We start from the raw sequence: 72089 nt of genomic DNA on the forward strand, positions 1-72089 counted from the left end.
GCATTTTTAATTTGTGTTATTGTCACCCAGCCTACATACAATTAGGAAATAACAGTTAATGATATTTCTATAAACATTTAGGGGATTATAAGCCATAATTTTCTTTTTTTTTTTTTGAAGATTTTATTTATTTATTAGAGAGAATGAGAGAGAGAGAGAGCACATGAGAGGGGGGAGGGTCAGAGGGAGAAGCAGACTCCCTGCTGAGCAGGGAGCCCGATGTGGGACTCGATCCCAGGACTCCAGGATCATGACCTGAGCCGAAGGCAGTCGCTCAGCCAACTGAGCCACCCAGGCGCCCAAGCCATAATTTTCATAACAACAATTACAGGCTGTTAGTGTTAACTCTGTTTTTCTCATACACATATAATAGTGTCTTTCTCTTTTTTTTCAATAATAAATAGTGCTAAAAATTTTAGAAGGATTTCTGAAATATAGTAAATAACCCACATTTGTTCAGAAATTATTTCCTTAGTATTACAAGGAGAGAGAAGCTTTTTTTTTATTATGTTATGTTAATCACCATACATTACATAAGGAGAGAGAAACTTCTAAACTAGATGGCTCATCTGACTTATTTTGTATTTATTTAAAAAATTATATTGCTTAATATAAAAATTATATATATGTAATAAAAAGATTTAAAAAATCAGAAAAGCCGAGAAGAAAATAATTTAAATCTCCGATAGAACAACCACTTAGAAATAATCCCTGTTAATATTTGTATAGAGGAATACATCAAGAGTGAGACTGTTAGGTCACTGCATTTATTTAGCACAATGTACTAGACCTTACTTTTCGAATATTAGTTCATCTGATTCAAAGAACAATTCTGTAAGGTGGTCCTATTATCAACTCTATTTTACAGAAGAGAAAGCTGCAGAATAGAGTTATTAAATTACTTGCCCAAGGTCAGACCACTAGTAGGTGGCAAAGTTGGGATTAAACGCCAGGCAGCCTGACTTTGGAGTCTGTATTTTTAGTCACTTGCTAAACTTACAGTTACCAATATATTTTTAAAATAGCTTAAGGAGGGCACGTATTGCATGGAGCACTGGGTGTTATACACAAACAATGAATCATGGAACACTACATCAAAAACTAATGATGTTCTGTATGGTGACTAACATAACAATAAAATTTTAAAAAATCAACTCAAATAGAAAAAAAATAAAATAGCTTTATTGAGGTATAATTGACATGCCATAAACTGCACATATTTGAAATATACAATTTGATAATTTTAACCATCTTCACTGTTTTTAAGCATACAGGTTAGTAGTGTTCAATATATTTACATTGTGTGTAGTCAGTCTTCAGGATTTCCCATCTTGCGGAACCGAGACTCTCTAACCATTAGACAACATCTCCACTGTTACTCCCCGCCCCCACCACACACACACACCCAAGCCTTTGGCAACCACCATCCTACTTTGTGTTTTATCAATTTGACTACTTTAGGTATCTCATATGAATGGAATCACATGGTATTTGTTTTTTTGTGACTAGCTTATTTCACTTAGCATAACGTCCTCAAGTTTCATCCATCCTATAGCATATGACAAGATTTCCTTCTTTACTTTTTAAGGCTGAATAATGTTCCTGTGTGTGTAGGTACCACATTTTGTTTATCCACTCATCTGTCAATACCATTTGGCCTGCTTTCACCTCTTGGCTATTGTGAATAATGTTGCTATGAACATGGCTGTGCAAATATCTCTTTGAGATTCTGTTTTCATTTCTTTTGGTTCTAAACCCAGAAGTAGGATTGCTGGATCATATGGTAATTCTGTTTTTAATTTTTTGAGAAAGGATCATACTGTTTTCCATGGCAGATGCACCATTTTGCATTCCCACCAACAGTGCACAAAGATTCCAATTTCTCCATGTCCTTGCTACCACCTATTATTTTCTGTTTTCTTTTTCTATAGTAAACATTCTAATGGGTGTGAGATGGTATCTCTTGGTGCTTTTGATTTGCATTTCTCTAATAATTAGTAATGTGAGAATCTTTTCATATTTTTTGGTCATTTGTATACATCTTTAGAGAAATATCTAGTCTAGTTCTTTGTCCATTTTTAAATTGAGTTTATTTTTTTCTTGATGAAGGAGATCTTTATATATTCTGGATATTAATACCCAATATGTTTTTTAAATAAACATGGAATAACATTTCTACTTTGCAGGCTGTTTTGCAAAGTGCTTTTTCATTTTATGTATTTTGAATATATTACCTAGTATTACTTTGCTATGAAATCTATATTCTGGCATATGTTATAGTACAATTTTTAACGATCCTTTTATTGCAAACATGCTATTTTCATTTTTTTGTCATGGTAAATTAAACTACACTGATCGTATTTATTGATTTTATGATAGTTTCTGTATTAGTTTCTGGAGTCCCTTGTTACAAAGTACCACAAATTTCGTGGATATAAACAATAGAAGTTATTCTCATAGTTCTAAGGGCTAAAACTCAAACCTGGCAGGACCACGCTGACCCTACAATTCTATGGGATCATGTTCCTTTCATTTTCTGGCTTCTGGTGGCTATTAGCATTCTTTGACTTTTGACTGCATCATTCCAATATCTGCCTCAGTGGTCACATTGCCTCCACCTCATCTCTATGTAATCTGCCTCTGCCTTAATCTTTTAATAATGTTTGTCATTGGATTTAGGGCCCACCCAGATAATACAGAATGATCTTATCATCTCAAGATCCTTAACTAAATGACAACTGCGAAGACTCATTTTGCATATAAATTAACACCTAACAAGTTCTGGGGATTAGGACATGGACAGACTGGGTGGAGGGGGGAGGGAGCACTATTCAACCCACAACAGTTTCATTAAGATAAATTTCTAAAGTTAGAATGGTTAGTTCAGGGTACGATGGTTTTAGACAAATATTTTCAAATTGTGTTCTAGAATGACTTTGAATCACATTTTTAATGTTCTTAAACATGTGTGTTGTGTGTGTGTTTACATACACACCATGGAAAAATATATATGTACGCCATAAAAATTAAAAAAGGAAAGAAAAGAGAAGAGAAAATTGGAGGTGGGAAGAAAGTGAAAAAAGAATACTGGGAATTGTCAGAACCGTCCTCCTTAATAATTCTGTCAATAGTTGTATCAGTAAAACATGCCTTACTACTCTTGGCCTAGAGAGGTGGCCAAACTTGTGTAGCTTTAACTTATTTATTTGGTTATCTCCGTTTTGTTTCTGTTTAGAAATATATTTTGTTTTCAAATCTTTGCATTTTATTTAAATAATCTTTAATTATGACATTCTCTATTAAAAAGAAATGTTTTTCCTATTTCCCTCAATTGCCACATAATCTTTACAATGTAGAGTATAAATTTTTGGACTTTTAAAATCATTTGATGAATAAGCTAAGAAAAGCTTTGTATGTATGTATGTATTTGGTTGGGAGATGGAAAATCATCAGGATTCTTTTCTGAAATCTACTTGAAAAGTTCACCAAAAAGGAACTATGTCTCAGGATAAAAGTCATTTTCAAGAGCATTTGGGTAATAAATCATGTGGAATTTTATTTTCAATACTTTATCATGAATAGCGAGCGATGAATCATTAGGTCCTGATAGAAGGTGACCTTTTGTAATCAACTAGTAGAACTTACACTTCCAGTTGAGTGTGAGTTCTTTAAAGTCAGAGGTAATGTACTTTTTCCAGGGATGTGACAGTTGCTCAAAATTGGGTTTTGAACTTCTCTCTTAAAAATAACTGGTTTTTTTTTTTTTTTTTTAAGATTTTATTTATTTATTTGAGAGAGAGAGATAACGAGAGAGAGCACGAGAGAGGAGAGGGAGAAGCAGGCTCCTTACTGAGCAGGGAGCCTGACGCGGGGCTCGATTCCAGGACCCTGGGATCATGACCTGAGCCAAAGGCAGACGCTTAATTGACTGAGCCACCCAGGCACCCCAAAACTAACTGGTTTTAACTTGTGGCTTAAGATTATCAAAAATGAGCCAGTTTCATTTATTTGATAAACCCATTTCATATTTTGTCCAAAATTTCAATTTATTTTTCAGTTTGACCATCCACTGGACCTGGCTCTAAATAACTTTTGTCTGGTTCCAAAAAGATCAAATCCATTTTCACAAAGAAATAATTTGCCACCAGAGAAGATATTCAGTATGTTGCCACATTTACCAAAAATGATTTAAGCAACAGCATTATCATTAAAATAAGTAAATGGCCTCCTGAGGAATGTACTTTGAGACAGGGCACTTAGAAGTGTTATTTGTGGTATGTTTTCATTAACATCCTGACACGTTGCTACAAAGGTAACACAATAGAGTTGTTGGATACTAGATTTTATGGGACAAAGATAACTCTCAAGATTTTCTAGTCAAACTTCCTAATTTTACAATTAAGGAACAGTGAGTTTCAGGCAACTTAAACTGCAGAAGGCTAGCTACATCCTTAGTTGGCGATGGAGTTTAGGGAAATCCACGCTTTTTAATTTGATTTAAGGGCTTAGATTATGTATATATGTTGTAGCTGATGTTGTGAATTGGGAAGCAGCTAGCAAAGTTCAGCCTGCAAACGAGTTTACATTGTCTAGAAATGTTCAAGTAACTTAAGGAAGGTAGGGCAGTTACTCTCCATTTCAGATTAACAATGGGTTTTAGTTATGTATGAAACATATGACCTTTAGGTAAAGTCAAATTTAATAAATAAAAATTTGAATTTCAGGTAAATAATGCTTAATTTTTTACTATAAGTATGTCCCAAATATTGCATGGGATATACTCATACTAAAAATATTCATTTATTTGAAATTATTTGGAAATTTAACTGGGTGTCGTGTATTTTATCTAGCAAATCTAGCTTTGGAGCATATGAGGCATACACGTTACCATTTCAAACCAGCCTACCAGCCAGGTATGGCAGAGCTATTTACAATTCATTAAAGAGTCCTATGTTCCCTCACATTTCACAGCTTTCTTGAAATTAGGCAGAGCCACATGACTTGTTCTGGCCAATGTGCTGTGGTTTGAAGTGATGTGTGTCAGTTGATTGATGTACTTAAAAGCCAACGTGCAACCAATCCCTGTCCCACCCCCCTCCCACCCCCCCATCCCCGTCACACTGTCCCTACTGCAGTGAACTAGAACTAGAAGCCATGTGTTCAAGATGACATAGATGCAAGACGCAGTACTTTTGTATCCCTGAAGAAAAGTTGAAATTGAAGTACCCTAGAGAACTATTGGACCCACAGCATACTTTGCGTGTGTAAGAAATAATCTGTTAGGGGCACCTGGGTGGCTCAGTCGGTTAAGCGTCTGCCTTCGGCTCAGGTCATGATCCCAGGGTCCCGCATCAGGCTCCCTGCTCAGCGGGAAGTCTGCTTCTCCCTCTCCCATTCCCCCTGCTTGTATTCCCTCTCTCTGTCAAATAAATAAAATCTTAAAAAAAAAAAAAAAAAGAATCTGTTAAACCACTGCAGCTTGGCATAACCTACCCTGATGAGCATACCGTGTATCATTAGATAAATTAAATAAATTCTGTGAGTCTAAGTTTGCTGCTTTTTTTTTCTAAGTAATCTCTACACTCAATGTGGGGCTTGAACTCACAACCCAGAGATCAAGAGCCGCACTCTCTACCAACCAACAGGCACCCTTGCTGTTGTTGTTTTTTAATCTTTATGGAGTGGCCATCAACTTCGCAGATTTGTTTGAAGGACTGAATGAGAATTACAGGTGAAAAAGTTTAGCACTCTGTAGGCTGCAACAAATGAGAACAATATTTAATGACAGCATGCCCTTATGATTTTTGTTTTAATTCTTAGAACAATCTTATGAAATTGGTGTTATCACTTTCATTTCACAACTAAGGGAAATAAGGCTTGAAGTGGTTGAGCGATTTGTTCAAGGTCATTTCACAAAGTCCTTATTAAGTATAGAGCTAGGTCTCTATTCCAGGACAGTCTGACTCCAAAATCAGTATTTTCAAATCTATATCACATAAACATTTACCCGTGACATACAGAAGCCTGTATCTATGTCATTTGTTCATTTTAAAAACATTTATTGATTGCCCATCGTATCAGATGCCCGTATTAGCATTAGAATACAAAGATAAAAGACCAGACCAATCTTTCCTTTAGGGAAGTCTCAGTCTTGTCCAGGCATGTAAATATGTAATTACAGATTGGTACAGTAAGTTATGTGATAGACAGAAGCACACACTTCCAAAGAAACACATGTTAGATGAGGCTTCAAGGAGGTGGTAAAAACTGCACTGAGTCTTGGAGAATGAATGTGAGTTGGTCTGACAAAAACAGCCTGAGATTTTAGGCAGAGAGAACATGTACTAAGCATGCACAGACCCATCTGGTATGTTCAAAAATTGTAGTTGGTTCTATGCCTGGGTTGCAATCATCTAGCGAGTTCAGGAATTGGGTATGACCAGTGGGAGCTAGAAACGTGGCAGAGGCTGCCCAGTAGGCGTAAGACTACAGAGATGAGGTGGTCCAAAAGGACAAAGAAAAGGTAGGTACCGCCAGGGATTTAGAGGGAGGGGTAGAAATAGCCTTACTTCTTCCTTCTGCTATGCAATCTCCCACCACTGCTTCCCTTTGAACAAACCTAACTAGAAGCCAATTGTCAAGGAAGCCAAGGAAATGAAGTTTCAGGAGCCAGCTTCCTGCCATACTGAATAGGGGAAGAGTGAGAAATGGATCCTAGAACAAATAGCACAAGAATATCAATTCCATCCCTTGCTCCAAGAGATCATATTCTTCAGGCAACAATATTAACATATCCTATTGTCTCCAGTTGGGTTTCCTCAGCAGACCTTGAGAAGTTTATTGAAGAGTGCTTTCAGGATCAACACTCGTGGAAGAGGAAAATGAAGTAGGATTGGACAGAGGTAGAAGTTGAGCTGCAGTGCAATCCCAACAAAGACTCAACTGACCCCATGTGTAGCTGTGTAGCCAGGACAGCCTTTCAAAGTTGTCTCCGGTTGGGGTACTGGGATCAACCTTTATACTCCTATGCTGATTGGTCATTGGATAACAGCTATTCTGGGAAGGAGGTATGACCTTGGGCCTGAGGAAATCCCTATAGAGAAGGCTGACAGCCGAGGACCATCTTCCAGCAGCATTCCCAGATGCTGGGGATATCTACAATTCACCCCTTGTGCCCCTCCATCTCTGCATAATTTCCACATGAGCCTTTCTTCCTGGGAGAAGTTTGGAAAGGGAAGGTTAATGAGACAAGCTAGAGTTCTCTCTGCTGTAGCTGGTTACAGGGCCACAACTAACACTGGTCATCTCCCTCCTCTACTATGCATTCTAGACCCTCTCCCCCTCAGCTGTCATCTCTAGTCATCTCAATGGTTTACCTGGTGGCATGACACAGACCCTTTTCTCTGAGGTATCTAAAGCACTGATTACCATGCCTTTCTCTGGCTAGAGTTAACTGCATTTGTCAATTTATCATCAGAACTGGGCAAGGGAATACCCAGGGTCACGCAAGTGGATCGCCTGGGCTCCACACATATTCCAACCAGCCCTACCTCCTCTTGATCCTCTTGGCAACTCTATCTTGCTGACTGTCATAGGACACAAGGAGCCAGAAGTGCCCAGGCAGTAGCTCAATTCGACTCTGGCTCAGTTGGACTCTTGCTATATCCCCTGGAAGAAATGTTCTCTCTTTGGGAATCAGGATCTCTATACCTACAGAGTCCAGAGTTCTATACATACAGTAATAAAGAAATCTTAAACTTTCAGTGAAGAGCAATCTTTGGGGATCTTAAAAATTTAGAGGCCAAGAAGCGTAAGGGCAGCTAGGGAAAAGGAAGTGGCAGTTACACAGGAAGGAAAACAAGTGTATGATGTTTCTGAAGCTAAAAGAAGAAAGTTTTCAAGAAATAGGTTTGATCAACTATTGTCAAATGCTGGGAAGAGTACAATACGATGAAGACTGAGGTTAGACCCCTGAATTCAGCAACAATTAGTGACCTTGAAGAGTGTTTTTCTCAGTGCAGTGGAAGAAGGAAAGCCTGATTAGAGGGGTTTAAAAATAGGAATAGGAGACAAGAAAGTGAAGATGGTGAGTATATACGCTTCTAAGATGTTTTCTACAAAAAGAAGTAGAGGAAAAGAAGGTAGCTTGAGGGAAAAGGCACAAATGATTTTTTGAAGGAGGCAACACATTATAGCATGTTGATGGAAATGACCCAATGGAAAGGGAATGATTGAGAGGCCTAGATAGTCTTTGCCATAGATGCCTGACAAGTAGTGCTCAGTGAATGCTAGCTCCTCAGACATTGATAATTATATGATCATCTGCCTACTTTCTTGAGATTTTGATTGAATTTTTTATTTCTAGCAAGTTTCCAGGTAATGTCAGCAATATACCTAAATGTTAAGGTCCATGAATGTTGCTATGAAAAATAATAAACTAGAAGTTTACCATTCCCTATAACCATGTGAAAATAAAATTATATTAATTGTGTTCAAGGGAGGGACTTATATAGGCTAGTCCATGCATCGGAATATAAATGTGTTATTTCCACGAAATATTTTAGAATTTTGATAAGGTTTATTATTTGAGTAGACTTTTGTCAACAGTCAATAACAGAGTGGCTGGTGGATGTGTAGGGCCACAAAAACAAAGGAATAAAAATAACAAACGACAACACAGAGAAGAAAGAATAAGGTCAGTGGAGTGGTTGCAAAGCATTAAGCACAATCTGAGTGTTCAAATAAAAACTCTCCCTTTTTAACAGTAACTATGGCGACTGGGAAACTAATCAGGGTGCCTGGGATTAGACCCAGTACTTTAGTGGATCTAGGGCAGAGACAAAAGAGAGGATATTATGTATAGTTTTGTTATTTTGAACAAAAGAGAAAAGAATAAATCTCTTTATTTGTGAAATTGTTCAATTTGTGTGTGAGGAAAAGCCATGACTATAACCAATCAGAGTCTTTGTCCAAGTAAAAGATTACACAGAATTATTGTCAGATGCTGGATTTTTCCTTCCAGAGAAATGACAACCCTATACCTTGAAAATTTCAAGAACAGTCTTCCAAATCCCTATAAAATATTAAACTAATATACTTGCAATTTTAGTACAAATCAGGAAATGCAGAAATTACAGCACTCATAGTTATATTAACTAAGTTCACAGGGCACACATGTAAGACTTTTTATTCCAAAGCAGCCCAATTTGAAGAGTTAATATTTCTTTGGGGACTGAATACTTGTATTTTCCATCTTCTCTGAATTAAGATTAGAAAACAAAAATAAGTGTTTGCATATTTCATTTAATGTATAATTTCTTAGCTTTGCCAAGATGTTGGGCTGACCTCTGATTTTGTATCAATATTTAAGGGAAGATATTAAATGGGAAATCATCTTGAAGCAAATTAAAAGACAGTCATGTACTAGGGCTTTTATACTTTTTATATTTATAATAGAGTAATTTTATTTTGTGGCTAGTTTCCATAATATGTTTCCATCAATTAAAAAGAGAAAAATACTTAATTTCTAAGGGCAAATCTCCAGTTTTTCACTTCTTTACTCTAAAACATTGAACAGAAGAGAATCATACAGACAGTATAACATTTGATTTACTTATTTTTCTCATGCAGTGTTTATTTTTTTTTATTGTCCAAATATTTTTTGATTGGTTTAAATATTCTGGAGAATTAATTCGGGAGCTGATAAAATACTTCTGAAAGTCATGAAGGCATGTCTACTTGCCGGTGTAAAAATGGACATAGCTAAAATATCCCTAGTCCTACACTTTTCAATTGAGAAAAAAAATACATTCTGTTGAAGAGATATGCCAAATCAACCAATGTGATTTTATCTTATGGGGAAAGTCTGAGGAGATGTGTGGAGCATACCTCAGAATGGTCCACTCAAGGGTATGGAAGAGGGGAATATTTCTCTACTGATTCTTGTCCTACATTGTATTAATACCCTCGCACTTCCAAGTTTGTGTGTGAGTCAAAATCTAGCTCAACAGGTTCCCTTAGGTACTACAGCAAGAAGTCCCTGATGTAGAAAGCAAGAAATTACAGTAGAGGCAAGGTGCCGTCTCGTTATACTTGTGTACAAAAGATTCTCATAATAACACCTGGGCTAGAAGTACTTTGAGAGAATATGAAGTGGGACACAAGAGGTGTCTAAACACCGTTTCATGATTAATTCTGGAAAAATAACATGATATAACCATCAATAGATGTGGTTATTTGTAAATGGATATTTAAGGTGATACAAGAATACCCAAGATTTACCAAGATGACTGTAAGAATGTCTAATCAATCATGTTACGTTTTAGTAAAGAAAAGACAGGCTATAGCTATAGAATATATCCCATGTTTTCAAGTCTGCATGGGGCCTATTAAGAGGAAGACAAAATGTACTATAGAAGCTTTGTGTGCCTTCAATATAGTTACAAAGCATTGTCTACTATAAACTAGTCAAAAACCCAGTCTATTTACCGGCATGGTCTTTAGTGAAGAGGGGCATCAAGCAATCATAGCTTAAAGACATTAACTAGGAATATCATCTGATTAACTTTGTTCACTGTGCTTCTATGTTCACCAAGTGACCTCTGATTCTCCTGAGGCTGTCTCATAAATTGGTCTACAGTGATAAAATGGACTCATTTTCAACATGAGTAATTGTGTTCCCTTCATAATCACATTTATCATCATAAATTTAAAATCTGAACCATGATTTATATATCAAGCGTTTGTGAATTTGGGTAGTGTGAGATGAAGAATACTGAGCATGGTTGGGATATTGTTTAAAAATATATCAAGCACGGGGTGCCTAGGTGGCTTAGTTGGTTAAGCATCTGCCTTTGGCTCACATCATGATCCTGGGGTCCTGGAATCAAGCTCCAAATTGGGCTCACTGCTCAGCGGGCCTTCTGCTTCTCCCTCTCCCTTTGTACCTCCCCCTCCCTGACTCATGCGTGTGCACTCTCTTTCTCTCTCTCTCTCTCAAATAAATAAATGCAATCTTTTAAAAATATATATCAAGCATGGATGTGACAAGGAAACCAAGATGATATGACAAGAAGAGAATTATATAAAGTTCTACTAGGAAAAGTAGTTGAGTAAAAGTTGGAACAGTAAAGTGGCTTGGAAAAGTAGGAGATGCGAAGAGTGTGCTGATTCTTCTTCCTGGCTCTGTGGGCAAAGTGAAGGAGGTCTGGGAGATATTACAGTTTTCAATTAATGGGAGACAGAGTGAGAAAAGCTTCAAGACTATAGCTTGGCTATTTTAATAGTAGAGGACCTCTACAAAATATTGTAGACCCAATTATCCTGTTTTCAATTGGAGCATGGTGTAGTGGAGCCTTCAACCTCAGCAAAATCGCTTCTCCAAGTTGGTAGTCTGGCTTGATCCTTTATCAAAAGTCTTGGGAGATGGGAAATAAAGGTGATTGCAAAGCATTTGGTAAACATAAATAAAATACAAAACTCAACATTAGCAACTTTCCAGCAAATTCCCTGAAATAAGTGGTGTATTTTGTGAAAAATTTCAGAGTGGTTTCTTGATACATTAAAATGTTTTTCTCGTATTAGTGATGCTTTCACAGTTGGCTTGATTCACTTGATATTGATGATCTACACTATAATAAAATTTAAACAGAGAAACTTAATACAGTCTGAAATGGGAACCACAGCTTCACTGGGACTTAATGTATCATGTTGCAACATAACATTCTAATATACATAATTTCCTAAATCGTGCATTGACTTCAGGGAGTACTTAAATATTCAGCTCACTTTTCTCTTAAGTGTTCAGAATATAGTTAACAATATAATGTCCTGCATGCAGAAGGTAGAGAAACTTCCCTTCACACCCAGATCTACCAACAGAGCCAGAAAACGAGGCAATAGCTGTATGAAAAAGCTCCCTGGCAGAGTTACTTTCAGCACATTTTGATAGGACACAAAAGGAAGTAGAATCAATATTCCCTGAATGCTCATGTGCCAGCCCTTTTACTAGTATTTTAACACACTTTAGCCATTAAAACAAATCTGCACAGAGGTGCTGTTGAAAATTAACACAGCTGTGGTGGAACTGAGACTGGGAATATAGTCCTGTCTTCATTCTCTTCATCCACATGACCAAGAATCTATGTACAAATCTATGAATGCAAGAGAGTTCTGCCCAAGCATCCCATCATGGGTATTGTAGCATCATTCCTTCTTCAGACAATCTTTTCAGTGATGCCAAACTAGGCATCCATTTATGAAAAGAGTATCTCTGTTCCTTCCTTAAAGGCAAGAAGGGGGTTATCAGACCAGTTTTTGCTTTCTTAGTAAAAATGGGAATGAGTTCAGGATCCAATCTCTAACATGTTCACCAACTGTAAACTCTTGCATGACAGAGGCTATGACCTTGACTGCCAATTTCCGATTTATACCTGGCTTAAAAGAAACTTGCCCAGAATCAAGCCATGGCAGCTTATGTTTTAGTTGCTGGGTTCTTGCTTCCTCTAAACTCTGAAGACTCAAGCCCTGAGTTATTTCAATTATTTATGAAATAAACCAGTGCTCACATTAATACAGGTCTTTATTTATTTGGTATAAGTAGATGAAGAAAATGTTTGGCAAATGCTCACTTTTATAGTGAATTGGGTTTGGCTTGTTGACTAAGTGGCAAAGGATTTGGATATGAATATTTCCAGTTGGCAGTAAGGAGGAGAAAGCATTCTCTATTTGCTTCTTGACATTGTGAGTTTAAGGAATGCTTTGTGTTGTTTTCCCGACAGACTTACAAATCAAAAAAAGCAAGAAATGGTAATCTACAGCAATTAGTGGAAGACAATATCAGGGGAAAAGACAAGTAACTTTTCATTCTCAAAAGGGTGAAATCTGTCAGTAGGAGAAAGGGGAACTCTTATTTTGATGCTAATGTATAAAATATTAACTTCATATAGCTTTGCAGACAAACACATTAAAATTCACTTTAACTCCATGAGGAAGTTAATAAACATATGATAAAACTAAGGTAACTACTTCAGATGAAGAACGGAGAAGTCACTTTATAAAAGGGTATCATATGCAGCCTCTGGAACAACCCCCAGTGGTCCCTACCTCTTGGTATTCCCATCCTCGTGTCATCTCTTTCCATGAAGTATGGGCTAGACTTAGTGACCTGCTTTCAATGGGCAGAATAAGGTGGAACTAACAATGTGTGTCATAAAAGGCAATATAGTCTCTCTCTCTCTCTCTCTCTCAGATCATTCTCTCTGGGGGAAGCCAGCTGTACTACCATGAGCAACCCTATGTGAGGTACATGTGGCAAGGAGATGAGGCCTCTTGCCAACAGTCATGTGAGTAAGCTTGGAAGTGGATCGTCCAGCCCCATTCAAACCTTTAGATGACAAGATTCCCAGCTGACAGTTTGAATGCAGCCTCATGAGCGACTGTACCACAAATATTCAGCTAGGCTGCTCCCAGATTCCTGATCCTGAGAAACTGTGCAGGATACAAATGCACATTGTTTTAAGCCACTAAATTTTGAGGTAATTTGTTGTGCAGATAACTGGTTCAAGGAGGCGGGAGTGATAACAGACACTCTATCCTGGAAAGGATAAGGGCCAGGAATTCACTTCAGCAAGAAGACTAGACAGGAGTATATCAGGTTTAAGTAGGTCTGTTAGAAGAAGAAAATATAGGCCACAGGTCTTGAGAGTCAGCACATCAAGGCTGAAGGACTGGAGGGCCAGCAAAATTGGCACACTTTGGAAAAGTTAGTACATAAGAGTTTAACCCAAAAGTTAGTAGAGGATGCAGGTGAATGACCTTATTGGGGGCAGCTACAGAGAAGCTAGAATTACCTCATAGTTTGGGAGACTGTATGACATTCGATGTGGAAATTGTCCTAGTTATCAGAATTCAGGCAATTAAATAGGCATGGTTGCTACCCTCTAGGAACTTATATTTCTAAAGGGACAGATTGACATGGGCAAGCATATAAAAGGGTATAACTCTAAATTCCAAAAGAATATTCTTTCTCCTCACCATTCTCTCTGCCTCTGTCAAGCTCAGACTCTCCGCACCTCATGCCTAGCACTTAATTGCTACCAGGTTGTTTCTTGTTCTTGAGCCTTTTCTCCTCAGCTAGACTGTAGGTTCTTAAGGAAAGGATCATGTCTCATTCAATAATCCTCCTCTAACCACAAGTACTTATTTGAAATGTGAGTATATGTGGACATATTTCTGTGTACCTTCTCTGAAGCCACAAGAATTTTGGATCCTTATACGTGAATCATTTCAAATGCCACCATCTTGTCTGTAGTGAGATTCAAAGCCCTCTGGGTTATTTTTTTCTACCCTCTTCTGCCTCTCTATACAATTGGTCATATTCTCTCCAATTTTTGCAAAGGTGCATTTACCATTTTCTTTATACTATGGGAATTATGATGTGGTACAAGAAATGGTGCTAGGTGTTGGGAGGACATGCTGCCATAGATAAGATCGACATGGACCCTGCCTTTCTGTCATTTGCTACCCATGTAGTCTGTATAATATTAGGAAAAAAGTAATTAAACAACAATACACATAAACAGTGGCAGCTCCCAGGAATGTTTAAAGATAGTACCCATGATGTGTCAAGCTATTTCCCAGTGGAGAATCCATTTTTTGATCTGACACTATGCCATAAGTGATATTTCATACCAAAGAAAGCTTCATAAGATCTTCCAACACAGAACACTCTTTAGAACAGAAGGATGTACTCATGGGGCGCCTGGATTCCTCAGTAGGTTAAGCAACTGACTCTTGATTTCAGCTCAGGTCATGATCTCAAGGTTGTGAGATGGATCCCCAGGTCAGGCTTTGCGCTGGGCATGGAGCCTACTTAAGATTCTCTCTCTGCCTCTCACTCTATCTCTCTCTCAAAAGAAAAAAAAAGAGGAAGAGGAAGAGGAAGAGGAAGAGGAAGAGGAAGAAGAAGAAGAAGAAGAAGAAGAAGTTGTACTCATATAAAAGGACATAGATAAAGAACATGAGAGTGCCTGGGTGGCTCAGTCATTAAGCGTCTGTCTTCAGCTCGGGTCATGATCCCGGGGTCCTGGGATCGAGCCCCGCATCGGGCTCCCTGCTCAGTGGGAAGCCTGCTTCTCCCTCTCCCACTCCCCCTGCTTGTGTTACCTCTCTCGCTGTGCCTCTCTCTGTCAAATAAATAAATAAAATCTTTAAAAAAAAAAAACACAAATGTTGGAAACACAAAAATGAAGTATCTTAAAAACAGGCAGCTAGCGGTTGTCAGAGCATATTGAAGGGTGGTAAGACCTTAGAAAATAACTTCTTAAACCTTGATATCTATCGTTTAAGCAAGTAGCATAAAGTGTATTTTTAAAAAAAACCTTCACATATATATTAAATGATTCATTACAATTCTATAAAATGACTAACTCCTAATCTGTTAGGTGTCCATTTAAAGTTGTTTCTTCCCGGAGTCCATCCCAAGTAGTCCCATAGCCCTTGTACACTAACATAATTTAGAGTAATTTAGTATTTGTCTATTTCCATCCAATGAATCATGGGCTTTTAATGAGAGCAGGGACCTGTCTTTCTTGATTAATTTTGTATCACTAGTCCTTAGCACAGTGCCTCACCATGGAAAATGTGATGAATAAAGGAATAAATACATGGAAGTAAAAAAGGGTCTTCACAAAAAAACAAACAAACAAACAAAACACCTGTTATCATATGCATGCTTTCTCTAAAAAGATAGAGAAAACATCAAAAAATAAAATCATTATGTAGGACTGTTCAAACATGTCTGATGATAAATAATTCTGCTAGGAGCACAAGATACATTAATTACTTTTCATTCATTTTCTTCATTTATTTGTTACCTTCCTACTGCAGGCTCAGCAATGTTTTTACCTATACTGTTTGGCCTTTAAGCCCTTTCTGGGTGCTGCTTTCTAGATTTGGCCCCAGCAGAGAGACCTGACATTTCTGGAACTCACTCTCCAACTTTTGCCTTGAAGGGCCTGACATTGAACAGTCTCAGCTTGCTCATTCATCACAGGCTGAGGTATTTGAACTGAATTCTGCTAGAAACAACAGCCACTAAAGCAGTGTGAACAAAGAAGACACATTGCAAAACAGGGTTCAAGAAGATTCTTCTTTGATAGCGATTAGAACTGATTTTTTTCTCTGGAAAGTCTGATGTTGGAGAGCCGTCGCTTTTAAGGAGAGGAAGGTCATGCAATGTTAAAGGATAAGGAGCAATGCAATATGCTGTATTTGGTTCCAGATGGGTGTCTCTTGTAGGAGTTCAGTGAAGGAGCAGATGATGTGGGATGGCAGGGTCAAGGGTCCCTCGGTTATGAAGGGGGCCATAAGTTAGCTTTGAAGGATAAAAGTTTTAGATAAGTAATAATGTATATGACTTCTTTACAGGACAAAAAATAGAGAACAGTTTGGTTGTAGTAGTGGTTCTTGGTCTCCACTCTGGATTCACTTGAGGAGTGCAATAAAATGAGAATTCACATGATCTGTCAATACCCTCCAGCCAAAGACCACCAAGAACACACCAGCAGTTGAAGGAGACTGGGTTTATTGATCATTACCAAGAGGGAGAACCATGTGGTCTCTTAGTAAGAGGGTGTTAGAAAAGATTTACTATAGGGGTGTTTGGGTGTCTCAGTCAGTTAAGCTGCTGACTCTTGATTTGGGCTCAGGTCATGATCTCAGGGTTCTGGGATCGAGCCCTGAGTCCCTGGGTCTGACTCTATGCTTAGTGGGGAATCTGCATGAGGATTTCTCTCCCTCTCCCTCTGTCCCTACCCCTGCTCACTCTCTCTCTCTCTCTAAAATAAATAAATAAATCTTTTTTTTTAAAAAAAGGACTATAATATTTGGGCTTTTGCTAGTAATTTGGGGGAGGGTCCAAGGAAACAGGGCTTTGCTCTACATTAGATGCTGTCAAGAAGCAGGGGTAATTCTGTGATTGGGTATCTTAATAACTCTTACCTAGAAGATGGAAGAAACCAAGCAATACAGTAAGCATAATTAGTAAAGAAGCAGCAATCAATCATACCATTCAGGAAAAGGAGTATTTGGCCACTTTTGTGGTTTGGGCACTGTTCCTGTATTTGTCTGTGCTGACACTTGTTTACAGATTGGTTATCATGGGCACCAAGTGGCCTTGTCTGAAGCTGGTGTTCTGTGAAATTGCTTGGGCTCAACAGGAGAATACCATGGCCTACCTATGAATACCAGGGCAGCTGCCAGATGTTGGGGATTGCTTTTCAATTTTTTAGATGCAGCACATGAAACTGATTCACCGGTGGACAAGAAGTCTATATTTTTAATAAGATGTCTATGTGATTCCAATGGAGGGAATCTGAGGATCAAGTTTTCCTATGATGGGAAATAAGGCTGAACAAGAGGAGCAAAGGATTATAGAGATCCTTAAAAAACAGGCTAATAGGTTTGAACATGATTCTGCTAGCAAATAGCAGCCATCAAAGACATACAAGCAAAGAAGCAGTATTGCAAAGCAGGGTTCAGAAAGATTCTTCTGTCGGTAGTGAAAAGAGCAGTTAGATAGAGCATAAGGGATGGGAGCTCAGGCTGGGGGTAAGCAGGGAGAATAGAAGCAGACAGACAGCAGCTAGGAAACTCAGGCAAGGGGCTGATCCTGACAAGATGATAAATTGGATTAAAATATTGGCAGTGGGAATGGAAAGAAATTGTTGGATGTGAAAGACATTAAATAAAAATTTGAAATCCATTCACTGTGAGCTTAGAGGACAGGGACTTATTTTGATATTCTTGGCTCCCAGGCCTGTGCCTGGGGCAGATTTTACCTCAGGGGGCACAGCATACATCCAGGAACTATTTAAGGACTGAATCAATTAAACAATTAATAGGATTATATAACTGACAGGTTGTGGGGGAAGAGGAAGAAGGAAAAGATCAAGAGTGATTTTAGGACAGTTTGGAAGGGAAAATTATTTCTGTAGAAGGAGCATTCAGTTTGGTCATATTGAGACTCAGTAATGTCAGAAATTAGCAATATGGGTTTGGAAATTGAATTCAAAAGATAGGTTAAAGTAAGGGTTGCAGGGTGAATAAATGGGAGGACTGAAGTCTTTGGAGTACATGGAATTACTAAGAGTGGGTAGATGGAAGAATGGAAATCAGAGTCAGCCTCCTCTTCATTTGGCATGGCAATTTTTGTTTTCTACCCTAGAGGATGAGCTCCTATTGGGGGGGAAACACATACATTATATATATATATATATATATATCTTTCAGAAATACAGTGTAGATTTTATGAGCATGTTTTTGAAGTCAGCAGACAGGGTTTCCAGTACATCCTTGTTCCAATCAAGCTGGGGTTTTTTTCATGTATTTAACTTACCTAAGTTAGAATTTCCTGACCTATAAAAAGAAGATGGTAAATGTAAAGCCAAGCTCTTAAAGATAAGTCTGGAAAGAAAATGAAAATACAAATCTCATGTGGGAATGTATGGTGACAGTGTGCAGTAAATATGAAGTTTTAGTTTGCTTTTTAGGATAGTTCCGTCTTCTCAAAACATGACTTCTTAAGGAAAAGTGGCCATCTTCAGTGACTCTGCCGTTTCATATCATAGGACAACGATTGAAAATTTAAGTGTACCCAGTTGCTGCCAAAATGGTGGAATTTTATTTTATTTTATTTTTATTTATTTATTTTTTAAAGATTTTATTTATTTATTTGACAGACAGAGAGAGAAAGCACAAGTAGGCAGAGCGGCAGGCAGAGGGAGAGGGAGAAGCAGGCTCCCGAATGAGCAGGAAGCCCGACGTGGGGCTCGATCCCAGGACCCTGGGATCATGACCTGAGCCGAAGGCAGCTGCTTAACCAACTGAGCCACCCATGCACCCCAAATGGTGGAATTTTAGAGCACTCTCTAGAAACTAAGTAAATACAAAATAAGAGGGAAAATCCTTTGACTTGACAATTTTTTCTTAAAGATTTAATGTATTTGTTTGAGAGAGAGAGAGTATGAGCAGGGGAGAGGGGCAGAGGGGTGAAGGGAGAGAGAGAAGCAGACTCCCTGCTGAGCAGGGAGCCCACATGGCTGGATCCTAGGACCCCAGGATCATGACTAGAGCCAAAGACAGACGCTTAACCGACTGAGCCACCCAGGCGCCCTTGACTTGACAATATTACATCCAAGCACTAATGGAGTTGTTAAATAAAAGTAAATATATTTGAGATAGCTCCTGCCTAGCCCATTCTGAGTTTTGTAAAAACGTATTTCCAGACAGCTCACTGAAAACAGCCCTATCTTGTTAAAATTTAACCAAAATGTGGGGGTGTTCTATACAAATGCTCACTTGTCCTTTACTATTACTGATACATTTTGTAAAATAAATGTTTCAACATTATACATTATGAGAATCAAGTTATTAAGAATCAGGAAAAATACCAGGCTTCATTGAGAAAGTTTGAAACGTACAAGAAAACATCTTTAAATAGCAATGTTGAACACCACACAGTGTGTTAGAGTACTTGTGTTCCCACCAAGATTCTTATGATACACTCAGTATTGGAGATACAAAAATCTGAAGCATCCATTTCCATATTTGATTTGCACATGGTCTTCTTGCTTATCATGCTGTCTATCTAAATATGCTAAAATTGATTAAGGTTTCTTTTTTTTCTGTTGAAAATAGAGCTACCCTATGACCCAGCAATTGCACTACTGGGTATTTACTCCAAAGATACAAATGTAGTGATCCGAAGGGGCACCTGCACCCCAATGTTTATAGCAGCAATGTCTACAATAGCCAAACTATGGAAAGAGCCTAGATGTTCATCAACAGATGAATGAATAAAGAAGATGTGGTGTATATATATACAATGGAATATTATGCAGCCATCAAAAAATGAAATCTTGCCATTTGCAATGACGTGGATGGAACTGGAGGGTATTATGTTAATCGAAATAAGTCAATCAGAGAAAGACAATTATCATATGATCTCACTGATAAGAGGAATTTGACTTAGATCAAAAACTAATGATGTATTGTATGGTGACTATCATAATAAAATTAAATTAAAAAAAGAACACTACTGAAATAAATAAATAAATAAAAACTTAGAAAAAAGAAGAAAAAAGGTTTCTTTTTTTTCTTATACAAGCCTTTATTCCCCTTCTTGGTGTGGGTAGCGGAGGGAGAGGGGCTCCAGTTTATTGCAGCAATTTGTGTAATCTATGGGAAAAGAACACTGGCCTACATTTTAAGATATCCAGCTTTTAATTCAGATTCTATCCTAATCATAAAAATGGAAGAAACAAACATTAATTAAACATCTACAACACACCAAGCCAAGATATATGTAATCTTGTGTGGGTGGTAAAGGAGACCCAATAAGGTAATTATCATTAGTCTCACTTTATCAATAGGGAAAACGGAGGCTCAGAAAAGATAAATAATTTATCCAAGGTCATTGACTAGGAACTAGGATGCAAATATTTAAACTGACTTTGAAGTTCCCAGTTCTTTCAGTTATATTAATTCCTATGACTACAAACCATTCATTTTTTTTGGTTGTTATTTGATACTATAGTTAGAGAAAAGCTGCTACAAGTTAAGAACTTTTTTCAGGATCTTGGGAAATATTTTTGCAGAAATCATTTTATTAGTTCACAGCATAAGTTAGATGTGAAGAGAGAGATCTGGAAGTATGTGTTCTAAGTGAGTACATTTTAATAATATTGGAATAAATCAATTAGCTACATTGTGACATTGTACAATGTTATACTTAAAGCTTAATGTGAGGAAAGAAAGACTGAATTACAACATATGATCAGTATCCTTATTTTTATGCATTAGCCTCCATTATTTTTCCTAGGGGCTGCATTTCCAATGCTCTTTAAGAATTTTAGATTTCTCAGTATTATGTTTTTCCAGACCAAATCTTTGACTGTCTCAGTCAAAATTCAACTGATGTTGTGGGCTGATTTTTTTCTCCCTAACATTTTATTGAAACAGTCTATTTCTCTGGAATAGTATAAGCTGTTCTTACAATTTCCTGTTGGGTGGGACATTTTTTTTTCTTTTTTGGCTATGCTGTTTGCTTAAACTATGAAGCCATTTCAAGACATGTTTTATCATCCTTTTTGCCCTTTAGAGGAACCTCCCTATAATTTAAGGTTGTTAATAACCTCACCAAAGTGACATTTCTAATATTTACTTATTTATTTTTCTCATTAGACACACAGAATGAAGGACAGTGGTTTTTCATTAGTACTTCTAATTCCAACCTACAATAAGTGGTTAATAGTGTATTCCTTCAGTAAAGTTGTGTGTCATAAAAAGGGTATTTTATTTATTTTTTAAAAATATTTTATTTATTTATTTGAGAGAGAGAGAGCGCACAAGCAGGGAGAGAGGCAGAGGGAGAGGGAGAAGCAGACTCCCCACTGAGCAGGAAGCCTGATGGCAGGCTCCATCCCAGGACCCCAGAATCACGACCTGAGCTGAAGGCAGATGCTTAACCAACTGAGCCACCCAAGCACCCCCTAAAAAGGGTATTTTAAACATAAATGTAAATAAGGCTAACAATTTTAAAAATATGTGAGAGAAATATAAATAAAGCTAACAATGCCTTAAAATATAGGCCATCCCTTTAGGAGTTGAAAAACCAAACACATTTCCTGAAGTTGTTTCTGGAAAGCAAAAGGCATTGGAATTAAATCAATTAATTATTTAGGACATGTGTGTTCTTATCTTCTTTATCACTGTTATTATGAAGGCACTTTTAATCACAATTAGAATGTGACGTGTGTACCCATTTATACTTCATCATTAATTAGAGCAAGTGACATATTCCTTGGGAACTTATTAATGAAACAGAACAAAAATGACAGGGACTCTATGAAGCCAATAAATACATTGGATCATTGACGATAAGGAAAGAATGGACATCCTTTCCCTTTCACAGATGCAAATTTGAATGCTGTTTTAGAAAATTATTCCGGTATTTCCTGTTTCATTAGTGAGGAGTTTCTTATTTTGAAATTCCCCTGCAAGTGTGGCCTGACTTACTCCTAGTAAGATACCATTACAGTCCCCCCACCCCCCATCCCATCTGTGGTTTTGCTTTCCACTGTTTCAGTTACCCACGGTCAGCCGGAAGCCGATGATCCTCCTTTTGACTTACCGTCAGAAAACCAGTAATAGCCACGCTATGTCACAAACCCTGTATCGTTCACCTCGGTTCATCTTATCAATGTAGGCATTTTATCATCTCACATTATCACAAAAGAAAGGTGAGTACAGTACGAGATATTTGGAGATAGACCACATCCACATTACTTTTATGACAGTATACTGTTATAATTGTTCTGTTTTATTATTGTTGTTGGTAATCTCTTACTGTGCTTAATTTATAAATTAAACTTGATCATAGGTGTGTGTGTATAGGAAAGAATATAGCATATATAGGATTCCATACTATCTGTGGTTTCAGGCAACCACTGGGGGTCTTGGAACGTATCTCCCTCAGAAAAGAGGGGCTACTGTGGCTGCATTCCTGCATGAAAGCAGATTAAACGAACTTCTATACCTCTTGATCTAACCAACTGTCCTTATAATGTGTTTTAATGTTCTAGACCTACTGGGTCAAAGAGTGTGAAATCATCAGGCACCCTGGAAAAACACTCACAATGCGGTTATACTGATGTGAGAGAGTGCTGTCTTCTCACATCAAGTAACATGTAATCACCCCTTATTTTTGGAAATTGTAGGGCAAGTACTGAACTGGTAGTCATTAAACTAAGGTTCTAGTTCTCAGCCCATTTCTAACTTAAAAGGCCACCCTTGGAAGTCACTTAGCCTCCCTTGGTCTCAATTCCCAACCAGTAAAACGAAGGACTTTCAGAGTGTATTGTCTCTAAGACATCCTCCAGATGTAAGGCTTTAACAAGACCCATAAAATCTGTATTTAATGCCAGAATCCAATTGGAATACCTTTAAATTTACTAAGTAAATACTGAGCAATGGGGGGCCTGCACCCACCTGCTGAGTGACATTTTGAAACTCTCTAAACCATTGACCTTTTCCAAAAATCAGGGCATTGTACACTTTTCTTTATCCTATTAGCATAGGAGGCATGAGAGTAAGTAAAATTCCTAGTTACAAAGCTGCTTAGAATTTGGAAACCATCTTTTGTAAACATGCAATCTATAGATAGCTACCTATTAGAATGACTAAATATACATCCTAAACAAACATGCTAAGAGAGCTACTAAGAAAGTCAAGCGAAAAACCATTTTTGATGAATGTTAACTAGACAATATATACAAATATCATATCATTATGTTGTGCACCAAAAACTGACATGTTATATGTCAATGGTACCTCAATTTAAAAAAAGGGGGGGAAGTAAAAAGCCATTTTATTTTCTTTTAGACAAGCCCCAAATATTTTTCTCATCTATTTTTAAAATTAAGAATAGGGAATATTGCCTAATAGTTAACACATTTAAAAACTAGGAAGGAGGGGTGCCTGGGTGGCTCAGTCGTCGGCTTAGTTCATGATCCCAGGCTCCTGGAATCGAGCCCCGCATCAGGCTCCCTGCTCAGCGAGAAGCCTGCTTCTCCCTGTACCACTCCCCCTGCTTGTGTTCCCTCTCTCGCTGCGTCTCTCTCTGTCAAATAAATAAAATCTTTTAAAAAAAATAAAAATAAAAACTAGAAAAGAGAGGCAGAGATTAGAAAGGAAATGAAAGATGAAAATGGAGGAGAAAAAAATGAGAAAAAGAAAAAAAAAGATTCACAGATGGAGAGAGAAATATACAAGCCAGGAAAGATAAGGAAAAACATCAGAGGGAATTTCATAAAAGTTAAGTGGACAGGGAAAGAAAGACACATTCAACAAATGGAACATTAGTCATCTATGAGAAAGGTTTTCATGGAGAAATAACTTAATCAATGGCTTTTAATGAAATAGATTTCATACACATAGTAGTTTTAAGCAATCACAGGCATATGGGGAAAGATAACCTCTTGGCACAGATTTCTGGGCCAACTGAAGAGGAATTGAGGACTGAATCAGAGATTTCCCAATGTTATTTCAATTAAAATGAACTTCTTCGATGGGTATTCCCTACACTATTGTAAAATGATAGTAACTGACAAGAAATTGGGCCTCATCTAGAAAGAGGAAGAGAAAAATTTAGGATAGAATAAAAAAAATTTTTAAGTATTTTGTTCTCCATGGGAACAATAAATTATTTATAATTTTTCATGGAAGCCATTTATTTACAAGTCTTCTAAATAATGTATAAAAACTGTTAATATCAATCTCTTTTCATATTATTATTAATTCAAAATAGAATATTTCTGAAATTAAGGAATTAATTGCTCTTCTTCAAGTGTTATAGATAAGAGCATAATTGTTATTTTTAAAATATCCTTATCATTTGGTGATATAGTAGATGTATATGAGTGAAATGACATGATTTCCTTTAATATCTATCAAAATATGTGGGGGTTTATAGATAAAACAAGTATCAGAATGTTGCTAATAACTGAATCTGAGAGATGTGTACATAGAGGTTCATTTATTTTCTATTTTTGTGTGTATTTGAGGTTTCCTACAACAAAAAAAATAAAGCATCTTTTTTTGAAACTGAGTCAATACATGATATCTCACTTTCAGGACATCATGAAGGACTCAAGGATTGTTTGTTACTGAAGTCGTCTTTTTCAGTGACTTCTGCAACTTTATTTTTCATCAACCTCTGAGTTTTATTTTCAGAACAGCTGAACTGTATTTTTATAAATTTCCACTTCAGAAACACAGGAAGTCTTAAGAAATGGATGAGAACCAGGTACTTAGTGTACGGTTTTCCACTGTGTTTTATTTTAACCTAAGTCCCAGATTCTAAAAGCAGAAATGAAAGTATCTTTCTGCCTTGGGTAAAGATGTCTCAACTGTTCGATGAGAAAGCTGGAGAAAGAGTGGCGTTTGGAAGCCTTGCTTTGGCTATCACCTGAGACTGGTATCCTAGAAGTGCGGTGTGCTCAGTCTACTGGAGGAGGCATGCCTGCCTCTTACTCACACACTGCTTTATTTGCAAGTTAAAGTCTCAGAGGAGACTGCCTGTCTACCCAGCTGCAGAATGTGTATGTGATGATTGCATCTGTCGCCATGGAAACTGAAATATAACCGATAAACTACACACCCCAAACAGATTAAAATTGACTTAGAAAAACTATGTAGGGTTATTACAAAATGTATGATAAAACATCTCTTTACTGTACCTCCCTCTTTAAAATGATAGCTTATGAAGTAGAATTTTCATAGAAATCGTTCTCCCTAACAGAGTTTGTGGTGGTAGCAAGGTTATTGCTGAACAAATCCTTCAAGTAGTACATGACAGCAGATGGATGAATGGCTTAAATACATATATGCTATATGTATAAGGGTAATGATATCATTATGTAATACTACGAGTCCCAGAAATCCAGGCCCAGATATGTTTGAACATAATAAAAATATAATTGATTTTTGTTTTAACCTGTTTTACTATTTCAAAGATGTATATCTATTGTCTTGTTGTTGAACTTATATTAACCTAAACTTAATAATAGCTACCACTAATTCAGCATTTACTCATAATGATAAAAATCATAGATATGGAGAACTAATAATCAAAACTATTGTAGAACATTCATTGGTTGAAATGGAGATTTTTTTTTTTTCCTGGAATGTGGCTATCATACCTAAAGAGCTAAGATTGGTCATTTGGGGAAACTGAAAAATTATGGAATGATGATTATTTAGATGTCATACAATTAACAAACCTTATTTTTGGGGTGTCAAGGTATTGAGATCATTTGATAGTAACAATAAATTAATTTTTTTTTTCCTAGCAAAAATTAGCATTGGTAGTATATACTAAGGGAAAAGAGAAAACACTGGAATTGTTCTTTACCATGTTCAGATTTTCATTGTGTAATGAATTTGTTTTGCATTAGGACTTTTAAAAAACAACCTTCCAAATTACACAGAACACGAGGACAACTTATGGAGGATATGTCTGTCTCCCCGAAATTTTGAAGTTTATTTTGCCATCTTTTAAGTCAAAGGAAGACTGGAAAGTCTGTTTTTCCATTTGTTGCTATGAATGTTTATAGGAAGGAGAAGATTCTTTTGGAGACAGCTGAAATAAAGTTCCAATGTTCTAAATTCTCTCTTTGGAAATGACTCGTAGCTTCTAACGTAGGACATTCTAATGATCTGTATGTGGATGTATGGAATGTTCAATGGCCTAGGAGTGGTGATAGCTGGATCTTAGTTTATTCTCTGTCCTGCCATTACTTGGCTGTAGATCTCAGACATTTTTGGCCCACAGTTTTCTCATCTGTCAGATCTCAGAGGAGGTGCCAAATAATCGGTAACATTCCTTTCAGTTCTAATTAGAATCAAACCTTACGTGAATGTTTCTGTCTGACTCAACTCCAATCCATAATTCCTTTCTCCCTAATTATTTTCTGGTATTGGTCCAGGGATAAACATGGGTCCAGTTCTAACCAATGAAGTGTTAATGGCTGAGATTCCATAAAAGCTTTTTAAAAGGAGAGATTGGGACAGAATGATCCTTTGAGCCTTTTGAACCTGTCCCCTTCTTGCCTGCAAAAAATGTAATGCTTAGGTGTAGCGGCCATCTTTTTTTAAAGATTTTTTTATTTGTTTATTTGAGAGAGAGAGAGCAGAGTGAGCAAGAGAGAGCACAAGTGGGGGGAGGGGCAGAAGGCGGGGAAGAAGCAGACTCCCCGCTGAGCAGGGAGTCCTACTCTGGACTGGATCCCAGGACCCTGAGATCATGACCTGAGCCTAAGGCAGACGCTTACCCGACTGAGCCACCCACGCACCCCTGTAGCAGCCATCTTAATATCCATGAGGTGACAAGCTAAACAGTCAGGATAGCAGAAGCAGAGAGATGAAAACAATGTGTATCCTTAATGGCTTCTTTGAGAAGCCGTGCCAACCTCGGACTGCCTGTATCTAGATTTCTTGCTATAAGAGAAAAATAAACCCATTGTTTAAGCCATTGTGGTACAGTTTACTATTATTGGCAGTAGAATTTATGCCTAAGTGATATAGCTTAATACAACAAATAAAACTAAAATGCCCTAATTGAAGACGGTTCCTTATGAGGGATACAAAGATCAATACCATGATTGCTTCTCTCAAGGAGCTTCTAAGTAGAAGACAAAAGATGAACACTAAACTAGCTACAGTACCAGTCAGAATGCATTAAGAAACGTACCAACAACATTTTAAGCAAGATGAAGTCATACTTGATCTAACAATGTAGGAAAATTGGGCATAGAGCCCCCCTTTTTTTTAAAGGTTTTATTTATTTATTTATTTATTTATTTATTTATTTTAAAGGTTTTATTTATTTATTTATTAACAAACAAATAAGGTTTGTTAATTGAGAGAGAGAACCAACAAGCAGGGGGAGCGGCAGAAGCAAGCTCCCCGCTGAGCAGGGAGCCTGAGATCATGACCTGAGCAGAAGGGAGACGCTTAACTGACCGAGTCACCCAGGTGCCCCTGGGCATAGAGCCTTAAAGAGATATATTTTAGTACTCTTGCAAGTTCATGCTGCCTCCTAATTACATTAATAATTAAATTATTAATATAGAAGTAGTAATTGGACATTAAGCTATGATAACTTTATCATGCTGATCTAGAGACCGTGTGTCATACAGTTAAGCTTGACTTCCGATTTAACATTTTAGCAAAATATTGTTTTTATAAAGTATCATTTTAAAAGAATTCCACATTTGGGAGATTAAAAAAGGTCAGGGTAACCCATTTCCTTCTGCTTGATCAGCTATGGTTTATGCAACTACTCCAGTGCCCTAATAATTTGCTGTTTGAAAAAATTGGACTAAAGTCAATGCTTGTCCTCCTTCTTTTTATACACTTTTTTTTCCACTGCTCTGATGCTACCCTGACCCTACCCTACTGTCCAAGTCTTTTCCCAGACTGTGTAATCTGATAAGCTATTCAACACAGATGAGTTAACCAATAAAAATTGCTTAATATGCTACTAGTGTTCCCTCGTGTCTGTGCTTTTATAGCATCTAGCCTGTGATAATTCCTGATCACATTTTAGAATCATCAGGGAAACTTTTAAAAATACCAAATGTATGAGCCCTCCCATCCAAGCCAATTTGAATCTAATTGGTCTGCGTCGGATGCAGGAATTGATAGGTTTAAAAGCATCTCAGGTGTTTTTAGTGTACAGCTAAGGTTAAGAACCAGCCATCTAACCTACATTCAAGACATGTATCCACCAGATGCCTGACGTGGCAAGTTTCTCTAAAAAGCTACTCTCAGCCTTGTGGGATTGGATGACTAAAGCACGACTCATTTTGCCCCTGAGCTAAAAATGAGTTTGTTGAAAGAATCCTGCATTTTCTCAGCAACACCACAGGGAATGGGGTCTCTTCAGGGCCTGCACCCAGTATCGGGAAAGCTGACAGGAACCAGACCCTGGTTCCCTCTGCCCCTTCCTCTCTTGCTGGCTCATGCTCTAATTCTCATAGACTGCTGCTTCTCTGCAGATTTTTGGTTAATTCTTTCCCCCCACCTTCACCCCCAGATATTTGGTCTATTCTGCTCTTTCTGCAACCCAGCTCTCTCTGCCTCTGCAGCTATGAAGGAAAATACTATGGCTACTCAAGGTCACCACATGTATTTGTACCCCTCACTTGAAGTTGCATCTACCTAGAGGGCTGCCCTTTTCTTATATGAACAAAATGGTCCCTTTGGAGGGACACGGCCTCAAGATAAATCACTACTGGTGGCCCAGTTTCTCTTTTAGGAGATAGATCCAAGCTCCGAGGCTCCTTTCTTACACGTACATAGTCTCTGAGAAGCTCTGGCCCATCACTGCCCATTCTGATCTATTCACCTATGCTCTGAGATGCAGGGTAACATGGCAGAAACACATTTAGAGGACTCATCCCTACATGGGGAGGGAGCACTTATTTAAAAAGGGGATCATTTATGAGGTGGGCAGTTAACAAAAAGGTCAACTTGATCCCTCAAAGAGCTAGCTTTTGAATATGGGAGATGTCTAAAACATAAAATGTCTCTCAGAAGCCCTCTGTCAGTGTAATGAGCAGGTAGGAAACACCAGAGAACTTTCCTGACTGGAGTGTTCCAGGAAAGCATTATGGAAGGGATAAAATTTTTATAGACAATGTAGGATAAGAAGCAACCCAGACAGGCAAAGAAAGCATAATGAACAAAGGCATGGGGTGAGGATGGCAACTATTTCAGATTGATTGGACCACAGGATTCAAAACGTAGTGTGCGATCAAGTTGAAGCCAGATTGTAGACTGTTGAAACTCAGACAAAAGGATTCCTTCTAGAAAATATAAAGTTGTTGAGCAAGGGAAATATATAATCAGATGAGTATTTTAGGAAGGTCAATCTCTTCCAAAGTGACTTAGTAACTAAAGAGGAGAAGATATGAAAGTAGATGAGTAGATCAAATAAGAGGCAAGACAATCTAGGTTGGTGGCAGTAAGAATAAAAAAATAAAGACAGGGCATTCTTGAGGACCATGGGGATTTCAGGCAGCATGCCAGGGGCAAGGAGAGAGATATTTGGATTAGGAAGCATATTCCAGGCTCTGGCCACATACATGTATGGGAAGCCAGTTCCAATAAGTTCCTTTTTAAGGCACCCTATTGTATTTATTTCATTTGACTCATTCCATCATTCTCTCACTCAACAAACATTTACTGAGCACCTGATTTGATCAGGCATTATGTGAGGAGGTGGTTCTGATACGACGAATGAGACTGGTCTCTTCCAGTGAGGATGCGGACATGAAAACAATGAATGAGAAGACAGTGTGAAAAGTGCCACATGACCTCATAGGGCTGCTGGGCAGATCAGATGAGATCACGTCTGTACGATGCTTAGTCAGGCAGTGCCTGGTACCTAGTAAGCGCTCAAGAAATAGTAACTATTATTCCATATAAAATCCCCAGAGAGCAAAAAAGAAGGAGGGATGAACTGCCTCAGGATATTGAAGACAGCTTCAGAGAGGAAGTGAGATCATTGACCAGGCAGAGGCAAAGATGGGCATTCTAGATGGAAGGACCCACATGAGCAAAAGCATGGTGTGTTCTGAGAAGACGGAGAAGGGTGGCCACTATAGGGTACGGGATGTGTATTTAGTAGTGGCAGGTAGGCTGGGCCTGCTTTTAGGTGGCCACGCCCAGCAAAGTCTAGATTTTGTATTTTAGGCAATCAGAAGCAATGATTGGATTTCAAGCAGACAGAGGGTAAGCAGATTTCTTATTAGAAAGATCACTACGGGGACAGTGAGGGGGATGGACTAAGGGTGGGAAGTGAGAACAGGTCAGAGCTAAGAAATTAGTAGACTGCTTAAATTGTTCAGGCAAGGGGCGCCTGGGTGGCTCAGTCGTTAAGCGTCTGCTTTCGGCTCAGGGCATGATCCCGGGGTCCTGGGATCGAGCCCAGCATTGGGCTCCCTGCTCAGCAGGCAGTCTGCTTCTTCCCCTCCCACACCCCCCCCCCTTGTGTTTCCTCTCTCGCTGTGTCTCTTTCTGTCAAATAAATAAATAAAATCTTAAAAAAAAAAATTGTTCAGACAAGTCATTTGAGGTAAGAGGGTGAATTGAGATGGTTGCAGTAGAAATGGAGCAGCAGGGGGAAAAATGGCAATTTTTGTTTTTATTTTTACAATTTTGTTTTGATAAAGCATTTTATGAAACATTTTCAACAATCCATACACTTCTAAAAGCTTGTGAGGTTATGTTTGAAAATGTATCTAATTCAAAATGTATTACATTTTTACCAGCTCACTCTTATAATGTTAATCTCTTTTAAAAACATAGGAAAGACCATGCTTTAGGGAAACAAAACGAAACAAACTTTCACAATTATAACATCCATTATAATATCATAGGCTGGATTACTTGCAAAGATACTGTGCAAAAATAACTTCATACAAACATTTTAATGTTGTGCTCCAATTTTATGTATTCTTGCTTATATATTTCAAGATTGTGAAACAGATACTCACAGGCAAAATTTAAGTATTCTGATGTGCTGATGAGAACATCCTTTTTTTATTGCATTACATGGGAACCAATCAGGTGGCCTAGACCCAGGTCATGCCCGGAGGCCCGCAGCTTTCTGGGTTGATAAGTTGCTTATGGCTTATCTTCCTGACACCTGGAAAAGGTTACAGAACTCTCAGATATCTTATTACTGCAATTCTGTGTACAGTCAAAGCCTAGTCATTGAAAATCAAATTAACTAGGGGTGCCTGGGTGGCTCAGTCTTTAAGCGTCTGTCTTCGGCTCAGGTCATGATCCCAGGGTCCTGGGATCGAGCCCCGCATCAGGCTCTCTGCTCCTTGCTCCCTGCTCTGCGGGAAGCCTGCTTCTCCCTCTCCCACTCCCCCTGCTTGTGTTTGTTCCCTCTCTCGCTGTATCTCTCTCTGTCAAATAAATAAATAAATAAATAATCTTTAAAAAGAAAAGAAAGAAAATCTAATTAACTAAAAATTTCAAATAATGAGTTGTTTTTTTCTACTCTTTATATGTGGTAACTCATCTTTATAATAAAAACCACCAAGAATTGTAAAATCCTGTATTTAATTTTAAAATAAAACAGTAATTATATTCCATTCCATTCGCTATTATTTTACTTTTAAAACTAAACTTATAATTTTGAGATAATTGTAGATTCACATGCACTTGTGAGAAATAATTTAGAGAAATCCCTTGTACACTTCCCAGTTCCAGCCAGTGTTAACATCTTTCAAAACTATCATATGACAACCAGGATATTGACATTGATAGAGTATAGGTCTCTTCCTGGATTCTCTTCTTTTCCATTGATCTATCCATCTTTTCCTCCACCAATACCCTATTGCCTTGATTACTGTCACTATATAAATGGCCCTAATATCAGGAAGAGTGATGCCTCATACTTGATTCTTCTTTTTTAAAGATTGTTTTAGGTATTCTAGGGCCTCGTTTTTGTGTATTTCATTATAACATATTTCTTTTATAAATTGGAAATCCAGGTATACTACATAGAGCAACTCTATTACCAGTATATTAAGTTAGTTATTAATACGTCATTCATCAAAATTCTGAATGAGCTAGAATTTACTTTTAGTCCTGGCTTGAAGGTGAAGTTACCACAAAATAGATTACGAAAGCAAAGTTGTGGAGTCTTCTCTATAGGCATTTAAAAACTGTCTATTTGGGGCACCTGGGTGGCTTAGTTGGTTGAGCATCAGACTCTTGGTTTCAGCTCAGGTCATGATTTCAGGGTTGTGAGATCAAGCCCTGCGCTCAGTGAGGAGTCTGCTTGACTGCCCCTCCCCCTGCTCACACGCGCGCTCTCTCCCTTTTTCTCTCTTTCTCTCAAAATAAATAAATCTTTAAAAACAAAACAAAACAAAACATCTGCTATTCCAGGGTGCCTAGCTGGCTCTGTCAGTAGAGTATGTGACTCTTTCTTCTTTTTTTTTCTTTGGAGCTGGGGGAGGGACAGAGAGAATCTTAAGCAGGCTCCACACCCAGTGCATGTCTGACCAGGGCCTCAATTTCACAATCATGAGATCATGACCTGAGCCGAAATCAAGAGCCAAGAGTCAAATGCTTAACAGAGTGAGCCACCCAGACACCCCTGAGCATGCAACTCTTGATCTCAGGGTTGTAAGTTCAAGCCCTACATTGGGTGTAGAGATTACTTTTTTAAAAAAAATAAATAAATAAAATCTAAAAAAGAAAAGTATTTAAAAAAATAAAACCCATCTATTCCTATCTATATGGATATGTCATGAATATTTCAGTTGTCATAATTCTAATAGATACATTCTTGAAAATAATTTTAAATGCTAGAAGTTCAGATGTGTTAAGCGAATGGGGTGTTCTGTAAAATGTTCTGTTTCATCGACCTTTAGTTATATTTACCTACCTATAACCTTTATAAAGCAATAAATAACTGCAAGCACAGGACATGAACAAATCCCAAAACCAGCTTGTTGAAATGCAACTTCGTCTCTAAAGATTCTTCCATGCCATTTACCTTTGGAGAAGAAAGGAGAAAAAGACAAACAAAAGCTTCAGCAAATTGAAGCTCAGAAATTAAATGTACTTAAGTGTGGCAGATATATTTTTAGTTATGAAAACGGATATTCTCACCAACAATTTGCTCCCATAATTGCCTGTTAACAAATGGATCAGGGTACATGAGATAAATCTGCAAACTATTGAATACGCTCTCCAGTTTTTAAATTTCAAAAGCAATCATATTGTAAAATTTTGTACAACTTTCTCTAATCCATGATACTCCTAATTTCTTTTTGAGGTAGAAGGAGTTTTTATTTTCATCCAGACAATTAATTAAGATATTTGTGCTGTCTTTAAACAATAAAACTGGCTTTTAAAAAAGATAATCTTTTATTACTGGAAAATGAAACTTAACCCTATCAGAAATCACTGCAGCATGTAATCAAAAGAAACAATTATAAAATAAAAATATCATGATCATATGTAATGCTTTTCTATTTAGCTAACGAAGTCTTTAAACAAGAAGAGAAGAGCTTATTAAAAATTTGTATATTCAATAGATTTATTGAGATATAATTGATATAAAAAACTATACATATTTAATAAAACATGTCCAAGTTTTGACACCTGCATACCCCTTTGAAACTACACCACGATTAAGGTAATAAGCATATTTATTATGCCCAAAAGTTTTCTTGTGTCTTTTTCTAATCCCTCCTACCTCCCCTCCCCTAGTCTAGGTAACCACTGGTCTACTTTTTGTCACTATATATTAGTTTTCATTTTCTACAATTTTATATAAATGGAATCATACAGCATGTATTTGGTTTTTTCTTGGCTGCTTTTACTCAGCATAATTATTCTGATATTTATGCATGCTGCATGTTGGATGTTGCATGGATATACCATAATTTGCTCATCCAATCACCCATTTGGGTTGTTTTCCAGTTTGGGGCTATTGTAGATAAAACTGCTATGAATATTTGTATTCAAATCTTTTTATGGATGTCTATTTTCATTTCTCTTGGGTAAATACCTAGGAGTGGAATGGCTAAATCATGCATTCGGTGTGTATTTAATTTTTTAAGATGCTGTCCAGCTTTTTTCTGAAGGGCTGAAACACGTCTATTTCTACCTGCAGTGAATGAGAATTCTGGTTGTTCCACATCCTTGCTAATACTTGATATGGTCAGTTATTTTAATTTCAGCCATTCTGTTACATGTATAGTAGTATCTCATTGCGGTTTTAATTTATATTTACCTAATGACAAATGACACTGAGCATCCTTTCACATACTCATTTGTTATCATATATCTTTTTGGTGAGGTGTCTGTTCAAACCACTTGCTCCCTTTAAAAAAAAAAAATGAGTTGTTTTCTTATTATTGAGTTTTGAAAGTCCATTATATATTCTGGAAACAAGTTCTATATCAGATCTATGATTTGCAAATATTTTCTCCAATCTGTGGATTGTCTTTTCATTCTTTTGTAGGATCTTTTGAAGAACTAAGCTTTCAAATTTTGATGAAGTCCAATTTATTGTTTTTTTTTTTTTCTCTTATGGATTGTCTTTGGTGCTGTAATTAAGAAATATTTGTCTAAACCCAAGGTCTCAAAGATTTTCTCTCATGTTGCTTTTCAGATTCTATAGTTTTAGATTTTTACATTAAATCTATGGTCCATTTTGAGTTGATTTTGGTATGTGGTAAGAGGTATGGATTGAAGTTCTCTCTCTCTCTTTTTTTTAATATGGACATACAAATATTCCAGCACCATTTGTTGAAAAGATTACTTTTTCTCCAGTGAATTGCCTTTGTACTTTTGTCAAAAATCAGTTGTCTAGACATGTGTGGGTCTATATCAGGGCTCTCTATTCTGTTCCATTGTCTATCTTTATGCCAATACATCAGTCTTAATTACTGTAGTTTTATAATAAGTATTGAAATCAGACAGTATTTGTCCTCTAATTTTGTTCTTTTTCTTCAGTTGGGTACCCAGACAACCCAGGTGTCATGACAGAGAATAGCTGTTTTGTAGGGATTTTTTGTTTTTTAAAAAGTTTCTCAGTTATTCTAGCCTGTTCTGAGAAGCTGGAGTAAAAAAATCCAGTTCGAGATGGTTCTGTGAAGGATATGCTCACAGTAATATGGTAATGCTTTATCATTTCACTTGTATCTTGGACTTTACTGAACATAGACCATGTTTCAATTATTGTGGCTGAAATTCACATCAATCCAGTTTTGACAAAGGCTAATTATTGTAGTATAGATAAGTGAAAAGTAAGTGCTGAGTATAACTTCCAAAAGACATCTTTGTCTTTTGAGTTCTTGATCCATTTAGAAGGAAGCTGGAGTGAGTTTTCATGCAAAATTCTATTAAAAAAATTCAGCAGGACTGGGGTACTTGGATGGCTCAGTCAGTTGAGTGAGTTGAGTGTCCAACTCTTGGTTTTGGCTCAGGTCATGATCTCAGGGTGGTGGGAACAAGCCCCACATCGGGCTCCACGCTTAGTGGGGAGTCTGCTTGAGACTCCCTTTCTCCCTCTCCCCCTGCTCAGACACTCTCACTCTCTGAAATAAATAAATCTTTAAAAAAATAAAAAATTAAAAAAACTAAAATTCAGCAGGACTAAGAACTATTGTCTAACATGGAATGATATGTTTATTGATGAGAAACATAGCTAACCTTTATTATCCCATTTCCTGCAATAATCCTCAGCAGTTATACCATGCTTTCAGTCTGACCATTTGCTTGAGACAAAGCAGTTGTTTCTATGATTTTTTGAGTGTTTACTCACAACTCTGGAGGGGTTCTTTTTTTGTGTGTGTTTTCTTCTTTCTTTTTTTCCCCAAAACTGAGATTGTCAAAATACCATACCTCAATTGGGTTGGAAAGTTACGGATAGGAAATTTGCTTGGAACTAGATAGCATTACAACTGAGGGCTTGGCTTTGGATTCAGGCAAACTGGGTTTAAATATTGATTCTGCTTTGTAATAATTACCTGGCCTTGATTATGTTATCAAATATCTCTAAACCCCAGTTTATCATCTGGAAATTGGGGATTATATAGTGTTCGCCTCTTAGGATTATTACAAATATTAAGTTAGATAATGTTTATAAAACACTTAGGCCATATGCACCTTATGCTGGTGTTGCTATGCACTAGGTCAGTGGTTTCCAAACCTGTTTGTATGTTAGGGTCACCTAGAGACCTTTACAAAATTTCAAAACTCAGGCCACACCTCTGACCCATTAAATCAGTCTCTTGGGATGGAACATAGGAACCAGTAGGTCTTTTGTAGCTCCCCAGGAGAATCCAATGTGTATACAACTTGGGAACCACTGCACTAGGTGATTTATATAAACTATCATATTAATTTTACAACTCTCTGAGTTGTGCTTTCATTCCTTTTTTTATAGATAAGAAAACTGAGGTTCACAATGACTGTGTTGATGAAGGTTATCTAACAATTCGAGCTTGAAGGATTCAGACCCAGATATGTCTGACTTCAAAATCCCTACTTTTAACTATTTCACTATATTTATGCAAGCAAGGTTCTTAGAGAATCCTAAATTTAAATAAGGAAAAAAATGCACACACACACAGCATTAGTTGATTGCAAATATCTGGCCCAGACTTAGGAATAAAGCAATAGGGGAATTGTGAACATTTCATTGCCATTTGTGAAGGAGTCTACCATAAGCCATTAATATAATCTTACAAACTCAGTAAGGACTCCTGATCAAGGTTTCACCATCATGTATCATGGAATTAACTTGGTAGATTATACACTGGAGCTTCATATGTGCTTTACTTTTTTCCAGTATTTGCAGTAGTCAAACAAAGTCCAAGCCAGTAGTTAGAGCATTTACCCAATGTTTTCCTGAGAAAAATTCCCAGATGTACTGAATTTACAATGGCCAAGATAACCTGATGACTAGTTTCTGGAACAACACTCTGCTCGCTATAAAATGCATTCTTACAGGCATGTATTTTTTTCTCTACACACCTAATTTAGGATATAGATGAACCAACATCACAGTTCTAGTGGGAACACCAGTATCTAAGTGGCAGATGGCTCTGGCCATCACCATTAGCTATTGCTCTTCCAGGCTTATAAACAAATTACAAGAACTGAGCAAAAATGACACTTCTGCATACATGATGACATAATTATGGGTGTAGACTTCATCTTAGAGAAGAATCCCAAAAGAGTTTATGTCAGTACAAACTGTAAAGATACTACCATAGGGGTATTTTTAGGATTTCTTTACTCCCACAATAATTGCAAAGAACTCAGTGACATTTGACAGTAATTTTATTATTGTGAGAACTTTCTGCTCAACTATAGGGAAGTATTCTTCAGTCCTACCTGGCACTTTGAGACTAAGGACTCTCCAGAATTCATCAACTGAAACAACAGTGGTTTGTATTCAGTATAATATAGTGATCCAAACTAAGAAGTTAATAGTACTTTGACATTTTGAAGTGTTTTCCCATCAGAAAGCTCCAACACTGCCAGATGTTATTTTCTGGTAGGCAATAAAGTACTTCAATTGATTTGAAGTAATTCACTTGGTTTTTTAAAATTTGAGATTTTCTGGTCCTTCAGAGGGAAACTGGCTTTATTTTCATGTTATAATTATAAAAAGATTGTCAGCCATACAGACAGGTGTAATGAAGAAAGAAACCATCTGAAACTTCATTATGCAGTGATAACCTCTAGGTATGTAGGTTTCTCTCCCTCCCTCTTTTCCTATTGTCTATTAATCTCTCTGTTTAAAATCAATATAATAAATACACATGTATGGAAAAAATTAAATATTAGAGAATGGACATAAAATGAAAAGCAGAATCCCCTACTCCATCCCTAAATCAGTTTTCCCCAGGTTAAATGTTTATGTTTTACTGGTAGTTTTTGACTTATCAGCTTTGGATATTATCTATTATTTCCCAACTATAAACAGTGAGTATTTAGTCTACTCATATTACTTGCTACTTGTTTTAATAATCCTATTATTAATCTTAGGATTTAGTAATCCTATTGTTACTTTGATTTGTACTGGTTACTGACTGACTTTAAATATTATACTGAAATTGCTATTGCCTGTTTCATCCAACTATGAAGTCTTTCTCTTTACTTTTCATGTTAATAAGATGCTACTAACATCACTATCCAAACTTCCATTTCTGCTGCCCAGTTTTTAAACTTCAACTTCTGTACTTTTACAGTGTCAAGATTTATGATATTTCTATTTCTCCAGAACAAAATATGAATAAAATCAAAAGACCTGTGTTAAAATCATATTTCCATGGCATGCAAGCTGTGTAGTATAGCTTCACTAAGCCTTGACAGTGAGTATGTGATTTACCTTTACCATTTTCTTAAGGGTATCTTTTGATGAACAGAGGTTTCTAATCTTGATAAAGTCCAATGTATCTTTTTTTCTGTGATGGTTACTACTTTTTATATACCAAGAAATCCTTGCTACTACATTATTGCAAAGATATTTTTTATGCTTCCTTCTAAGGATTTTATAGTTTGGTTTTTATTTTTAGGTTTACTATCCACCTCAGGTTATTTTTTTATATGTTGTGATGTACCAGTCAGGATATACAGATACCAGTTGTTCTAGCATCATTTGTTGACAATATTTTCTTTTTCCCCATTGAATTTCTGTTAATTGGCTGAATATACATGGCGGCGGGGGGTGGGGGAGGTTTATTTCTAGATTCTCTATTCTGTTCAATCCATCTATTTGTCTTTTCTTATGCCAATTACACACTGCCTTAATAACTATAGCTTTATAATAAGTCTTAGAATTAGGTGGTCTAAGTCCTCCAACTTTTCTTTTTCAGGATTATTTTAGCTATTTTGGTCCTTTGTATTTCCATATAAGTTAATGTTACACTAACAATTTCCATAAAAAATAGCATTCTGAGTTGGAATTATACTGATTCTATAGATCATTTTTAGGTGGAATGACATTTTTACACTATCATCCTGCAACAATGTACATGGTGTATTTCTTTACTTTTTAGGCCTTTCTTCCCGCAGACTTGTAGTTTTCAAGGTAAAGATCTAAAAATAAAATTATTCTTAGGTATTTAATGTTTTTTGACATTATTATAAATGATATTTATTTTTATATGTTATTTCCAATTGTTTGTTGAAATAGTATAGAAATACTGACTTTTTACATCCTAGAAACTTGCTGAATTCACTTATTGGAATTAATAGATTTTTGGAGAATCATGTAGAATCATGTTGTCTGTGAATAAGGGCAGTTTCTTTTCTGCTTTTCTAATCTTTATTCCCCATGACCCATTTATTTATATGTTATATCCATCTTTTCCTGTAGACATTTAAACATATTTATCACAGTTATTTTAAAGTCTTTCTCTGCCAACTCTAACACCTAGGTCCTTTGTTGGTCTCTTTCTATCGACTGTAAGTCACATTTTCCCATTTCTATTAATTTTTTATTGTTATGCTGTGGGTAATACATTGCAGAGTCTCTGGCTCTTCCTCTGAAAAGTACTAAGTTTTGTTCTAGCAGGCAGTTAAATTACAGACAGATCACCTTTAACTTGGGGAAGTTGGTTTTCACTTTTTTAGGACAAGTTTATGTTTTAGTTTTGGTGGTGTACTTCATGGAAAGCCCAAGGTGTTTACCAAGGTCACCTAACTCGGTTGCATTTCAGCTCCAAAGTGTGTCTTACCTGTGGTGGGCAGCATCTAAAATTTCTGCTTAGCTCTTAGAGCCTTCCCCAGTTGTTACCTTCTGCTAGGTTCCTTGGATTGTCACTGGCATATTTATAAGCAGTCAGCCAACAATTTGAGGGGAGTTTACATGCAGATTTCCAGGCTTCTCACTGAGTAGCTCCTTCCGTTAGGGGATTTCACCTTAGATTTTAGCTGCTCAGACAGACCCAAACTCAGTTCTCTAAATTCTTAGGCCAGTAAGACTGGCTTTCTTCCAGAGTTCCATCTTCCCATGCTGTACAGACTGAAGAGTAAGAAAGGCTATTTTTATAGATATGCTATTTAGGGTTAAGTAGATGTATAGGAAATCTGATTGGGACATACTGCCAATCTACAGCCTTACCAAAATTTCCCCATTTTCCTTAATGAATCTCTTCTGTCCCAACTCTGATTGAATAATTTGTAAAAGTCTTTTTCCTCCTGCTATTGTCATCAAAGAATAAATTATGTTTAAAAAATTTTTTCATTTAGGGGCACCTGGGTGGCTCAGTCATTAAGCGTCTGCCTTCGGCTCAGGTCATGATCCCAGGGTCCTGGGATCGAGCCCCGCATTGGGCTCCCTGCTCCGCGGGAAGCCTGCTTCTCCCTCTTCCACTCCCTCTGCTTGTATTCCCTCTCTCGCTGTGTCTCTCTCTGTCAAAAAATAAATAAAATCTTAAAAAAAAAAGTGTTTAAAAAAAAATTTTCCTTTAAATTCATAATGACCAAAAATTAGATTTCTTTTACAACTGATGACACAGAAATAGAATGGGACTGAGGATCAGGAGACCAAGGGTTTCTTTTTTTTTTTACTGCTTTTCCACCAATCAGCTGTGTCATATTAGCATTAGAGAACCACTAAACCATTCTGTTCTTCAGTTTTCTGTTTGGACAAAAATGGAGAATGGACTAAGTAATGTCCAAGGACAATTCTAATTAGATCCTATATACATACATTCATACATACACATATATAGGCAAGTTATGTAAGATTCTGAGTTGGTTTTTTTTTTTTTTTAAGATTTTATTTATTTATTTGACAGAGAGAGAGACAGCGAAAAAGGGAACACAAGCAGGGGGAGTGGGAGAGGGAGAAGCAGGCTTCCCGCTGAGCAGAGAGCCTGATGTAGGGTTCAATCCCAGGGCCCTGAGATCATGACCTGAGCCGAAGGCAGCCGCTTTAACCAACTGAGCCACCCAGGTGCCCCCAAAAAACCTCTAATTAAAAAAAAAAAATTTTGTTTATAAAGATTTTTTATATTTTATTAATTGGTACATCATGTCACCAAATATAAGCTGTGACAAGAAAATTGCCAGAATATAAGAACATTTATTGTAATTTTCCTCCTGAATTTTTTTGGCTAAAGCTGGCAAAACAATCTTCCCTTTTATTTTTTTTTCTACTTTTTAAAAAAATATTTATTTATTATTTGAAAGAGAGAGACATCACGTGTGCGAGTACAGGGGGGAGGGGCAGAAGGAGAGGGAGAGAGAATCCCAAGCAGACTTCCGGCTGAGCCGACATGGGGCTGGATCTTATGACCTTGAGATCACAACCTGAACCAAAACCAAGAGTCGGCACTTAATGGACTGCACCATCCAGGTACCCCAACAATCTTCCCTTTTAAGTGATAAAGGTATCAGATAACTTCTTAAAATGATTATATACATGATATTCTTAATTTACAATTAAAAACTAAAAAATATTCATTTTTAATGGAAACTATTTAATCATTAAAATTTTGATAAATGTGCCATAAAAGCCAAGTGTTGTTTTCAACAGGAAGCTCTGTTATTAAACATCTATAAACCTCTTTTTGCAAATTGCTGGATTTTAATGGAAAATCATTAAAACATTAGAAATTTGTAAACCTAAAGAGTTTTGCTTCTTACTACTGTCCTTTCTAGACGTGGTCCAACAAAATAACAGGACTCACATGTTTTCTTTGATATTTCACTAAATTCAGTACAATTCAATCTAAATATCAGAGAAATATGTGAGATTGTAAACTTAAAAATTAATATTGAACAGTGTTTCTAGGAACTCTGCAGTTTATTAAGTATTAATATTAAATATTACCTCCTTTGTGTCTAGAGTTAATCTATTTCATCAGAAATTATTGATAGAAATAATATACTTTTAGTTACATAGTCTATGTTCCTAGGGCCAATGCCCTCCCTTCCCAAACACAGATGCAGACAACTTCAATGAGCCTATATTTCTATCATTCTTTACACTATTCACATTATTTGTTCAAATGGTCACCTCCTTCTAAAAGCTAACTGCATTCCTCTTAACTCTTCATCAAAATTATTACTATAAGGAATCTTAAGCCAGCTTGCTAGCTGTTCTTTTTCCATTTTCCATCTCTGTGTATTTTAAATTTTTATCCAAGATATGTATGCACATAGTTAAATTGTTCTGTAAAACACTTTCCCTCTCTCTTACTGCTCCCCTATTTCCTGATATCCAGAAACAAATTTTTTTTTGTTATTTTTAACTTATCTGCAAATTTCTAAGCAACATGGTTTTATTGTTACATCTTGATCTATCAATTTTAGATATTATCTCATGTCATCTCCCTCCAGATAAAGATTTAGCATTCATTTTTGCTTGAAACCATTCATCCTACTGCCTGTGTCTATGCCCCCCTCCACCTATATATTTTTCCCCTGTACTCTTCTCCTCCCAATATAGTTATATCATGTTTAGTTAAATCAATATTCAATGTTTGAATTCCTTATTTAAAATTTAATTTAATTTTATTTACATTCAATTAATTAACATATAGTGTATTATTAGTTTCAGAGGTAGAGTTCAGTGATTCATCAGTTGTATATAACACCCAGTGCTCTTTACATTAGGTGCCCTCCTTAATGCCTCCTTAGTGCCCAGTCACCCATCCCCCCACCCCAACCCCTCCAGCAACCCTCAGTTTGTTTCCTATGCTTAAGTCTCTTTTGGTTTGTCTCCCTCTCTGATTTCGTCTTGTTTTTTTTTTTTCCCTCCCTTCCTCTATGATCCTTTGTTTTGTTCCTTAAATTCCCACATATGAGTGAAATCATATGGTCATTTGTCTTTCTCTGATTGACTTACTTCGCTTAGTATAATATCCTCTAGTTCCATCCACATCATTGCAAATGGCAAGATTTCATTTTTTTGATGGCTCAGTAATATTCTATTGTTTGAATTCTTATAAATAGTTAAATGATATTTTCTGCTGAGCCACATATGATACTGGGATTAATTTTACTTTCCTTTTATTAGTTCATTGCCTTGTGTTTTTTCCCCCTTTGATTAGTATTTTTACATATATAATCCTTTGGTTAGTAGTTTTATATATATAATTAAATACATAATTTAATTTCAACCACTTTTAGTTGTTTACACCCCTCCAAATACATCCAGACATATTAGGTGTTCTACTAATTTCATTTTTCTTGAAGAAATCTCCCCTGGAGTTGTTTGACTTTTCCCAATTTCCTACATTTTTCCCGTATCTTATACCTTTTCTTTCCTGGTTTATGCTCTTGTTTAGTGTAACACATCATCTAATGGTTTACTGAGAGAGTCACAGCAGCTCGATTTTCATGACTTTAGATGTCTGAAATGTCTTTATTTTCCCTCACGGTTCATTGGTAGTCAGAGTATAGAATTCTAGGTTAAAAATCTCAGTATTTTAAAAGTCATTGTTTCAATGTCTTATAGATTCCAGGGCTGCTGTTGAGAAGTCCAAAGCCATTCTAATACCTGACTCTTCTTTGTACCTTCTCTTTGGAAGTGGGTGGAGTTTTCTCTTTGCTTCCAGTGTGTTCAGAAAATGTATGATAATTGACATCAGTATGGATCTTTTTTTTTTTTCCAGTATGCCAAGGCAGATACGTTCATCAGGCCCCTCCATCTGCAAACTCATGTCCTTCAGTTCTGGGGACATGTTGTGGATTATTCTTTGTTGATCTCCTCTACTCCATTGTGTACTTTCTTTCTCTGGAAATCCTTTTGTTTGGGTATTGGATTTCCTGGATTAGTTCTTTATTTGCCTATCTTTCCTATTTTCTGTTTGTCTTCTTACTCTATTCTTTGAAAGGTTTCTGCAGGGTTATTCCCCAGGCTTTCTATTGAGTTTTTGATTTCTGCATTTTTTTAAATTCGAAAAGCTCTTTTAAAAAATTATGCATAATGCCCCCTCCATTTTCAATAGCATACTGACCTTGCCTCATAGTTATAATATTTATTTCTTATACATCTTAGAATGATTTCTTTAAGTAAACTTTTCTTCTCCCTAATAGTCTCCATTCCCTTGTTTATTTGTCTGGTAATCCTTAGTTGCTCTTTTTTTCAAAGAGAAGGCCATTGAAAACCTGACTGCAAGTTTGAGTGTGTGGACAGTGCTTGTCAATTGTGGGCTTCACTTTTGGTGGTCTGTGCTTTTGTTGAATTTTTCTTTCTTTCTTTCTCTTTCTTTCTTTATTTTTTTCTTTTTTAAGATTTTATTTATTTATTAGACAGAGACACAGCGAGAGAGGGAACACAAGCAGGGGGAGTGGGAGAGGGAGAAGCAGGCTCCCCGCGGAGCAGGGAGCCCGGTGTGGGGCTCAATCCCAGGACCCTGGGATCATGACCTGAGCCGAAGGCAGACGCTTAACGACTGAGCCACCCAGGCGCCCCTCTTTCTTTTTTTTTTTCATTGAATTTCTGATGTTCAGTTTAGTCTCCCTTTTTGGCTGGTCACTTTGCCCAAAGAAAACTTCCAATCTCTTGCCTGCAGGTTAGATAACTGGCTGTTAAGAGTCCTGGGAGCTGAATGAGGGAAGGAGGCAGGATAGCTCAGCATTCAGAATGTAAATATTGATTTAATCTCCACATATTTAGTGTGATATTAGGGATACCAATGACTCTGATATCTCCTACTCCAGAGACGCTCTATTTTACCCTTTTCAGAGAAATCTTTTCAGTCCTTTCCTGGAGATGAACACTACAGTTGCCCTGCAGTTTATAGTAGAAAGGGGGGTGGGGGGTCTGTTTCCTAAACAGACTTTCAAGTAATTTTCTGTATTTAGACTCATTTTCACCGCCCTTTTTCACTTGTTATGGCCAGAAACTTATAATGTCTAACTATGGCCCTAGCTGTGGCATTTTGGCTATCAAAACAGAGTATTTGGATAAAAATATTTGTAACTTCACTTTACTGAGTGTTTGCTTTGTACCAAGTACATTGTAGACATTATCTATAATTTTCAAAACCAACCTGAAACTACAAGTAATTATCATCCTCATTGCATGGAGTTGAATAAGTAGAATTACATAGTAAGCAAGTAATTGTGTTTGGGATTAAAAAACCAAGTCTGGATCGCTGGCCCCAAAGTTGATGCTTTTTGCTGCATGCTGCACTGCTTTGTTAGTTTTAGAAGAGGAGTCAATTTAGTAAGTCAGAAATACCAAGACCTACTGGCACAACTGAAATGTGTTGCATAATGCCTTTGCTCTTCACCTCACTTCATATTCATCGGGTGTTTTAGAACTTGTAATTCTCACAGTGGCCTTTTATTTTGGGTGTATCTGGAGTAGGCATTGGGAGTGGAGAGTGAGACCCCAAGTATTATGGGAATGATGACTTCGAAAAGATCAGTGATGCTGCTACTAGCAGGAAATGGAAGTGAACTGTTGAAAGCGGGAAAGCTTGTGATTATATTTATATTCTTCATATTTGGGTAATGGTAAAAGTCTCAAATGATGAAATCAAATGTAGCTTTTTGCTGCTATTATGAGTCTTTTTGGTTGAGTTTTTTTTTCCTAAGATTTTTATTTATATATTTGAGAGAGAGAGGGAGAGAGCAAGAGAGCACAGGAGGGAGAGGGAAAAGCAGGCTCCTCATTGAACAGGGGGCCCAACATGGGGCTGGATGTCAGGACCCCAGGATCATGACCTGAGCTAAAGGCAGACGCTTAACTTACTGAGCCACTCAGATGACCCTGACTGAGTTTGTTTCTTAAGGCTGAGCAATTAAGTGAGGCTTTCCTCACTTAATCAGGAATCAAGATTAGAAGATCTGAGAGGTCATTTTCAGCTTCATGACTCAAAAATGTTTATTAGTGAGATCTGTTTCCTCACTCATGAACCTAGTCTTCTTCTTCTGCTATAATCAAGTATTTATTCCTATCATTTGTGCCCTGCACTTCCACTCTGCCTCCTGAACCAAAGCACACCTATAAATTCTGAACTAATATTTACCAACCACCTACTATCTGCCAGCCACTGTTAGATGTCAATGGCACAAAAATAACAAGACAGACCAAGGCCTGCCCCATAGAACTTAGAGTTTAATGGAGAATTCTCATCTTTAATGAGCAATTGAAATAAACTAATAAACAATAAGGGGACAGATCTTATCACCCTTTCCAAATTTTTCCATATTATATGTATTAAAGAATATGTTTTATTAAAGAATAAATATTTGTACTCCCTTTCATTTTATATTCAACATTAACCTAAATTACCTCCTCAATCTCCCAGATTTTACTGTCCTTCAAGGAGGCTAGCATTGCTCCTTTTCCAAAAGCATACATTTGGTTCTCTCCTTCTCTAACTACAGCCTCCTCCTGGTCATCTGCCTCCTTCCCCCAACTCTGCTGATCCTTAGGAGTTCTTCTTTTCCATCGTCACCCATTTAGCTCTCTTTTGACATCACTTGTCTTCTGTACTCATCTCAGAAAAAACGCCGTTCCTCTTCTTCCAGATTAATGCTGCTACTTTTGCTCTAGGACTATTCCTTACTCCTCAGATATAGTATTCTCACTCTTCAGCATCATTCCTAGACAGGTTCCATTGGCATATTCTCATCTGTCTTTGCATGTGCACAGATTTTTGACATTATTGAAAATTTTCCAGTTGACACAGACAGCCCATGGAGCTAGTCTTCTTTCCCTCAGATTTTCACTTTCAGATAGCCAGTTAATATCTATTACCTATGGTTTTGACTTCCCTCACAACATACTTTTTCTTTAGCCTCTGTCAGATATTTTTCTTCAAAACCTTCCACCAAAACTCTTTCAAGGATGACTATTGACTTCTGACTAAATCCAATGACCTTTTCCAGGCCTTTCTTTTTGGCTTTAGCCTTCTTAACATTTCTGCAGTACATGGCCATGTTGTCCTTCTGAAACCCACTTAATCTTCTGTGATCTTCTGTGACACCGAACTTCCATGATCATCCTCCATTGTCAAACAATTCCTTTTCCAGGCTCTTCTCTATTCTAGTTCAGTTCTTAACCCTTTGACCTTCACTCTCAAGTTTGTTTTTTTTTTTTCCATTTTTTGATTGATGCTGTGCACTGGCTTTAGCTATTAAGTCTATTCTTGGTGAGTCTCATCCTGCATTTTCCAAGTGAATCATGATATAAAGTGTCAAGGGTTGACCATAGTTTGGAATGTTTTGCTTAGGCAAAATTATATAGACTTCTGTACAGAAGGATCATTCTGAGTGTTTGATATTCTAATGTGCATTCTGAGTATCCAAGAAGTAGTAAACATTTTCCAAATTTATTTAGTCTCAGGATATTTTAATGGGGCATCTCATGTCAATAGTGTTTGAGAAACACATTTTGGAAAATACTGCTTATTATTGTGAGTTCTAATGTCTCATCTTAATTCAATTTCATGCCAGAAACTAAACATGGGATATTTCTACTTGGATATAATATTAACTTAGTAGGTCTAGAACTCACTATCTCAGTAGGTCTAGAATTCTATTCAGTAGATCACCATTACCTTTCAACCCATTATCTCTTCTCAGTTTTCTTCTCTGCATCAGTGTCGCCCCAATTTTCTTAGTCATCCCAACTCAAAATCTCAGCATCATCTCTGGATTTTCCTTCTTCATCATTCCTTTTACCATTCAGTCATCCCTTAATTATTCATTAGATAGTTCTTGAATTTGTATGCACTGTCATTTCCTTAGTCCAACTTCTCATAACCTCATATCTGGAAATCATCCTAACTGGCCCTGATGTGTCAAGTTTTTCCTCATACTAATCCATACAAAACAACCACTTTTGTCAAAACACTGATTTGATTATGTCACTGCCCTACTAAGAATCTTCAGTCAACTTTTTGTTATCTCTTGAAGAAAGTCTGAACTATTACCCGAGACATTTTAAGGTTAATGTCTCTATTGACCTTCCCCATCTAGTTCCTTGCTACTCCTCTAATGTTACTATTTACTCCAGCTAAATTGACCTCATTGTTCTAAGACTGTAGAGGTATTTCCAGCTCTGAACCACTTACTAACAATCTGCCTTGCATTACTTTAGGCATTATTTTAAAAAATCATAGGTCATAAAATCAGTTTTTTTGGTGTTTAGGTGAAATTCTTCTTTATTTTCATGTATTTGCTTGAAGAGTACATCTATATTACAGTTCTTTATTTTCTCTTCATAAGGAAGTAATGATCTCTATAAGATATTCTTATACTTTTATGTAAGTTACTCACTTCTATGTAACACATTATCTCAAATTTAATTGTCTAAAACAAAAATAGCTTATTTGCTCATGGTTCTGTGGGAATTCAGGCAGGGACTGGCTAGAGTTTCTTCTTTGCAGGGATCATGGTGTTAGTGGGGGTGCTGGGATGGTTAGAGGTCTAAAACACTCTCACTCACATTTCTGAGTTATTTCTGGTTCCTGATTGAGGACTCAGCCGGGGCTGTTTTCAAGGACCTTGGTTTTTCTCCACATAGATATCTCCAAGTGGCTGCTTGGGCTTCCTCACAGCATAGAGGCTGAGTTCCCAGAAGCTGAATTGTAAAATGCACAGATAGAAGTTGTATAAATTTTAAGGCCTAGACTCAGAAGTCAAAGCATTACATCTCCCATTAGGCATGATAAGTACTAAGTCTAGCCCAAATTCAATGGTGGAAGAAATAGACTACACCTTTTAATAGAATAGTAAATAGCAAGGCCACATTGCAAAAGAGCATGTGGTATGGATGATATTGTTGTAGCTTTCTTTGGGAAAACAACCCATTTACACTAATGTTTTTTCTAGTTTTCTAAAAAACATTTTATTATGAAAAATTTCAAACATATATAATAATGGACAAATCAGTATAATGTACTCCATGTATGTATTTTCTTAGACTCTGTATTTTTCTATTGACATCCATTCATCATGGGACCAATATATTGACTATATTTTCTTTTCTGTATTCTTGATACTCTGGCATATTCTTGATATCCTGATATTTTGGGGCCTTACAGACCTGGGAGAGATTGCCTCTCTTACACAAACCAACCACTTCCTTATCTGACTTTTACACACCGAGCCAAAATTTCCCCTGCCCTAAATTATCCCAGGGACAGGTATCAGGCAAGTAGAGACCACCCCCATAATCCAAAGCCTGCCAGAATTATTCAAATTGGCCAACCCTAAACTGTTTACCCTGTCCTGCCTTGCCTTTCCCGTGGAAATCCCAATAAAGACTCTGGCACAGAATTTCCCCTTGTTCCTGTCTTCCGTCTCTTGACTACCCTGATGCTTCTGTGTGGCATGGACTGCCCTGTCCTCTTGAAAAATGTAAGTAATAAAAATCTTTCAATGGCATTAACCTCTCTGTGTTGGTAATCAGTCATCTGTATAAATTAAAAACCTGTGGGTACAAACAAAACAGTATGCATCACCCTCAGGTTCAATAATTCAGCAGTTATCAATTCAGTGACTCCCCACCTCTAAAATATTTAGAAGCAAATTCCAGATATTATATAATTTCAACTGTGAATATTTCAGTATTTGTGTGTATTTATACATGAATATATGTATGTATACCTACTTTTCTTCAACTATAACCATAATATGATTATCTCAGCAAGTGATTTTTTTTTTAGTATCATAGATATTAAAGAACTATTGAAGAGTTGAAGTATTTTAAATTGCTTCACAAATTTTTTTTATACTTTATTGTTTAAATTAGGATCTAGGGGCACTTGGGTGGCTCAGTCGGTTAAGCATCTGACTCTTGATTTCAGCTTAGGTCATGATCTCAGGTTCATGAGATGAAGCCCCAAGTTGGGCTCACCACGGAATCTGCTTGAGATTCTCTCTCTCTCTCCCTCTGCCCCCTCCCACTCGAATGCACTCTCTCTCTTTCTAAAATAAATAAATCTCTAAAAATAAATAAAAAATTAAATAAGGATCCAAATGAAGTTTATACATTTTATCTTGTTGTTATGTCTTTTTATCTTCTTTTTATATGTAGGTTTCTTTCCTATCCTTTTTTATTTGCAATTTTTCTTCCTCCCTGTCTCTCTCCCCCACTCTTTTCTTCCCTCTCTCTTCCTCTCTTTCTATCTTCGGTATGGTTATTGAAGAAAGATACTAGTTGGTTTTTCCTGCAGAAACCCTACTCCCCCTATTTTACTTACATTCCCATGGTGCCATTTAATATGTTCCTCCATCCCTTTAATTTCCTACTAATTAGTAGTTAGATATTGACAGATTTGGGCTTGATTTTTTTAGCAATAGTTCTTCATAGGTATACTTCTCCGAGTATGTACATAATGTCTGTTTGTCTTACTCTCAGTGATGTTAGCAGCCATTGATGATTACTGCTTATAGCTATTAATTTATTAGGGATTGTAAAATAGTGATAATTTCATCATTTCTTCATTGTTTATTAGCTGGAAGATTTCCACAAAGTAAACCTTCTCAACATCAGTTATCTGTTTTCCCTGATGTATAGTCCATTCTCAAGAGAATGATGATCAATGAAGTTTTTTAAAGTATCATTTTGAACTTACAAATTTGAGTATATTGGATTTGTGTCAATCCATTGTAGTTAATATCCTTATTGATGTTCAAAGGCCCAAGTCAATAGGCCAAGTTGACACCTGAGTCTCTATGACAAGACCATAGTTAGCCTTTGATAATTTCCTGGCTTTCTGGCCAACAAAATGCTCATCAGTAAATTTTCTGTTTCAGAGCTGGAATCAACCATCTGTCCAAGGAATACTGGTTCCTTTTGGTGGAAATTGATATTTTTCTCTTGTTGGCAACCATTTGTCTGGTTTGTTTTCCTTATTTAAAAAAATATAATAATAACAAGATTATACTTTCAGGGATCATTTCTATATTTTGTTACTAAAAAAAGTTAATAGATTTTATTTTTCAGAGCTGTTTTAGATTCACAGCAAAATTGAGCAGAAGGTACAGAGATTCCTTATATATCCTCTGTCCCCTCATACATACAGCCTCTCCTAACTATCAAAGTTCTGCAGCAAAGTAGTACATTTATTACAATCAATGAACCTACATGGACACATTATTGTCACCCAAAGTCCATAGCTTACATTAGGGTTCATTATCTGTATGTTCTATGGGTTTTAGAAATGAATAATGACATATATGCCCTATTATAATATTATACAGAGTGGTTTCACTGCCCTAAAAATCCTGTGTGCTCCAATTATTCTTCCCTCCTTCTTCCCTAATTGCTGACAACCACTGATCCTTTTACTGTCTCCATAGTTTTTCTTTTTCCAGAATATCATATAGTTGGAGTCATACAGTATGTAGTGTTTTCAGATTAACTCTTTTCACTTAATAATATACATTTAAGTTTCTTCCATGTCTTTCTATGGCTTGAGAGCTCATTTCCATTTGGGCTACTATAGCAAAATACCACAAATTAGGTGGCTTATAAACAACAGCAATTTATTTCTCAGAGTTCTGGAGGATGGAAGTCCAAAACTGGTTGCCAGCATGGTTGGGTTCAGGTGAAGACCCTCTTCTGGGTTGCAGATTGCTGACTTCTCAATGTAACCTCACATGGTGGAAGGGGTAAGGGACCTTTCTCCCTTGTATTGATACAGCATGGTTTTATTTAACCCATTCCCTATTAACAAACATTTGGTTTTGTTTCACTAGCCTTTGGAGATGTATCTTGAAAGAAGTTGCTGTCGCCAATGTCAAAGAGGTTACTGCCTCTGTTCTCCTCTAGGATTTTGGTGGATTCCTGTCTCACATTGAGGTCTTTCATCCATTTTGAGTTTATCTTTGTGTATGGTGTTAGAGAATGGTCGAGTTTCATTCTTCTGTATATAGCTGTCCAATTTTCCCAGCACCATTTATTGCAGAGACTGTCTTTTTTCCATTGCATATTTTTTCCTGCTTTATCAAAGATGATTTGACCATAGAGTTGAGGGTCCATATCTAGGCTCTCTATTCTGTTCCATTGGTCTATATGTTTGCTTTTATGCCAGTACCATGCTGTCTTGGTGATCACTGCTTTGTAACATAGCTTGAAATCAGGCAACGTCATGCCCCCAGCTTTGTTTTTCTTTTTCAAAATTTCCTTGGTGATTCAGGGTCTTTTCTGATTCCATACAAATTTTAGGATTGTTTGTTCCAGCACTTCGAAAAATGTCATTGGAATTTTGATTGGTATGGCATTGAAGGTATAGATTGCTCTGGGTAGCATAGACATTTTAACAATGTTTATTCTTCCGATCCATGAGCATGGAATGTTTTTCCATCTTTTTGTGTCTTCTTCAATTTCTTTCATGAGCGTTCTGTAGCTCCTAGAGTATAGATCCTTTACCTCTTTGGTTAGGTTTATTCCGTGGTATCTTATGGTTTTTGGTACTATTGCAAATGGAATCGTTTCTCTAATTTCTCTATCTACAGTTGCATTCATCAAGATAAAAAGCTTCTGCACAGCAAAGGAAACAGTCAACAAAACAAAGAGGCAACCCACAGAATGGAAGAAGATATGGGCAAATGACACTACAGATAAAGGGCTGGTATCCAAGATCTATAAAGAACTTCTCAAACTCAACACCCAGAAAACAAATAATCAAGTCAAAAAATGGGCAGAAGACATGAACAGACACTTCTCCAAAGAAGACATACAAATGGCTAACAGACACATGAAAAAATGTTCATCATCATTAGCCATCAGGGAAATTCAAATCAAAACCACATTGAGATACCACCTTACACCAGTTAGAATGGAAAACATTGACAAGGCAAGAAACAACAAATGTTGGAGACGTTGTGGAGAAAGGGGAACCCTCTTACACTGTTGGTGGGAATGCAAGTTGGTACAGCCACTTTGGAAAACAGTGTGGAGATGCTTCAGAAAATTAAAAATAGAGCTACCTATGACCCAGCAATTGCACTACTCGGTATTTACCCCAAAGACACAGATGTAGTGAAAAGAAGGGCCATATGCATCCCAATGTTCATAGCAGCAATGTCCACAATAGCCAAACTGTGGAAAGAGCCGAGATGCCCTTCAACAGATGAATGGCTAAAGAAGATGTGGTCCATATATACAATGGAATATTCCTCAGCCATCATAAGGATAAATGCCCTACTTTTACATCAACATGGATGGGACTGGAGGAGATTATGCTAAGTGAAATAAGCCAAGCAGAGAAAGTCAATTATCATATGGTTTCACTTATTTGTGGAACATAAGGAATAGCATGGAGGACATTAGGAGAAGGAAGGGAAAAATGAAGGGGGGGAAATTGGAGGGAGAGATGAACCATGAGAGACTATGGACTCTGAGAAACAAACTGAGGGATTTAGAGGGGAGGGGTGTTGGGGGATGGGTTAGCCTGGTGATGGGTATTAAGGAGGGCACGTACTGCATGGCCCACTGGGCGCTTTACGAAAACAATGAATCGTGGATCACTACATCAAAAACTAATGATGTATGGTGACTAATACAACATAATAAAATAAAATAAAATTTTTTTAAAAAGACAAAAAAAACCATTTGGTTTTTTATGATCTTTGCTATTACAAATAGTATTTCTTCTTTTTTTAAGATTTTATTTATTTATTTGAGATAGAGAGAGAGACAGCACCCATGCACTGTGGGAGTGCATAGGGAAAGGGAAAAGCAGGCTTCCCGTTGAGCAGGGAGCGGGATGCAGGGCTCAATCTCAGAACCCTGAGATCATGACGGGAGTCAAAGGCTTAACAGACTGAGCCACCCAGGCGCCCCTACAAATAGTATTTCAATGACTTCCTGTGAACATATCTTTTTGTATTTTTTTTTCAATGTATTTTTGTAGTAGATTTCTAGAAGTGGGATTGCTAAATCAAGCAATTTTGTACTTGGGTAATTTTGGTATATATATTGACAAATTCTGCTCTCTGTAGGAGTTAAAAACATTTTGTAGCTCCATAACAATGTATTAACATGCTATTTCTTCACAGCCTTCTCAACAGAATATGTTGCAGACTTTTGGATTTTTCCCAATCTGATAAGAAAGAAATAATAACTCTGAAGTTTTGAATTGTACATCTATTGTTATGAATGTAATTGAAAACTTTTCTTATGTTTAACAGCCATTTTCATTTCTTTTTCCTATGAATTCTGTCCATATTTCTAGTCTATTTTTCTATAGGATTGTCTTTTTTCTTTAGTTTTAGAAGCTTTATATATATTAGAGATATGAACCATTTGTGTATACCATATACTTTTTCCTAGCCAGTCATTTTTTTTTAATTTAGCTGTGTTTATTTTCACATTTTTAATTTTTATCTAATCAAATTCATCATTTTCATTGCTTCTGGAGTCATAGTTTCCTCACTTTCAGGTTATAGAATAATTCAATTGTGTTTCTTTTTAATACTCTTATAATCACCAAACTAACCAGTTTAGTAGGTTGTAACCAGCATTTTTTAATTTTTATTTATTTATTTATTTATTTATTTTAAAATATTTTATTTATTTATTTGAGAGACAGAGAGAGAGAGCAAGGGAGAGAAAGAGAGAGAGCATGAGGGTGGAGGGGCAGAGGAAGAAGCACATTCCCCCGCAGAGCAGGGAGCCCAATCCAGGGTTCGATCCCAGGATGCTGAGATCACAACCTGAGCTGAAAGCAAACGCTTAATGGACTGAGCCACCAAGGCACCCCACAACCTGCCATTTTAAAAATAATAATTAAATAGAATAGAAAAAAATGTATTAATTGCACATAACATAAAGTATTGAAAGAGCTTGGAAGCTGTCATTCCTATCCTCACAACAAGAAAAAAGCTGAACAAACTGAAAGTCATCAATTTTTAGAGTCATCAGAAAACTAAGGTCAAAGGACAAAGTGTTGCTCCCCAAAACAAAGAGACAGACAGGAAGATACAGAGAATTACAGTTTACCAGGAATAGAAGACTGGGAGAAGCAGCCAGCAGCAGGAACCAGTATCTGTAGGAATATTTTGAACTGTAATTGATGAATTACTAAGTGGCTCCACATAGACTAGCTTGAGAGTTAAAAACTCCAAGGGGACCCAGTTTTAATGGGGCTCTCCCATTTCTGTGAGTTTTACCTCCAGAGCTCCTATGTTCTCACTGTGAAAATGGGAGACAAATCCTCTAGTACTTCTGGCCGGAGGAGGGAAGAAGTAACCATTTTGAAATATAAGGGAAACTGTTTTACTAGAGCCTAACTGGCTGGGATTTTACTAAAGCCTACCTCACCCGAGGGAAGGGAAATACCCAGCTTAGACTCACTAAAAGACTGAGACCTAATCATAGGCCCATAGAATACTTGTCCTCACCTTACACCTTGCACCATATCAATAGGGCTCCTGTATAATATCAGGGGATTGAAGCTCAAAGAACTAAAAGCCTCAGATGTTATTTAAGGAGTCTCTATGAAAACCCAAAGACTACAGGGGAGACAAAAGCAATGACAATAAAGGAAATTTATAGCTTCTGACACCACAGTTACAGTAAACAGTAAACACAGTCTACTCTTAGCCAGATAAACGTAAAGTATGTATTATTTTGTAACAATTTGTGTGTGTAACATATATCAATATAGACATAGTTATGAATGTGTGTATAGATTGCAGTCTAAGATGTATTTCCTACTATGAACTATAGTCAAAGAAGTTGAAATCAATTGGCATAGGGAATCTCTTGACTATGCTCTCTACAAAACCAAATGAAATAGTACCTATATACTCATAACCCATTCAAGTACCATCAAGTGTTTCTCCCATTCTGTGCAGCAACAGCTCAGTGAAGACATGAACAATGTATATTCATGGATGCAGTTTTCTTATTTTCATCAATACAGTGGGGATTTCACAGATTGGTACTTCTCAATCAGAACTTACTTAAACTTTTCAAGGCAGCATAGGTCCTTATGTCTTAACAATGCTTCTCTCTTAGCTGTGATACCCACTGAGCTAGCAAAAGATGCCAAAGAAGCTAGAGGTCCCTGTGATCCTGACAGACCTACTTACCTTCATCTTATTTGGGCTATTGTCTGAAGAATGCAGAGATTTTCGAGTATAAATATGACAAATAACTTGTATTTCCTGTAGTATTAAACTTCTTAGTAATTTACTCTCCTTAACATACTGCTGTATTCTCTTGACTGCTTCCTACATCTACATCTTTGTTCTTGCTCTTAGAACTCCCCTAAATGAATCTCTTTTACCTGTAAGATCAAACTCCTCTTAAGTCTAACTCCCCTATGAAATTGTAAAGATCCCCCTGTAGACTCTCTTTCTTTCTTTCTTTCTTTTTTTTTTTTTTAAGAGTTCAGCTTTTTATTGAACAGGTTCAGAAGAGGTTTAGTCAGAAAGACCAAAGCCTGAGTCATCATCAGACTCCCTGATTCTTCTTTCTTTGCTTCCATCTCCTACTCATAAGCTTCCTCTGGACGACCAAGCACCTTATTTAACCCAGTCTCCACGTGTCCAAAGAATTGATTTTGTGAACTATTCTTCTTAATACAAAAATAATTTATCACCATGAGTTTATTATGTATTTTAAACGTAGGAATCTTGACACACCTGTTAAATTATAAGCTCCTGGAGTAGATGGTCATTTCTTTTAAGCTTCATTTCAGTTGATCAAAAGATTGGCATGTAGCAGGTACTCAATAAATTCTTATTCAATGAATGGATTCATGAAGGACTCAATACACCGTTCTCCTTTGAGACATAGTTGTTGTTTATCTGTTAATCTCTTATCCTTTCTATTATTTTTGTGGATATGATTCATTATTTAAAAGTTCACAAAATTAGCAATCCATGAAATGGGACCAGTACTTATAAACATGTCTTTCTAGGGGCGCCTGGTTGGTTCCGTTGGACTCTGATTTTGGCTCAGGTCATGATCTCATGGGTTGTGGGATTGAGCTCCAAGTGGAGCTCAGGGAGTCTGCTAGAGATTTCTCCCTCTGTCCCTCTCCCCACTTGCACAAGTGCTCTCTCTCTCTCAAATAAATAAATAAAGCTTAAAAAAATAAATATGTCTTTCTAGAATTTAAATAAAAACTTGAAAAAAATTTTTAAAAAGAAAATAAAGCAGAAGGGAAAAGAAGGGAGTCGTTCTCCTCCTTTCCCTCATGTGGGAATGGGCACAGTTTAGAAATAACATTTATAGATTTTCAAGTTTACAGAGAAGTTTCACACTTGATTTTTTTTTAAGTAGGCTTCCCCCCAGCATGGAGCCCAAGTCACGGCTTGAACTCAGGACCCTAAGATCAAGACCTGAGCTGAGATCAAGAGTCGGTCACTTAACCGACTGAGCCACCCAGATGCCCCCAGAAGTTTCACACTTGAAATCATTTCATAGGGAAATGTGCTTTATTTTATGCTCATTCTTTTCTCTGTGTTTATCTCCACTTCTTACTTCCCACTTCCTCATCATCATGTTCTTTCTTTTGGACTTTAGGTGCCCATCGTCTCAAGTCCCTCTCCAGGGGACACTGAGAATGGAATGGAAAGAACCCTGGATTTGGTGCTAGGAGATCTCAGTGTAAATCCTGACTCTGGGCACCAAGCAACTGGCAAGCCTGGGGGAAGCATCCACCTCTCAGAGCTCAGTCTCTTTCCTGTGCAGAATGGACATTCCAAGGGGTCTTGCACAAGGGCCCCAAAGAATGCTTTTTGGGTCATCCCTTCTGCCTTAGTTTCTCCCCTTTTCTTTTGCTCACGTCAGAACATTGTTTATTAGTTTTACTATTTAGATTTAACTTTACTGATATAATAAATCTAATATTAACCACTTCCCTTAACTCATTTGATTGGTAACTGTATCAGGTGAATCATTCCAGTGATGCTGAGTCATTGTAACGAGATTGTTTCTCAATCTCCACTACCTCACAATTTAGATTTTAATTGCTTTAGGTTGGATATAGCAATTATATTTTGACAGGACTGAATAAAAATTCTGTAATGTATAACTGCTGAAGAAATATTCATGATATTGTACTGTTAAAAAGGTACTAGTTGCAAAAAAAAAAAAAGAATTTAAAAATAACACCAATGATGCTAACTCTCACAATTGCAAAATCATTTAAAAAGATGAATAAGGGGGAAAAAAGATGAATAAGGGGATTAGTCAGCCCTGTAGTCAGATGACAGACCTTCCTAAGTAAGGCTATTTAGATAACTTCATTCTCTATGTGGAGCTTCTAATTAACTTTCTTTTTTCAAGTTTTTATTTAAATTCCAGATAGTCAACATACAGTGTAATATTAGTTTCAGGAGTAGAATTTAGTGATTCATCACTTACATGTAACACCCAGTGCTCATCATAACAAATGCATTCCTCAATATCCATCACCCGTTTAAGCCATCCCTCTACCCACCTCCCCTTCAGCAGCTCCTAGTTTGTTCTCTAGAGTTAAGAGTTTGTTTTATGATTTGCCTTGCTCTCTTTTTACCCCCATGTTCAGTAGTTTTGTTTCTTAAATTCCACCTATGAGTGAAATCATATGGTATTTGTCTTTCTCTGACTTATTTATTTTGCTTAGCATGATACCCTTTAGCTCCATCCATATCTTGGCAAATGGTAAGATTTCATTCTTTTTTATGGCTGAGTAATATTCCATTGTGTGAGTGTGTATGTGTGTGTGTGTGTGTATACCACAACTTCTTTATCCATTTATTAGTCAATGGACATTTGGGCTCTTTCCATAATTGGCTATTGTTGATAATGCTGCTGTAAACATCGGGATGCATGTGTCTCTTCAAATTGGTATTTTTGTACACTTTGGGTAAATAAATAGTAGTGCAATTGCTGGATCATAAGGTAGTTCTGTTTTTAACTTCTTGAGGAACCTCCATACTGTTCTTCTAATTAACTTTTGAACTCATAATTCCCTGTGGGTTTGCCACATTTATTGATTCAATCCTTCTTTCAGTGACACATGGATGCCATTCAAAACATATTTTTAAGTAAAACTCTTTTGTCTTTTTTCCAGTAAATAAGTAATCTTTACTACAGAAAGAAGAAAATTCAAAGAACAAATAATATATAATTGAGTTACATTCCAGGTATAAGTTTTTATTACTCAAATAGGCATGCATATACAATATTAAACAATCAATGTCCCAAACTTTCAACTTTGGCATTCTCTTTTTTAAATCTGCAGGGCTCTTCTTTAAGTATCCAGATTCTTGGAAATGTTGACCCATCTTCTAATATATACTGGAATTTCTTTTAGACTTTTGGATCTATAGATACTTCTTGATTTTTTTAAAGAAATGTAAGAGATCTGAAAAGTCTATTAAAATCCCCTTTATGCCATTGAATCTAGAGTCACTTCTTTTGACTTAGATTAAAACTACTGTCCAAGTAGCCAAATAACCAAGCAACTCAACTAGTATCTATAAGTTCCACCTACAAATAATTCTGATTGAGAGTTTGTTTAGTTACGTACATTCAGACACTTACTTGGTTTTTGTATATAAACCAGGCATTTTTATGGACAATACAATTCTTCCTTCTTTATTTTCAGCAACCATTCATTCAAAACTTGTGTAAGCTAGCTTCTGCTATAGTAACAAATAATCCCAATGTCTTTGTGGGTTATAACAACACATGTGCTCAAGTTCATGAGGGTGGTGGTTCTGCCAGATTTAGCTGAGATTGGTAAAGCTAGATCTTGCCCCCATGAAACACATATTTTCATTCCTTGGCCAGGCTGAAGGAGTAAGCCAGTACCTTGGACATGCTATTTTCATTTTGGAGGGAAAAATCGAGACTGGACACCAAGCCATGCAAAATATGCAAGAATATTTAAAACTTCTACTGAGATATTCTCTTAGCCAAAGAAAATAATATGACCTAGGCTAAAGTCCATGGGCAAGAAAGTAGACTGTGCTCACAGAGAAGCGTGGTAGGGTATGGAGGGAATGAATATTTGTAAAATAATGCAATCTACCACACCTGCCATTGTTTACAAATGTTCACTTCCTTCCTATAAACAAACATAGTCACCCCATTCTAACAATATTTTAAGGTCTCATTCAATCAAAACATCTAGGTTGAAATCCAGCCTCTTAGAATATATATCATGCTCAAACATAGCTCCTCTTGACTTGGTATTTGCACCCCACACAGCCATCATAAAATAGTGGAACCCATAATAAACACTCTTATTTAGAAAGGGGGAGAAAGGGAGAACCCAGCAATCACTGATCCACAGAAATTCTGAAATCCCAATGATGAATTGTTATAAGGTCTACTAACCTGAGTTAGTATAGAAAACTTAATCAATCTTCAGTTTTGTTTCCTGGAGGTAGAGTCATAGTCTATCGTCCTTCCAGGAGGTCCTTCCTTTTCCAATATCCTCTTTGTGAAAAATTGCCCTCTGTGGCTACTGAACAGCTTCCTCAGGCTGCCTATAGAAAGTTGAGGGCTCAAGAATAGTTTTATTGTTCAAACAATCACAACTCCTTTTAATTCAGGCCGGTGGCAGTTCGGGCATTACAACTCTCTCAAAAATATTGTTGGTTTTTTTGATACCTTTGTTTCTTATTAATGCCTCCTGCCAGTAACCAGATCCATAATTATAAGACATTCTTCTAGGCTTAATTATAGATAATTTGAACTCTTTAGACTTTCATTGGGCCAAATCTATGGTATCATTACCCTGAGCCATTTTGTATAAGTGAAATGACTTACCAGGGATCACTTTAAAGGAATCAGAGGTCTGAACAAATAGTATAGTGACAACAGTCTTGATTTGATCTTTGCTCTCAAGTTTGAGTCTTATTAGTAATAAGTGATAGTAGTAATAGTTTTAATTAGGTGAACTTGTACTTAATAGAATGAAAATAGTAGCTCTTCATATTATGAAAGATGATGAAAACATTTTATAGCCACTTTATAATATTAATTTTGCATAACTGCTCATGTCTTCTAATCCTTATAATGGGCTTCTAAAAGAGAATAGATAATATAAATTGCTTTTCTTCCATTTATCCACTTTAAAGTTTATTTGAAACTATCCTTAAAATCGCCTACATATTACAGTATTTTTGTATTCAGAATATGCTCAAGTTGCTGAATTTCTGATATGCTTCAATTCACTAAAAATAATTCAAATTATTCCATGTAAGAAAATGCACACACAACTAGAAAATGACTTTCCATGCCCTTGAGTTGGTCTTTGCCCTGAGGTTTGGTCTTAATTAGTAAATAGTTTAATGGCTGGAGATGAAAAACTGTTGCATCTTTTAACTCTGTCTCTGGATTTCTGGATTCCCCTTTTCTCTTCCATACTTATTTGAAAAAAAAAAAAGGCCAATTATTTTCTCAGCTCACCTCTTTCTTATGATGACCAATAAGCAATTTGGGGCTACTAACATTCTGTCTCAAAAAGTCTTTGCCAAAGTCACAAGTTCATAGGTATATTTTCTACCTTTCAAATTATCTCAGGTGACAGTTTTACCAAAATTTTCACCATTGTATAGAATAGATTGGCATTTTTGCAGCCTCCTTTAACAGTAGGGCTCTCATAGTAGGCATGGTGCAAATACTACATATTTTAGTTTTTTGTTGTTACAGTAGTGCCTTGCTTCCAGGTATCAATTTCTTTATTAATCAACTTTTATTGTGATGACAAGCAATCTTCAAATCTCAGCAATTTACGATAGTCATTTGTCACTCACATTACTGGGCTCTACTGGGCTCTTTTGGGCTCAGCTTTTATCATGTGTCTTCTCTCTTTGAACCAAGTCTGAGATAATAAAAAGAAAACCACAGACCCAGAATAGTATCACTTAGGCTGAGTCTCCAAACTAGGGCTTAATCCCTAATCTAATTGCAATTTCAATCTCCCCCGCAGATGTAGTTTTAATCGCCAGTCGGGAATTCTCTGATCGGCACCAATGAAATAATCGGCCAAGTGGGCCCTCTCCATTCTTCAAAGGAAGATGAGGTGATCTGCAGGATAAGACCTTCTGCTCCTGGCCTTGCCTAAAACAATCCTTTTCTTTTGCTAATAGCTTTTTTGGCCCACCTTCCTTCCTATAAAAACCTTCCATTTTTTTTTTTTTTTTTAAAGATTTTATTTATTTATTTGACAGAGAGAGACAGCGAGAGCAGGAACACAAGCAGGGGGAGTGGGAGAGGGAGAAGCAGGCTTCCCGCGGAGCAGGGAGCCCGATGTGGGACTCGATCCCAGGACCCCGGGATCATGACCTGAGCCGAAGGCAGACGCTTAACGACTGAGCCACCCAGGCGCCCAAAAACCTTCCATTTTGTACAATTCCTTGGAGCTCCCCTCTACTTACTACATGGGATGCTGTTTGATTCATGAATCCCTTAACAAAGATCTTCAAATTTACTAGGTTGAATTTTGTTTTTTAACAGAAGAGTAGCCACTATTTCAAAAATGCTTTGCTGACTGTGGAAGGCAGGAAGAAGAGGAGGAGTGTCAAACCATGCAAGTATTTTTAACGCTTCTACCAAGATGTGCTGCATGTCATATCTGCTCACATCCCATTGGCTAAAGCACACCACACAGCCATCAAAGTTAACCAAAATTAATTGGTGAAGGGAGCAAATGCTTACCATAGCACAGAAAAAAAAAAAAAAAATCTATGAACAAAAAGTGAAATATACCACAACAAATATTTACTGAAAAGATACTATGACAAATATTTCCTCCCAGCTGCTAAAAGCATGCTGTGAACAAAACAGTGTCTCTGATCTCAGAAAATTCAGTCTAATGGAGAATTCCACTAAGTAAAGAAGAAATTGAAATGTAATGTGAGGAGCATACATGACTGCATGCCACTTAACTCAAAATTAAGACTTTAGGGAAGGCTTCCGGGAGGAAGTAATAACTGAACTGGTACCTGGATGGTGAACAGGGGTTAGACTCACGAAAGGAGTCGAGGAGCAGTGGGCTGGGTTCTCAGCAGCTCAGCATGAGCAAGGCCTGAGGGCAAGAGGGACCCTGGGGAACCAAAAATAATTCAGTATGGTGTTATGGCAGAGACAACCCTGCCAGATGCACAAAACAATATTTGAATATTTCATATTCAAGAGATAAGTATTAAGTTTAAAACTGTGGAGTTGCTGGTCCCATAAACAATTGCACCATAATATACTGCTATCCACTAAAACTGAAAAAGAAAAACAAACAAACAAACCAATGCCTTACACAGGTGGAATAGACCAGAGAGCATGGACATTTACATTTACACAGTCAGGGTGAAGGCAGAAGTGGTTTTATTAAACTGCCTTTTGGCCTGGCACTTTTCTCCAGCATGCTTTGTGGGAGAAATCCTCAGTATTGAAATTGAGTGAATGCTGTTAATATGGTAATTCTTTGCCATCAAGGGCAACCACTGGCAAGAGAAAAATTGCCTTGAGGTTTATAGTTTATATATCTGATTAGAAAATACAGTTGCTTCTGTCAATTAACTACAGTAGCCAGATTTGGGGGGGAAAAAGACAAATTGAAATGGAATTTTACTCTATCACTGTTCAAGGGTGTGGCTTTGAGTTTGTTCTAACCAATGCGAAAGAATATGAAGAACATAGTGGGGGAGGGACGTGCTTGGGTGGCTCAGTCAGTTGAGCTTCCAACTCTTGGTTTCAGCTCAGGTCATGATCTCCGCATTGTAGGATCCAGCCCCGCGTCAGGCTCTGCACTGGACATGGAGCCTGCTTAAGATTCTCTCTCTTCCACCATCTCTGCCCTTTCCCCTGCTCTCAAGCACTCTCTCTCTCAAATAAATAAATAAATAAAATCTTAAAAACAAAGCAAAACAAAAGAAATAAGTGTTGGCAAAGATGTGGAGAAAAAGGAACCCTCTTGCACTGTTGGTGGGAATGCAAACTGGTGTAGCCACTATGGAAAACAGTATGGAGTTTCCTCAAAAAAAAATTAAAAATGGAATTACCATATGACCCCACAATTCCACTCCTGGGAATTTACCCAAAGAATATGAAAACACTAATTCAAAAAGATACATGCACTTCTATGTTTATTGCAGCATTATTTCCAATAACCAAGATATGGAAGCAATCCAAGTGTCCACTGATAGATGAATGGATAAAGCAGATGTATATGCATACAATGGAATACTACTCAGCCATAGAAAAGAACGAAATCTTGCCATTTGCAATCATGGATCGATCTAGAGGATACAATGCTAAGTGAAAAAAGTCAGTCAGAGAAAGACAAATACCATATGATTTCACTCATAGGTGGAACTTAAGAAAAAATAGGACAAAGGAACAAAGAGAAAAAGAGAAAAAAAAAAAAAAAAAACCCACCTAATATAGAGAACAAACAGGTGGTTGCCGGGGCGAGGTGAGTGAGGGAACAGGCGAAATAGTGAAAGGGATTAAGAGAGCACTTACAGTGATGAGCACTGAGCAATGTATAGAATTGTTGCATCATCATATTGGATACATGAAACTAATATAACACTGTATGTTAATTATACTTGAAAAAAATAAGATATGGTAAAATATGGCTTTGAAAAGTAGGCCAGGATACAGAATTTTAAAATATTCACCTTTGTTTAAGATACTCCTCACTTCCCTTAAGCACCCATGTTGCCTATCTCTGTAAGGACTAGTCTAAGAAGAGAAGTCATAATCAGTAAAAACAAAAATCCAGAAAGAATCATGGAAGAGATCAGATGTTGATGAAATATTAATGCACTGTATGTGATCTTTTTATCACCAAAAACATTGGACACATGATAATATATTTGCACCTCAACTCCACCACCGATCGTCACACTGTCATCTTAGGCAAAAGTACTGAAAAGGCAAAGTATGCCTTTGCTTTCTTACATTCACCTGTGATCTCATTGTTTTTGCTACAAAATTACCACTTTTTCTCCATCTAATATTAATAGCTACTATTTAGTGGTTGTTTCACCAGGCTCTGGACACTGCGCTAGTCAATGTGTGTACATGACATAACAATAGCATATGAATGCACTTCTCTCACTTGTCAGTGGGCAACTGAGACACCTCAAACATTAAATAATTCTCTCAAGCACATAAAGCTAGTAAAGTGGTAGAGACGAGACTCAAATCAGATCTTTCTGACTGTAAGAAAATGCATAGTTCTGACCAGTCCACAACACTGCCATCTGCACTGGACATGTCTCTCACACACTGTAAGGCATGGCTAGACAGAAGCAAGTATTAGTTTAATCTAATGCTAAGGCATAAAGGAGTCTAAGCCCTCCCCGCCCCCAATACCTTTTATCTTTTCATTTTGAAAAATGAACTTGCTCATTCAAATGAATCTCTGATTGGATTGGTTTCATGTAAGGTGACAGAAGGAAATGAAACATGTTAGACAAATTGAGGAAGTATTTGGAAAGAGGAGTAGGGGTCATTCAGTCGCCATTTGAATCATCCCACAGAGTTGGTAGTGTAATCTCCTCTGGCTGATGCTTTCTAATATCCCACACCCACACAAGTCAACCTTGCTCACCTCTTCTCTCAAAAGTGTTTAGCAAAATTTTGACTAAAAAGAAAACATTGAAGAAAATCAGTGAGGTGTATTAATAGCATACATGAATTTAAAGACCCTGATACCAAGGCAAGCTTTCCACTCGTCTTCATTGATAATTTATTTACTAAGCAATTTCAACTTATCCTTTGGTTTTTTACCTACATCTTATGTGAACTATTTCGCCATATACTTACCCACCTTCATTTACTTATAGAGTTAATCTCTCTTTCTTTTGTGTTCCCAAAGCATTTAGTATCTTTCTTTATTATGACAGCTTTTACACATTACATTTTATTATTATTATTTTTTTTTTACATATCAAGCGTTTTTCATTTTAACGATCTCCTAGGGTTACATCGACTTACAGATTTTTAATGAGAGCATTTAACAGTGTTTGGCACTGATTAACTGCTGAATAAGTAAACTTACAATTTCTATATTTGTGTTTCCTATTTGAAAAATGCCAGCCACAGGGGCAATTGTGACCTAACATATGCGTGCAAAACTGATTCCTCTAATTCATTTCTTTCTCTGTTTTCTTTGCTCACTCCTCTTTCTCTTGCAACTTGTGCTTTCCCTTTTGCCCTTTTGCCTTTTGGTTCTTTTTCTCTGTTTCTCTGACTCTACTTGCCTTTCATCACTGTCTCTGATTAGCTTCATTCTGCAATGAGCTCCTCTTTGTGTCAGGGAAGATGGTCACTAGTATCAGGTTCAAATTTTCCAAGCTTCATAATCTTAGCAGAAAGAGAAATTATTTTTTGTACCATTAAAAATGTTATCATCCTGTCTTGATATATCTTATCTTACTTTTTGGCTGGTAATATTCTAATATGGGGTAAGTCAGGAGGATATACCTCAGATATCTGGAACCTGATCATACCTTTCATGCTGTATTACTTAGGTTTTTATTGGGATAATGCTATGTGATAAACAACCCAAAAAATCTCAGCTCTGGTCTCAGAAGAATCTTTCTGGTTGTTGCAAACTTGGTGCCAGTAGCTCTTAGGCTGCATGCTTCCTCTGCAAAGTACTCAATGTGTCCTATTCCCTCAACCTTTGATTTAAAGTCTCAGGCTTCATTCTAGTTGCACTAAATTAGGTTATGCTACTGTCTCTCTGAACTAGTCATAGACCAGGCTCATGCTAATTATGTTAGGCCTGAGCCACATGTGCTACTCATCGAGCTACTTCTCTGAAGCACATCAGCTGCTTAGCATGGTGATGGGTGGTTACATGAAACATAGGCTGGGTGTTAGAACCAAAAGAAGGTGATTAAAGACTGCCAGAATCAGCAAATGCCCAACACAGAATATGATGCTTGCATTTAAGTTCAAGTTTGTGGTTAAGCCTACTCTGATCTTAGGAGGAAGGATTGGGCAACAGCCATGATGTGAACTGGCTATTAGTAGATGTCGCCGCCAAGATGGAACTGAGAAAATTTGCAGACTAAAGAAGGAAAGATGAAGAAGAGGTACTTTGTAACAGTGATATTTTTCTTCCACCACCTGATCTAGTGATAAAGAGCAGCTACTTAAATTTAAACTTTCTTTCCCTGGAAGGAATATAAGACATTCCGAATTAGAAACATCTGTTGGTACATTAGTCATTGTTCTAGTTCTAGGGGGAAAAATAGTAAAATGTTGGTCTTGACAATGGAGGAAGAGTTACCCAGAAAATTTTTTTCTTGATAAAAAAAAATCAAAATATATATGTAAGAAATAGAGAAATGTTAAATAATACAGGAATTCTGAAAAAAAAAATCCAGTACATCTGAAATTTCTGGTGCACAATAAATACTTGATGGTTAAGAAACAATTTTAGTGATGCTGACAAGATTATAGCTGCTTCCAGGTCATACCACTGAGTGTCTCAGACTCTGTGTTTATTCAAAGAAGGATTTCCTATATGGAATTCACTGTTCTTGGGGCACCTGGGTGGTTCAGTTGGTTAAGTGTCTGCCTTCAGCTCAAGTCACGATCTCAGGGTCCTGGGATCGAGCTCTGTGTCAGGTTCTGTGCTCAGCCGGGAGCCTGCTTCTCCTTCTCCCTCTGCCCCCGACCTGTGCGCACGCTCTGTCTCTCAAATAAATAAATAAATAAATAAATAAATAAATAAATAACTCACTATGTTTATAAAGCTCCTACCTTAATCTTTTAAAATATCTGTCTGTAAGGTGGTTTTGAACCTGAAGATTTTGGGTACTCTTCATAACTCTACTGGAAGCCATTCCTCTAAGGATGGCCCACAATTGTTTGCTTGTTTACATTCTAGAGATGAAATGAAATAATATATGAGATGTGATTGAAATAGTCCTGAGTACATGGAAAGTGCTCAGTAAACTGCAGGACCCAGTTATCTTTCTTATTACTGCTCTTCTTTTGCCCCACATAATTTGAATCGCTTTTCTGTAAGCAAATTCTGCGTGCAAGTTGCTGCTCTAAGGATTTGGTGGCAGGAAAGTCCACCAACACCTTTGTCTGATCTCAAAGCATGAATAAAGGAGGCAGCTGGTTTCTAACATCTTTGCTTTGACAGCTCTCAGAGCCACCAGAGCCTCACATGCAGTTGGGGCTATTGGTAGGTCCTGGAGAAAGAATTCTTGAACATCCTCAGAATGCCTATGTTTTTTCAGGGAATAGTATCCATGTGTCTCAAAGTGAAAATTAAATCCAAACTTCCTTCATCATCAAACACTTTCTGTTCCTCTTTGAAAACTTGGTGAATCTGGTGCTCATGAAAACATGGGTTAGTGAAGATCAGTGTGAAAGGCTAAGTAACACATGTCTTCTTCCTCCTCTTTGGTTCTTCCTTTTCATGGTCCTAATACTTCTCCAACAGAAGAAAAGCAAAGAGGCAAAAAAGACAGAAATGATGCTACAAATGATCACCCCTCAGTTAATGACAGAAGAAATGCTAGTTTAATGCAATACAGCTTGTACTGATAATTAAATACTGATCAGCAAATGATCATTTAGAGGTTTGCAATTACTACATTTTTATGCTAAGATTTATTTGAGTAAGAATTTTGTGATATGTTTTAATTACATTACTTACGAAGAGCAGAGGCTCTGACACAAAACGATTAGTTGTCTTCATTTTGAGGTTTTTATTTTAAAATACCTATAGAGAATTTTTTAAAGATTATGCTCAAAATACAAAATGGAAACTAGAAAAAGTAGTCATGGGTATTTTAATACTTATTTATATTTACAGAAATGCAAATCAAAATGAGGTTTGATTTTTTTTTTTAAAGATTTTATTTATTTATTTGACAGAGAGAGAAAGCATGAGCAGGGGGAGCGGGAGAGGGAAAAGCATGCTCCCCGCTGAGGAGGGAGCCCGATGTGGGACTCGATCCCAGGACCCTGGGATCATGACCTGAGCCGAAGGCAGACGCTTAACCATCTGAGGCACCCAGGTGCCCGAGATTTGATCTTTTAATGTTTCAGGCTAGACCAGGTGAAATAGCAATGGATGTGGAAATAAATAGATATTTTGAAGGGAGAGCCATCAAGATCTGTAGTTGAATTTGATCTGGCATGGGAAAGAAAAAAAGGGAGTCAAGGATAACTCAGATGTTTTTACTCTGAGCACCTGTAAGGATGACTCAAATAGGAAAGCCATGAACCGAGCAGGGATGAGGTAGGAGTACAGAGAAGAGGCGTTCCTTTGGGGGCATGATAAGTTTGAAGTTTGATTCTATTCTCATAAGCAGTTTATTTTCCACAGGCCCATTTTGATTAAATCTCTTGATTTCCAGGGTATAATATTCCTCAACTCAAACCCAAGGAAGAGATTTTTCTCTTCATAATTTGGCTTTTCATAAGTTCTGATAGTGCAACAAAGTTTTTGAGATTATCGACTTTGAAAAACAAAAGTGTAAACATAAAAGCAATGTGCCATAACAATCAATTATTGCTATCATTATGTGTTGCGCATTGTGCTAACTGCTTTATAAATGTTAAATTTTCTCCTATTTTCAGATAAGAAAAATGAGGATTTAAAAGGTCCTGGGGACATAGTTAACACAGCAAGTGAGACCATTTTGATTCTAAAGGCCATGCTTAAAGGCATTAAAATATATCTTATGTGTTTGCTTTTTTTTGAAAAATGGTAATACTGATTTTTATGCATAAATTCTAAACATTTCTAACATTTTATTTATCTTTTACCTTTTATAGCATATTTTTATTCAGTTTCATTCTAAATAGAAGCAAATATTCAAATTAATCAATCATAAACAATATGTAGCATGATTTATTATACCTGGTTCCAATATAAGAATTGATATGGCATCAGAGCAATCATCCTGAATTGTTATCAGAATTAGTAGTCATAAAAATAAATGCTTATGATATTGTTGAGTGAGCTGAAAAATATGTCAATGATATACACTACATAACTTTATTTTTGAAAATCAGGAATTAGGCCAGCAACATTGTTTTAAAAGTTGACAGTGTGTATCATTCCAAAAGATAAGCTTAACAAATTACAGAGTTTTTGCAAATATAATTTTCAAGATGGTAAGCCTAGTGAACAGGTACTGGATCTAAATATTAAAATATTAATGTGGGCACATTAGTCCAGGAGGAAACTTCTTAGTGATGAGAAGCAATTGCCCAAATGAAGGAAAGGAGATTAATCAACTACTGATTAGCCTTGAAGGAAATCCAATCACTGGATTTTCTCCAGAAAAAAATCAGTCTCCTCTGGGCTGCACATAAAGTAAGACCAGAAGAGGAATCTAGTGGTGCCAAAAGCAAATCTGGACTAATCATTAGTGGCTGCTCCTTTGACAAGTGTGGTTTCCTGCCTGGGATGTCATGCTTCTGTATTAAGTTTTGACTGCCAGCATGGCCAGAGACCATCATCCCTTCATCATAGCATCCTACGGAATGTCCCATGATGTCCCACTTCTCCAACATCTTCTCCAGAGAAATTTATGTTAAAAGGAACATCCCTAGTGGCACTGAAGGTGAAATCAAGTAACAAAAGGGCAGATTGGTGCTTATGGGGAAGGAAAGTCTCACTGCCTTGCCCTGGTGATAGTGAGGGTTATAAATTGACTCTGTAGATAAAATCTTTACTATAGAAAGTCTTTAGATTTTTAAAATACAAGCAATAGGGGTGCCTGGGTAGCTCAGATGGTTGGGCATCTGCCTTCGGCTCAGGTCATGATCTCCAGGTCTGTGATCAAGCCCCTGTCAGGCTCCCAGCTCAGCGGGGAGCCTGCTTCTCCCTCTGCCTCTGCCTCTCCCCTCGCTTGTGCTCTCTCTCTCTCTCTCAAATGAATAAATAAAATCTTTTTTTTTTTAAGATTTTATTTATTTGACTGAGAGATAGAGCACAAGTAGGCAGAGTGGCAGGCAGAGGGAGAGGGAGAAGCTGACTCCCCGTTGAGCAGGGAGCCCGACATGGGACTCCATCCCAGGACCCTGGGACCATGACCTGAGCCAAAGGCAGACGCTTAACGACTGAGCCACCCAGGCGCCCCAATAAATAAAATCTTAAAAAAAAATACAAGCAGTAAGAGTTGCCTTTTTTCCTATTTCCCCAGAGTATCTCTAATAGCCAGTAGCCAACCCACAGAAATATGGAAAGCTACCTCAAAGAGAGAATACAGAAGAGCTAGGAGAGTTACCGATATTCAATGTGGCCAGGTGAATGAGCAGAGGGTGACAGGCTGGACTTGTATTTTCACCTTCAACTCATATGCTGTCTCTGTGCCTATGTGGCAGAATCGGCATAACCAGCAAGGCATCCTAGCTCTTTGAGTGTATCCATCCTTGTTATCACCTCTTTCATGAATAAAGCCTTTAATCAAAATCAACTATTGCATTCTGCCCTTGGTAGCCCTTCCCATTCTGCCTGTATTGGCTCAGCCAGACAACCTCCAAGGTGAGCCAAGAAGGGATGACTGTGCCCTCCCCCTCACACTCCGAACTTGTCGAGATGGGGTGAAATTATCCTGTTATACATTTTGAAAGATCATTTGTTGAAAAGTAAGAAATGATTATTTTTTTTCAACTCATTCCTATGTATCAATAATCAGAGAATTAGAGAAGTCTCTAAATTAGACCACTCATTCTCTGGTTCCAATTAACATTAATCACGAAACCTTCCTTGCTTCTTAGGTTTGTGTGCCTGACTCACACAAGACCTGATATGATCATGCACATTTCATGATTTTTTCAGATGGACCTAATCAATATTGAAATCGCACCCTCCCCTCCTCCCCGAATTAATAACATTTGAAGTCAACCATTTCTTTCTTTTCTGTAATCAATGGAACAGCTTCCTTCCTCCCTCGATCTCTTGTTGATATTAGCTGGTCTTCTGGTCAGCTATTACTTGGCATTCTGATGCCTTTCTTTGCTAACTACCAGCTGTTTTAAAACTTCACTTTTTCTTTTTCTTTTTTTTTGAAAACTAAATGCCTTTGCAGAAACAGTTTTTCCT

The 72089-nt window shown here is 37.1% G+C and overlaps 1 long non-coding RNA gene across 1 annotated transcript; it reads right to left on the reverse strand.

Annotated features, from left to right (window-relative positions):
* Positions 1–30939: 30939 nt before the first annotated feature.
* On the reverse strand, positions 30940–48664 carry LOC116639493. The gene is made up of 3 exons (XR_004300857.1): positions 48536–48664; positions 33035–33145; positions 30940–31273 (listed from the first exon to the last, which is right to left on the reverse strand). It is a non-coding gene; the product is annotated as an uncharacterized LOC116639493 (long non-coding RNA).
* Between the last annotated feature and the right edge of the window lie 23425 nt (positions 48665–72089).

This window comes from Phoca vitulina, unplaced genomic scaffold, assembly GCF_004348235.1.
Source record: "Phoca vitulina isolate PV1807 unplaced genomic scaffold, GSC_HSeal_1.0 scaffold18, whole genome shotgun sequence".
Lineage (NCBI taxonomy): Eukaryota > Metazoa > Chordata > Mammalia > Carnivora > Phocidae > Phoca > Phoca vitulina.